This window comes from Oryctolagus cuniculus, chromosome 5 (assembly GCF_964237555.1).
Source record: "Oryctolagus cuniculus chromosome 5, mOryCun1.1, whole genome shotgun sequence".
NCBI classification, from domain to species: domain Eukaryota; kingdom Metazoa; phylum Chordata; class Mammalia; order Lagomorpha; family Leporidae; genus Oryctolagus; species Oryctolagus cuniculus.
Genome location: NC_091436.1, coordinates 65,422,329 through 65,494,417, shown reverse-complemented (window position 1 = coordinate 65,494,417; position 72,089 = coordinate 65,422,329). Strand labels below are relative to the sequence as shown.

Genomic DNA, 72,089 nt, shown 5'->3' with positions numbered 1-72,089 from the left:
CCACCTGCTAAAGGTTCCAACTTCTCCCACTCCCACACTTCCAACACATAAAACCTAGGGCAACACCCAAAGCATTTACTAAACTGTACCAGTTTCTTAACCTTTTCAGCTTGCATCTTCTTCTATGCAGGATGTGAAAATGGTGTATCTGGAGATGTGGTGGCATCTAAGTCACCCAATATACACAGAGCATTTGACACAGAAGATCACTGTGCGTATCTGTTGAGGAAGGTAGGGAAGACAGAGTATCTGTTTACAATGAGTAAGGTGTGGTGAATGAGCTATTCTATTAGTTCTTGCATAGGGCCCTACACCAAAATATATACCTGGCATTCTTATAAAGTTGTTATAGCCAAACAACATGTAATAGCAATTCATATGATGCCCAGCAGATGTTATTTTGTTTACCAAGACAATTTAAATATCTTGCATGCCCTTAGGACTGGACTTCACTGTACCGCACCAGGGTGCCTTAGTACACAGTTTGGTAATCACAAGTTCAACATCTTACATTTTACAAAGAGACTTTTTGAAAAAGAAAGGACAAGCCACAGATTAGACTAGGCCAAATGTTTGTTTTAAAGATTTATTTATTTATTTATTTGAAAGAGTTACAGAGAGAAGAGAGACAGACAGAGAAGTCTTCCATCCGCTAGTTCACTTCCCAGATGGTTGCAATGGCCAGAGCTGTGCCGATACAAAGGCAGGAGCCAGGAGCTTCTTCCAGATCTCCCACGGGGGTGCAGGAGCCCAAGGACTTGGGCCATCTTCCACTGCTTTCCCAGTAGGCCAAAATATTTGTAATATACACCTGATTCAAGAGCAGGCATCCAGAATTTATCAAGAACTCTCAAAAAGCCTCAGCTTTTAAAATGAGCAAGAGATATGAACAGTTTCTAATGAAAACGCATGGATAGAAATAAGAACTCAAAAAATGCTCAAAATAATTTATCGTCACGGAAATGCCCATTTAAACCATAAGGAGATGCCACTGCGTATACACTAGAATGGCTACGTTTTAAAAACTGACAAAATCAAGTGCTGGTGAAGATAGAGTGACTGAAGCTCCCATACATTGCCGGTGGGGATGCAAAATGGCGCCGCCACTTTAGAAAACAGTTCACCAGCTTTTTGCAAAGTTAAACATGTGAGCAGACTCACCACACAGCCTCACAATTTTACTCCTCAGCATTTTACCCCCCAAAAAGGAAAACATGTCCATATAAAAACAAATACCTATGCCAATTTTATTCATAATCACCAAAAAGAAAAATGGAATTAATCCAAGGTCCTTCAACTTGTAAGTAGATAAATAAATCATATTATATCCACATTTTAGAATATTACTCGACAAAAAGAAATAATGTATAAAATGCATCATTTCAGTAACAATCTTTTTAGCCTTCGTTTCCCTAGAATCAGCCTTACAAATCATCTTTACTACCATATTAGCTACCACAGTGCAGTATGTTGTAGCTTGCATACTCATAATAACTTATATTTTCCAGTCTTATTGTACAGAATAGGCTAGTTGTCTGAACTGTGTGTGTCGAATGTTCTAATGTCCACAATGGTAGCCAAATATCAGCCATTAGGCTGAAGGCACCTCCTCTGTATGAAGTTTTTCCATTTACTTATTTCGTGTTTATTGATCTCAGAACTGTCACCAAATTCTGAGAGTCTTACTATAACCCTAAATGTTGGGGAAAAGTATAAAACAAAGTATAAAACTGTCCAATGAGAGAGACAGAAATCATTTTTCTTAAGAAAACACAATTGTCCGTTTTATTCTTTGTGAAATCTCAATTCTTCAAAAATTATTTAACTTTATCTGAAAGGCAGAAAGAGATTTTTCATCCCCTCTCATACTTCCCAAATGCCTACAACAGCTGGGGCTGGGCCAAGCCAAAGCCAGGAGCTAGGATTCAATCCAGGTCTCTCACATGAGTGGTAGGAACCCAACTACTGTGTCATCACTGCCTCCCAGGGTGCACAGTGTTGTGAAGCTGGAGTTGGAAGCAGAGCCAGGACTTGAACCCAGGGACTCTGATCAGGGATGGGGATGTCAAACAGCACCCTAACCACAGTGCAAAATGCCTGCACCTAAAACTTTTATTTGTTTACTTGAGAAGGAGAGGGAGAGTGAGACAGAGTGAATATATGAGATTCAGACAGAAAGAATCTCCAGCCACTGATTCATTCTCCAAATGACAACAGCCGGAGATGGGCCAGGCCGAAGATGGCAACTTAATCCAGATCTCCCCCGTGGGTGGGAGGGACACAACCCCTTGAGCCACCACCTCCCACCTCGCAGGGTGTGTGTTAGCAGGAAGCTGGAATCAGGAGTGTAGTCACGACTCAAACCATGGCACTACGATGGCGTGCAAGCATCTTAACTGCTAGGCCAAACCTCAGCTCTCATTAAATAACTTAACATATTATTTTAATGTTATTTCATACAAATGAGTTGGCAGTGTAAAATTCCTTTATTCAATCAATATGGCCAACTTTTTGTGAGGAAATGATGGGATATTATATATGATTTATGATTCATGTAACTCAAAATACAACAGCCTCTTATAAAAATAAAATTACAGCTCTCTAAATCCACTTGAGGTAGATCCTTGTTTGGTGCCACCCAACCAGCCACACCTCTCAGTAACCATGCATTTGTGTACGTCCCTCCCACACAGATTCTGGGCATGGCCAAGAGAGCTGCACTGGCTCAGTATGGGCTTACCTGTGCTTGTCCTGTTGCAATGTGCACTGTTTGGATTCCTTATTTGCAAGCCACCATGATGTTAGGGAGTTCAAGAAGCCACAGAGAGAGGCATGAGCAGAAAGTACCCCTACTCTCCTCACTTCCTGCCATTTTTAACCCAAACACAGAAGTGAACCACACTAGACCATTTAGACAACAGTGCCCTAACACAACAGTTTGGAAATTTCTTGGTCTAAGACCCCCTTTCCAGTCTTACAAAGTATCAATCATGCCAACTTTTTTATTTATAAAAATATAGTAAGATTTACTGTACTAGAAATTTAAACTATAATTTTAAAATATAAGTACTTATTAATTTTAAAAACCTTTACAGGTTTGTACTAATAACTTTTAATACTATTTAATATTTTACACATTAGTATTAATAACTGTATTTCAAAAGATACATGTAGTGGAAACAGGAGTATTATTTCACATTTTGCATAAATCTCTTTGAAGTCTGACTTTAGAGAAGACAGCAGTATTCTCATACTCATTTCTGCATTCAATCTACTGCAATGCTACCTATATCACTTAGCTTCTAGAAAACTCTATTGTACACTAATGAGAGAATAAAAGTGAAAATAAGAACAAATAATATCTTAACATTGTTACAAAAGTAGAGTTGACTCTGGAGCCACATATTCTGGGAACCACTATCCTAAGGGCTTGCAATGGAATCCCCTCCAGAAAGGAATTCAGGTCCCTGAATGGCCAACCTAGAACACTCAAAAAATGACCATGTTAAAGAATATTCTGAGGGCCAGTGCTGTGGTATAGTGGGTAAGACTGCCGCCTGCAGTGCTGGCACCCCATATGGGCGCCAGTTAAAGTCCTGGCTGCTTCACTTCCAATCCAGCTCTCTGCTGTGGCCTGGGAAAGCAGAAGATGGCCCAAATCCTTGGGCCTCTGCAGCTGTGTGGGAGACCAAGAAGAAGCTCCTGGCTCCTGGTTTTGGATTGGCACAACTCCAGCCATTGTGGCCGTTTGGGAGTGAACCGGCAGATGGAAGACAAAGACAAAATTAGTGATATGGACAATGTATTCCACGCATCAGACTACAGTGTGGAAAGGGTAGCGACTTCCCTGACAATTTAAGAAAGTTAATGGATTCTGATCAACATCTGTGCAAAGAAACAGAGTCCTGTAGTTGAGTAGAATAGATCAGAGTAGACCCCATGCTTGTGCTTCTAATAGGTTCTGTATTTGGCATCATTGACTTTGGGCAATTTATCCAAACTTTTGGCTGCTCAGTGTTCTCATCAGGAAAGAGGGGATAGTGGTTTCTACCACAGAGGATTATGAGGGCTGAATGGGTTAATATTTTTAAGGCACTCAGAATATCTGAACATACAAGGCACTGTCAGCTTTTGTTAATATATATAAAGTGTGAGCGTGTGTATGACTTGAATTTGATAACAAAAGAGTTTTGAAAAAACTCAAAAGTAGACGAAGAAAGTCCTAAACCTAACTGTAGTGGATAGATAGGACAGAGCTCCGGGAAAAGAACTACATGTGGTAGGAGGCATTCTAGGGTAGGAAGCCTAAAGTATGAGGGTCTGAGAAGGGAGCTAGCAGGAAGGGGAGGAGAACATTAAAGAGGGGAGAAAGTTGTTGTACCTTATGTAGAATTCCTTTGTACTCAAATCCCCTTTATCAGGGCCCAGATGTTTTAAGGAGGGTGCCAAGCTGTGATAAAAACAGATGTACATGCAGGAAACACAGCACATCTAGCAAGGAAGACTGTTGGGTAATTCAGTTTATTAATGACACGTTCTGTGTAGTAACCGTTTGCAGATGATCATTAAAATATATCCCCAACAGTAATTTCTTTTAGTTGTTATTGTTTTCAAAGTTTCATCTCCAAAAGCTCTTAAAACTGCTTACCCAGCTGGGCTAAAAGCAAGTTACAATCAAGCAATGATTTAACCCTAGTGGGGCATAAGGATGGGCAACAATATGCTTAAAAAAATCTCTGCTCCCATATATTAAAACCTAGCACATAATGGACATCTGTCACTTCCACCAAGATGTACAAACAAGGCAGACCATGATGAGACCCTTCTGACTTGCTTATGCCCATCTAAATCACTGGATAAAATTTTGAATATAGCAATATTTGTTTTTTGTTTTTTGTTTTTTGTTTTTTTTTTCTGACAGGCAGAGTTAGACAGTGAAAGAGAGAGAGAGAAAGTTCTTCCTTCCGTTGGTTCACCCCCCAAATGGCTGCCACGGCTGGCACGCTGTGCCAATCTGAAGCCAAGAACTAAGTGCTTCCTCCTGGTCTCCCATGTGGGCGCAGGGCCCAAGCACCTGGGCCATCCTCCACAGCAGAGAGACTGAAAGAGGAGCAACCAGGACAGAATCCGGCACCCCAACCGGGACCAGAACCCGGGGTGCCGGCGCCGCAGGTGGAGGATTAGCCTAGTGAGCCGCAGCACCGGCCTTGAATATGACAATCTTGACATGATGGTTCATCCAGTGATACCTTTGTCGTGCTCTGTAACCATTCAACATCACCTGACCATCACCCAACAGGAGCAGGAGCAGAAGCTACCCAAGGGGAAAGCTGGTTGCATTCAGCTACACTTAATTTCAATGGCAAGGGCAAGGCCCATTTGTTTTCATCAGTTCAGAAATGCAACCTGGAAATTCTCTACTGTTGATATAAAAATATGAACCAGAATGAGATCTTAAGAAACCTGAAAACATCATCAGCCAAGCAGGCTGTGATGGGTAATATATTATTACTAACCCCCATTTCATAACCCCAATCTACCCGAAAGAGATTAAGCAACATAGAACGTGAAAGGGGGAGGGAATGCAGTGCCCAAAGGCAAGTATCCCAGAGTGCTCTTGCTATTGTATTGCTCAGGACTTTGCCCACCTTCACTCTTGTTATCTAGAACTGAGTGTATGACACAAGTCAGGTCTCAGATGTGTAAGCAGGTATCACACCTGAAAGAGACACACACTGATTACCTCCAGGGCTGGCTGCTGGAATTACAGTACATGCAACTGAATCCGGTTGGTGTGATGTAAATACAAACTCATTGCCCATTTCACACATGAGCTTGACAATAACAGAAAAGACTTTCCTTCAGCTTGCCTGGTGATTCAGGTAGTGCCAATCCAACAAACTCATGGTTACGGAAGATGATCAACTGGTTTGTCAACACCACGCTTTGTGGAGTGTCGGTCACGGGGTTTTCATGGAGAAGCAAGTTGTTTTGGTTTTTTTAATGACACATTTCCATGTACTTAGGAAGGGGTGTGTCTATTCAGTTCTGTGGCTATGACACCAGGAAGGATAGGATAGCATTGGAGTGAAACCTATGCGCAAATGACCATAATAAGTGCAGGTGGTTGTCACAATGGCTATTATTAGGCTCCATGAGATATAGTCAGAAGGCATGTTGCAAAATGGCAGGATGGAAGGCCAGTTTCCCCTGACAAAGTGCAAAGGCATGCTATAAACACTTGCATGAACAAACAGCCTTGGCAGCAACCACAAGCAGGAGAAAAATTAAAGGAGGTTTTCCACAACAAAGGAAGTATTGTCCTCCTGTGGTTATCCTAAATTCATCCTTTGTTGTTGAAGATGCTGAGACTCCACCATGGAACCATGGCATCCCACCCAGCATTCTCCCTGTGGGCTAAAGCGCTGGAATAAATAGACTCATAGTGAATTATTCCTTCTGATGAGGGATCCACATCTCAGTTCAATAGCACAGCCTACTCCCAAGAACAATGAGGTACGGTGGGCCAAGCTGACAGCTGGTGCAGCAGATGGGCCAGGCCCAGTGCTGCCTCAGAGTCCAGCACACTGGCTGGCCTAGGGCAGGACAACCACCTCAGGGGGGTCCCCAAGTCTTCATCTTGAAGATGGGGTTCCCACCCTGACCCTCGGTGAGGATTGTCACTACACACATGTATAAAAGCCCTTCCACACATGGCTTCGGGTCCCCCCAAGGTATGGAAGCCAAAACCTGTTTGCTAGGGAAAATGAAAAGCTTGCAGGCAAATATGGTTCTGTTGTGTAACAGGCACAGATGGTGCCAGACAACTGTCTGGGTTTGTGAAAAGTCAGAGAGGGGATTACACAAACAGGGATCACAGGGAATCTCCGTAAACCCTCCCAGGGTTGGGGGGGAGCATCCCTCACCCCATGACTACAGCTGCGCTCTCCCCACCCACCCCTACCACCAGTGGGGAGATTAGTCATCTCCATGTCATCAAGGTGTGCCTGCACTCAGTTTTGCCTTTTTGATACATGGGATTCAAAAACATTTCTCAATTCAACAAGTGTATCTACTGAAAATGTTGGGTGCTTTTGCACAAGGCAGTGGGATAAAAAAGAGTAATATTTTAGAAAGTTCTAGCAGGTATGCACAGTCACTGGGGATAGGAAAAGTGAATGACACACAGCCCCAGGCTCCCCAGGACTCACGATCGAGTGGGGAACCTGGCAGGCAGATGGATAACAGAGGATCAACACGACGCTCAAGGTAACCACAGAGCACGCAGAAGTCAGAACTGGCCTGCAGTGCTAAGTTCTGTTTATGCCATTTCTCCAGCCTTTTTCGGAGCGAACAGAAATCCTCGAGGGGACACATACTGTCCTTAAAGGGCCTTAGCCTTACTCACCTCACCTGGTCAGCTAAAGAGGAAAGAAAATCATCACAGGTGGGGTTCTGAGTGATTCGATGAGGTGTAAGGTAAGCCAGGAAAGCCATTTCTGAAAGAACTTCCCGGAAACCAGGAGCTGTGACTCTCCCGCTCATGATGAATAACTGATGGAGATGGACACACCGCCTAAAAGAAAGTAGCTCCCACAATAATGCGTCTTTCATTTTTCCTGTGCTGGGGTGTGGTTAGGCAACTTTCCCCTGATTAAGGGACTTTTGGGTCTGACTGCATAAGGATACACAGTTGAAAAGACCCAGCCAGGAAGTATTTGCTGTTTGACAAGGAAAAAAGAAGATTCCCCAGAGGTTATAAGATGAAAAAACAAAAAATCCTCAGTAAAAATGTTTAGCTCATCAGCTTGTACTTTACTTAATCCCCTAATTCTCTCAGCTTTCCCCAATGCTTCCTCATTAGCAGATATTGTGTCAAACACAATTATAATTAAAGATAATGCTTCCCCTCCTCTCCAACCCAGAATGCTCCATCGCCAAAGTCCTGGAAACATAGAAATGGTCACCACACCCTGCTTTTAAGCTTTAGTCCTCCCAGTCTCCCAACCCTACGTAGACAGAGGCATCTGAACCCTGCACAGCAGTTTTCTTTGCAATGGTTTCACCCCTGCATCCTCAGATGTTAATAGGCTAACTGAAAATCTAAACCTGAAAAAATGCTTTCGAATTTAAACCTGAACGTGAAAATTCAAAGGGGAGTATATGTGGTAACATCTCCCCAGAAGTGGAGGTAAGGTTGAAGAAAGAGACCTGGGAGTGAAGGAGAGATCTCCCTCCTCCAGTCTTCCCCCACATTCTGTTCCCATTAAGAGCACTAATGCTTCTTTAACGAAAGAAAAAATTCAGGGCTGGTGTCTCCAACACCAGCATCCCATACTGATGCACTAGTTCGAGCCCTGGCTGCTCCACTTCCAATCCAGCTCCCTGCTAATGCTCCTGGGAAAGCAGCGGACGATGGCCCAAGTGCATGGGCACCTGTCAACCATATGGGAGATCAGTGGAATTCCTGGCTCCTGGCTTTAGCCTGGCCCAGACTTGGCCATTGTGACCATTTGGGGAGTGAACCCGTAATTGGATGATCTCTTTCCCTCTCTGTAATTCTGCCTTTCAAATAAAATAAATAAATCTTTAAAAAATTAAAAATAAATTCAGTTAATTACAAGTGATGAAACTACCCAGAGAGTGACGGCCAACATATTTCCCAAAGGGGAAGGGAGGGTCTCCTCACACACTCTACAGCTGCTTTATTGTGTGCACTGAAGCAAACTGAGGAAAGCATGCAGGTGTTTGGCCTAATGGGTAAGACACCACATTGCATATCTGAGTGCCTGGGTTCAAGTCCTGGCTCCAGCTTCTGATTCCAACTTCCTGCTAATTAGACCCTGGGAGGCCACAGCAATGGCTCCTCAAGCAGTTAGATTCCTGTCATGCACATGGGAAATCTGGATTGAGTTCCTGGCTTATAGCTTTGGCCTGGCCCAGCCTTGGCCATTGCAAGTATTTGGAGAGTGAAACAGCAGATGAGAGAACTCTGTATTTCTGCCCCTCAAATAAGTAAGTGAGGGAGAGAGGGAGAGGAGAAGGGAGAGAGAGAGGAAGGAAGGAAATTTAGGGGGGAAATAAAATAAACTGGAAAATAATAATAGCAAATTCGTCAAGTAACATTGACTCTGTACCAGTACTCTACTGAGTGCTCCACATTTGCCAATTCCTTTATTTCTCACAAACCTATGAGAGGTCAGGTAGCTTGCCAAGGACACAAAGCTGGTAAGCTTGTTTGAAGTGGGGCAGTGAGGCTCCACAGTCTGGTTTTATTTTAACCATAGGGCAGCACTACCTCTTTACATTTTAACACTCATTTCACAAGAATTTATTGAGCTGCACATGCAGAGTAGGGTGAAGGGAAATGAGCCGGGGTGTGCGGAGGAAGTTAAAAAAAGGAAGTGGCCGAGGAGCTGGTCAAAGATTGTCCAGGACATCTTACTCAAACAACTGGAGGGCTGGAGAACAACACAGAGCCTTCCAGAGTCTTGCTGGAGGAACACATCTGGGCAAGAGGCTGTCTGCCTCCCCAGGCTCCCTAAACCACACTCCTTCAGCCCAGGACCAAGCCATCTGGAGCTTGAATGGTCTCTAACTTAACCTTTTGCCATTAGTGTATCCTACATCCCACCCTATGCTGCACCCTCTGCTTCTGTTTCCACCAGCCTTCTCTTTATGCTGCCCTGGGAACACGTTCTGTCCAACTCAATTCACGGAGCCACCGAACATGAACTACATAAGGGGTCTGAGCCATGACCAAGTTCTTCAAGTTCTTGGTTCTCCATCAGGGCTGGAGTTCCTGAATTAAGAGCAACTGGAGGCTGGCACCGCGGCTCAATAGGCTAATCCTCCGCCTGTGGCGCCGGCACACTGGGTTCTAGTCCCAGTCAGGGTGCCGGATTCTGTCCCGGTAGCCCCTCTTCCAGGCCAGCTCTCTGCTGTGGTCCGGGAGTGCAGTGGAGGATGGCCCAGGTGCTTGGGCCCTGCACCCGCATGGGAGACCAGAAGGAAGCACCTGGCTCCTGCCAGATCAGCACAGTGCGCCAGCCGCGGCGGCCATTGGAGGGTGAACCAATGGCAAAGGAAGACCTTTCTCCCTGTCTCTCTCTCACTGTCCACTCTGCCTGTCCAAAAAAAAAAAAAAAAAGAGCAACTGGAGATTCCCAAGTTGTTCAAAGGGGGCGTGGCTTTGTGTCAAGTAGGATGGGCTGGCTCCTTTCCTCCTCTGTTCAGGGGGAGGCTGAGGTACAGAAGGGTTCAATGGCCTACAGTGGGCCATGGGGCTGTGTAGAGGCAGGAGGGAAGCTAGGACACAGAGTGGCTCTCCTTGGGTCTCCTGGCAGCTGTCCCAGCACACACTGATGGGCAGCATCCCAGGGCTCAGCCACCTTGGGCTCTTGGTTTCCTCTGTACCCTATGGAGACAGGCAGCAGGAAATGTCTCTACAATACTGTCTTGAGCCCTCACTCCCCGATACCTTAAACAACCTTTAATTTGTTTATCTTTATTTATCTATTATATTAGAGAGAGGGAGAGAGACAGAGACACCTCTCATCCACTGGTTCGCTCCCCCAAATGCTCAGAAGCAGAGGGCTCAATCCAGTTCTTGAGCCGTCACCTGTTGCCTCCAAAGATTCTCATTAGCAGGCTGATATCAGAAGTGGATACAGGGCTTGAATCCAGGTCCCCTGCTATGAAATGTGGGCATCAGACACTGTGCCCAGCACCTGTCCCTATCACCTTTAACAGATGACAAATCAGAGGCTGCTCACGTCTCCCTTCCCCACCTGCTCTTCCATCCAAATCTCACATGGACACTGGTTTTCTACCTATATGCTTCCTTTCACTGTCCTCTCCATTTTTCTCATTATTTGATTTTTGCACCTGGCTGTGCTGAACTCTCACCTGCCAGTGAAGATCTGGGCAGACCTGTGTCCGCCACACTTGCTTCTTTACAGTCAGTTCCTCCCAGCCTGCCTTTAGAGGTCTGATCTCATACCTTTCTACTGTCCTTGGGGTTATTGGGAAGGCTGTGTGCTGGTGACCATGAGGTTCAAGCAGGCTGCATTCTGCACTATTCAGTCAGCCCCTGAATCCTGCCATGGAATAAAAGTGGTTGATCTTACCACCCACTCCCAGCCACAGACACACCTACCTTCAGCTACCCTGATTCCTTCCATATGGGGATATTCAGCCATCAAGTAGGCTCCATGGCCATCATTTCGTTCAAGACAAGGTGATCACAACACTATAAAACAGGTCCTTGGCATCTATAACCTCAAGCTTCCTAAGAAGCCTGCGAGAAGTGATCATTATCACTATTTTGCTCACGAGGAAGCTGCACGGTTTCAAGCATCGGTCCAGTGTCTCACAGTTATGAAATGCTGGTGCTGGGCTCAGCCTCAGCCCTGCTGTTGGCTCCGTGCACCTCTGCTCCACCAGGACAGCCCTGCCTTCAGCCCGGTGTTTCTCCCTCTAACTGCAGGTCTCATCCTGTGAGAGACATCCAGCGGATTTATCTGCCACTTGGATTTGATATGGGACTCTCTGCTTCCTTTATCTCTTCGTGGTGTCTGTGGCTACATCTTGCTCTTCGTGGACCCTTGCCAAGCTCTGCCACTCCTCAGAGGCTGCCAGGGTCTTCTTTCCCCTGTACCATGGACCGTCCTCCTTTCCTCCCCAATTCTCTGTACAGGAACTTAACAGTTGCAACTGCCAAGCACAAGGAACTTCCCTCTTGGCTCTTGCTCTTCCTTTGTTCTCCACTCTAGTTTTGTTTTCTTATAGGATGGGGCTGGATGGCGTTTTCCCAAGCCTGTCTCTCCCCTGCAAGGCTGGTGAATGATCAGCTCCTGGAGAATATCACTGGGTTCTTTCTGAGCACCACAGGGTACCTTTCTGCCACTGGTTTCCAGCCTGCTGTTACCCAGTAACATTGACAGGACAACCTTCCTTCCCGTTCAATCTCTCCATTCCTTCCCAGGCAACTGACAACTTATCTTCCATCTTGCTGCACAAGCAGCTGGTGGACCCAGCAGAAACAAGGCTGAGACTGTAGAAAATCTCAAGGCTTGTCAGGGACAGAACACTGACCAGAATCTCAACTTGAGATGGTGCATGCTTTTTCTTAGGCTCTAGTAAGAGAATCTGTAATGCCAGAAGTTCTCACACCTTGCTGCAAAAGTGGAACTGACACGATATTTAACTACACGGTTCTTCTAATTTACAGAGGGAAAACAAAAGATGCTGTTGAGGAGACTTGTATTATTTCTGTTTCACAAAATTTTCTAAACTTTTAAGACACTTCTATCTATCTGAAAAAAGGTAACAAAATACTATAGAAAATTTACAAATACATCCTAAATATCTGATGTGTTTGAGGCATTTTTTGCTGGTTTTTTTCTGTACAGAAAGAGAGAACTTCCATCCAATGGTTCATTCCCCAATAACCTATACCAGATGGAGGTGGGTCAGGTTGAACTTGGGAGCCTGGAACTCAACCCATCTCCCACGTGGGTGGCAGGGACTCAAGTACTTGACAGTCATCATCTGTTGCCTCCCAAGATATACATTAGCAGGAAGCTGGAGCCAGAAGAGCCAGGATTTGAACCCAGGCACTCCTATATGGGCTGCAGGCATCCTATGCAGCATCTTAACTGCTTTGCCAAATACCTACCCCATTTTTTTTTTTTGCTTTGAAAATATGCACATGAGTTTCAGCTATTAACATGACTACATCCTAAAACGGAATCTACTACGTCAATATTTCATCGCATGACTTTCCCATCGGAACCACCAGACTGTATTTCCCAAAGGAAGAGCGATGAGGGGGAGGGGTGCTCGAGTATTTTGTTTCCTCAACTGGAATGAGTCAAATGCAAGAGCAGCCTTGGGCAGCTGGATCCCAGCACCTGCTCTGACTGCCAAGGGCATGGGAGCCCCCTCTGAGTTGCTGGGAAAGTAGAGGCTGGGGGAGAGGGGACACCTGGGAGGAGCAGGAGGTGAGATCTGGCAGCCTGCAGCCCCTCCAGCAGTGTGACCCTCTTCTGCCCGGAGTTTTGACGGACTTGTTGTGTGATGCCCTACCTCCCTGTCATGCCTCTAGGTCTCTCCCAATGAGGAGAGAGACTCAGCTGCCACTCAGTGAAATGCTGGGTCGTCCTTGAGAGGAGAAGAGACAGCACGCGGCCGGGATGAGCCTGGAGCCTCGGGTCTCAGTCCTTCCACAGCAGGCCCACTTCGGTGTGGACTCTGCTGCTGGTTCCTCAGCAGGCCAGAACCTTCGGAGTAGCAATGAAACAAAGGCCGTTGCCTGAGCACACACACAGTTTTGGTGTTTTATGGACTCATCTCTTTGGCGAGTTCCAAAGCTACTGAAAACATTCACAAAACCACCACCTTGGCCTGCAGTGAGCAGTGACAAGCCCAGCCCTCCGGGGCCAACACTGAAGACTGCTCCCTGTCCAGGCTTCCATTACGAGGCTGCTCCTTGTCTTGTTTGAAGTGCCCAACGTCATTGCAAACCTACTTGGTTACACATTGTCCTTTCTTCTGGGTGTATGAAAACCGAGAAAGGTCACCCACTGATTTCAGTAGTGAAACTTTTGCTCATGGCAGGCCAGACGTGTGCTGTGGTGGGCAGTGTGCAGACAAGCAGGAAGTGGCAGGTCGGAGAATTACTTTTCCTCCACAGAGCTGGAGGTATGTGGTCACTCGCCTTAGTGGGCAGGACGCTCTCTCCCCGACAAAATCAACAAGGCCTCAGTGAGAACTCGCAGCAAGATTTGTGAGGGGTGCAACCCCTCCTGTGGGGTATCAGTGGGCAGCTCCATTTAGTTTTCAGAGGAAGAGTGCAAGAGCCTGGTCCCTCCGGGTTGAGTGAAAATGACCTGTGCAATGCTCACACCATGGCCCTCCACTGCCTTCTGATTTCATTGATCCAGGCTGGGCCCAAGTCTTCAGGCTTTAGAAACCAAACCCAGCTGTTGGAGTGTGCAGCCAGGGTTGAGAGCCACTTGTCTACCAGTCTGGAGGTCTCGCCCAGAGCCTCACTTAGAAGCTCAGTGCCCCCCTTAAGAGCAAAACAAAAGGGCCTCTTTCCACTCATTTCGTGCCAGAAACCATGTCCCCAATACCTCATTTTATGCACCAGCTGTTCATACAGGAAACAGTGCATTGCCTACGGAGGTTGAAGCCTGGGTTGCCAAGAAGCCTAAACTTGAGCACCCACTGGGCTGGTGCACAGCAAGAGACACAAAAGGCCTTAAGCTCAGAGATGCAGAGAGGAAGCTCCCCAGGCAGGCTGCTTCGCCGCCCTGGTCTCAGCATCCTAACTGTGAAACAGAGGTTTGCTCTCTGGGCAGTCTCTGCACGCTTTCTCGTGTGAAAGATGTGTGAGTTCATGGAGGGGTCTCATTCAGGGCCTGTGATCATTTTAATCTGCATTAATCTGGTGCTTCCATCTATAAGATAAAAGTGATACATGTCATCCTGAGGGTCTGCTGTGTGGACTCTTAGTTTGATGCGCCGAAGGATTTCATTCTTCCTGATGCAATTCTCTTGAGAAATTGCTGAAGAAAATGGACTCTCTGTGGCACATTTCAAGGCTGGGGCTTCCAGATGTCCTTGACTCATGTGCAAATCGGACCATACCTGCTGTCACGATGAAGTGGAACCCACAGTCAGAGGGATTTCAAATTGGCAAAAGCGAAACTTGCAGTTTGCCACCATGTCTGTGCACATAGATTTTTCTAATTTCTTTTGTAAGAGTAATTAGCTTTATTACTCCCTTTAAGCAAATCATTAATAGTCAGCCCTATCACTTAACAGTATTTTTTTATTTATATTTAATGAACATAAATTTCCAAAGTACAGCTTATGGATTACAATAGCTCCCCCCCATAACTTCCCTCCCACCCACAACACTCCCCTCTCCCACTCCTTCTCCCCTTCCATTCACATCAAGATTAATTTTCAATTATCTTTATATACAGAAGATCAATTTAGCATATATTAAGTAAAGATTTCAACAGTTTGCACCCACACAGAAACACAAAGTGTAAAATACTATTTGAGTACTAGTTATAGCATTAATTAAACACCTAAGAGTAATTGTGTATTAATTATAGAGTTCAACCAATAGTTTTAAGTAGAACATAAAAAATACTAAAAGGATAAAGTATTAAGTTCTTTTTTTCTTTTTTTTGTTTGTTATACAGTTTTTTTTATTATTTATTAAATGTGAATTTACAAAGTGCAACTTTTGTATTGTTGTGGCTTCCCCCCCACAACCTCCCTCCCTCCCTTGGCCCTCCCCGCTCCCACTCCCTCACCTACTCCCTCTCCCATCCCGCCCTTCATGGAGTTTCATTTTCAATTACCTTCATATACTGAAGATCTACTTAGTATATACTAAGCAAGGATTTCAACAGGCTGCACTCACACAACCGCACAAGGTATAGGGTATTGTTCGACTAGTAGTGTTTAACAGTATTTTTATAACCTGAACTTTTACTCCTTAAAGCATTAATGATAGATACATACAAGTTTGGATGTGTGTATACACATACACACACACACACACACATACACATACACACATAGTTTTTCTTAGAGATTTATTTATTTGAAAGGCAGACTAACAGAAAGTGAGAAACAGAGAAAGATCTTCCATCTGCTACTTCATTACCCAAATGGCCACAATAGCCAGGGTTAGGCCAGGCAGCCAAGAATTCCATCTTGTTCTCTCATATGGGTAGCAGGAGTTAACCGCTTGAACCGTCCTCCGCTGCTCTCCCAGGCACATTAGCAGGGAGCTGGGTCAGAAGTGGAGCGACCAGGACTTAAACTGGAACTCCAATATGGGAGGAACAGCATTGCAGGCAGTGGCTTAACCCACTGCGCCACAACTCCAGCTCTTATGTATGGTTTCAAATGTGACACGCACACACACCCAGCATCAACACCAACATCACTCATTTTATTTTAGCCATCACAATCTCTGCCATCGAAAAACTTACAGTTTAATGAGAAAAAGAATACAGAATATTCATAAAAAGATAGCCATATATAGCATAAGATGGTGCTTCTCAAACTGTGCTCCAGAGACCCCTCGGGGGACCCTTAAATTCTTGCATGGAGCCCTACAGGGAAGAACTATTTCCATGATAATACTGAGCTGGTAGTTGTCTTGTTCACTTTCATTTCTTACCAGTGGCAATGTTGATTACCAGAGACTAGGTGCTCTGTGCCACTACAACAGACTGAGTAGAGAGAGAGAGAGAAGGAATCCAGCCCTTTATTAAGCCAGAAATTAAAAGAGATGTGTAAAAATGGGAAAGGCATGCTGCTTTTCACTGATTATTTTGGTTTTAAAATATTTTTCATTACAAATATTTTAGTAATGCTAATATGTCACGAGTTTATTTTTAAATGGATATAAATGTTTCTCAGTTTTAGTTTCCAAATTCTATATTGTAGTGACAGGTACAATCTACATAAGCAGAAGTTCAGACGGGAAGGGAGTTCAATATATTTTAAGAGTGTGAAGGGTTTAAAGATCAACGTGATTGAGACCTGCTAGTCTAGGTTGAGTTCCTTTGCCTGGAAGGCTCCTCTCAGCTTGCTCATCACCCGTCAGGTTTCACCGACTTCATTACAACCAAAGGCCACTTCCTCCATGAGTCTCTCCCTCTTCTCGGCCATACAGAAAGGGACTAATAAGTGTTCAGGCGCCTCTTTTGTGGTGTCGTGGGTGCCTTGGTATCAGTTACTTCTCACTCATGTGATCTCCCACTCCCAAAATAAGCTAGTCTTACTTTGCAATGTACTTCATCCAATAGAGGCCTCTACCACAAGTTCCTTGAGAGATTTAGGCCTATCTTATCTTTGTGTCCTAAAAAGTGATCAACAAATGAATGACTGCTGAATGCCAAAAGACTGATTTAGACATGAGCTGCACAGGAATTCAGAGGAAATACACACTCTAGGGAATCTGAGGAAGAAATTGAGATTTGAGATAGATCACGGGAGAGCTTCCACCAGCGAAATACAAGTGAAAGGCCCCCTGCAAATGTAGGAATAATGTGATCAAAGGCACAGAATTAGGGATTTCCAAAAGGCACTCAGAAAACAATAAGACTAATGCTAAAAAAATCTGCCTTTAGTAAAACTCATATAAGAAGGGGTAAAGAAGCTGATAAAGACATGAAGTTCGGACCCAGTGATAAAGCGTTCTCTGTAGACCTAGTGTGAAGAAACAATACCGGGAAGTCTGCTAGTTTTCTGAAGATGGGAAAAAGAGAAGTAAGTTCTATAGTTTAGTTCCTCCCTGGCCCAGCTCTAGCTGTTGTGGCTATCTGGGGAGTGAACCAGCAGATGAAAGATCTCTCTCTCTCTCCTCTCTCTAACTATGCCTTTCAGAAATAAGAAAGAGAAAACTTGACATCAAATGTACAACTAAGCCAGAATTCAGTAGGGAAGCATAGTAAATGAAGGTCACTTGCTACAGAGGTCAAGTCAACCATGACCTTGTGGCAAAACACTTGATGCTCAACTACCAAATATGACACATTTCCCCGGAAGTAGTTCAAATGTTGATACATTTCTCATTTTTTAAAAAAAATCACATTTTGTGGCAGATTTACATAATTGATTAGCATTCGGTCATAAGAAATAATGAAATTCTGTCATTTGCAGCAATATGGATAAAAGTGGAGGACATTGTGTCAATGAAACCAGTAAGGCACAGAAAGATAAATACCAAGTGTTCTCACTTACACATCAAAACTAGAAACCTGATCTCATAAAAGTACAGCAGCACAGTGGTCACCAGGGCTTGAGAAATGTGTGGAGAGGCAGGTACAGGAGCCCAGTTGACTGGGACCAATAACTTCTCATATTCTACAGCACAGTAGAAAAATCATGGTTGCAATAATTGTATTTTTCATAATAGCTAGTAGAGAGGATTTTGAGTGCTCCCAAGTCAAAAATATATCAATTACACAATGCACATATGTCCTGAAGTGGTACCAAGTGTAAATATATAAAATTACTATGTGTCCATTCAAATATTAAAAATCATATTTTAGTTTGTAAAAACTTGATTAAGATAAAATCACAAGATCTGATAAGAATGGCATCTAATTGTTTTTAAATGTCCTCACAAAATAAGTGTTTGAAACAAACTCCTCAGGCATTTCAAAGTCAGTTTTTCTACTGAGTACTTCTTCCTTATAAATAAAAAAAAAAAAATGTTTCCTAAGAGCTATGCCACAGCACAGTTTCCATTCCCACATGTTCTACAAAAGTCTTCAAACATCTTGAAGGTTCCAAGTATTTAAAATTGGTCAAATATTTAAAATTGTGTAATCAGTTCTACAGGGCAGCCAACAACATATTCCTAGTTGACCTCGAGCTCAAGAACACACACACCAATGCTCACACCCACAAAGTAACACTCCACCCAACCTCTCTGCCGTGGATTTGGAAGTTAATATAGGAGAGAGAGAGAAAGAGAGGAAAGCAGCACCAACGTGTCCACCTCATGGGAGCCATTGTTCACACCACTGACAATGAATGAAAGGGAGGCGAAATTGTGGGTTTTCTTTGCCATGTTCCAGATAAAGACAATACTCTGACATACCCAAGAATCAGGAAACACGTTTCTAACACAGTGTCATCTACTGCAGACATTTTCTCCTAACCGGTTCTTGTGAGCAGCCATGAGTCTGTAAAGAAAAATAAGCTCCTGGAGTTATTGTGCTGTGGGTGTCACAGCGTAATGGAGTTTTTTCGGCAAGCTTTCAGGGTGCTGCTTTTTAAGTTTTGCTTAAGTATCATACACAAAGCAAACACGTTCCATTTTCTAAACCAAGAATTTTGGAAGTTCTTTTTATATTAAAAAAAAAATAGCTGCCTCTCTGCACTAGGTTCCATTTTGGGGTGTGTGTGTGTGTACATGTGTGCACTGACTCATGCCCCAGTCCACACACATGCAGCACCAGGAGGGTAGAAAGAAGCATGGACCAAAAGACAGAAACCTTGGAATCCTGGTAGGGCTCTCTTTACCAAACTAAATTCTTCCTGACCCTCAATTTTCTATTTAGAAATTGCTTATAATAATAAGATCTCTGTCTGCCTCAGAGGATCATGGTGCTATCCCCTAAAAACATGACAATAGGAAAATATACAAAACTATGATCTTCACAAAATATGTAAATACATTTCTTATGCTGGAAGGGCTCAGTTTCAATAAGAGCTATCTTTGTTAGGTAAAAGTCAAGTTATGAAACTAAAAGTACAACTTTCCATATGATGTGGAGTTTCCTGTTCTCTTTCACAGGGCCAGCTCCCAGATGGGCGACTGCTTATTTCCATATGACCAACCCAAGCTTTGATTACAGTTATTAGGACATGAAAATATTGGCAGAGCCAAGAGCCCTATTATGAAATAGAAGAACCATGAAAATCTAAAATGTCATAGGGCATACTCATTCATAGGATCTAATAGCTAAGGAGGCCAAGGGTAGTTACAAAAAAAAGTCACAGATAGAAACAGAAGATTAAATGTTATCTTATTGATGATGAGGACTAGGCCTGCCCACTGGCATTAGGAGTTATACTGAGATAGGGACTTTGATGTAACCGTGGGGCTGACCCAAGGCAAGTGAGAAGGAAAGTCGATGTTCCTCCCGGGGTGGGGTGGGGGGCACATTCTGGATGCCTGCCTGCCCTGGCCTGGCATTTTTGTGATACCCAAGGCCTGCAGTGAGATCGCCCTCCCTAACCTTCCTCCACTCGCAGGTGCTGTCTGAAGTTCCCCTTCCCTCCAAAGGGTTTCTCATTATCTGTGAAACTGCTGCTTCTGGACAGGGGTTTCTGGTGCCTTGTATGAGTGACAGTCAACTGATCAAGGGGTCCCAGTGGTCTCACACTGCAATGATTCCATGGCCAGGTACAAAAATTAAAAGGTAAAATGGGCCACGTGGGGTCTATCACTCTGGGCAGGACCTGAACCACTGCATGGGCACAATGACCATGCACTGTAAACTCTAGCTGTTCATTACAGAAATACAAGCACCAGTGTGGCCAGAGATTTTTACCTAAAATGTTGACCTTATACATGTCTAAGTAGGCAAAACAAAACACATCAATAAGACATACCCAGTCAACAGGCAACCACCCTTCTTCCACCTCTTATTTAATGAGTTCAAAAGGGGAAAATTTTGAAGGGGGACCTTTTTCCCATTTACACACTGTCTGTCTTGCCCTGAAAGTTCACATATGTGCATTTCCCCAGTTTTCTTTGTTGTAAATCAAAAAGATTTGATTATGTATGGCCTTTTAGATTAGAATGAAGGAAAAACTGATTCATGACAGGGAGGAGGAAAGAGCATTTGAAACTGGGTCCTCGTGGTTCCGTCTCACCTGCTCTACTGACAAATAGAGCAAAAAGTACAGCAGACACCATATTGTTGCCCCACAGGCGGCTTTGCAGCCCCACCCCTAGCTACTCTGATAGTCTAGAATCTCTGGGTGAACGGAGAAAAATAGACAGCAGAGGGCAGGAAGTCAACACATGAGCCCAATAGGAGGAAGTCATAATAATTTGGCAAATGATTAGCAAAGACAGAAATAAGCATTATTTCCAGTTCATCTCAAAGACTGCCACTAATTCAGAGAATCAGAATCTTTATTCTAGTAGGGATTTAGATCCCATCTTGCCATGTCTCCCCATTTTACAAATGAAAAAAATTTAAAGCACATAGAGTCTCCTGAACCCAACGTCAATGCCATCTGCACTGCTTACTCTCCAAGACGAACGCATTGGAGAAAAGGTGTTGTTGTGCTGTCCAGTCTCCTCTGTGTAAGCATAGACTTTGCTATATGCTGCATAAATGTCAGGCCAGGCCCGTCTCAGAAACAGAGATGGTCAAAAGATAGTATCAGTGGTCAATATATTACTCTACTGCTGATTAGAATACCAACACCCAATACTTGTCTCCCTTTCAACCAGGAAACTGGCTGAGTGTGACAAACATGTCCTTGTTACTCAAGAGGTCTCCAGAAAGCTTTGTTCGGCTGTTTGAAACCTGAAAACCAAAAATGACTCAGTTGGATTTGATTTAATTACTTTATAGCAACCACCTTTGAAACCAGCAGGCCTGTGAGTTGGAAACAGAAACCCCACCAGCCTGGAGGTAGGCCATCATAGGCTTTCCCTAAAGAAAGTCAGTCTGTCCACAGCCATGGAGAAAGCAAGGTCTAAAGTTCATAGACCAGGCCATGAGATGTGTCTGGGAGTGCTGCCACGGCTGGGGAAAGAGGCACTCTTCTTGTGTAATAGGAAACAAGCTTACAACACAGGGCACCGCAAATGGCTCCCAGTGAAAGCGACGTGCGCTGCACAGTGGCTGTCACCCACGGGAACTGGTTCAACAGTCATATCCTGCTGCATTAACATGTTTCACTAGGAAGGCTTTCTAGATCTTTCACGATTATTCCAGAAAAATAATTGTTCTTGACCAGGTCAGCACGGATCCTCCCATTTAGCCAGTGGATAAATGAGGCTGAGCACGTGCTCTCTGAGGCCCCATTCTAAGGTGAGTCACTTGCAGGCATCACATTTGGGGTGCCGCGGCTCAGGCCCCAGCCCCCATGCTCCCCTAGCTTCTGATGGAGCACAAGAAGTGAAGCCGAGGCTGCCGATCTGGGAGAGAGTCATCTTTTGATTTTGGTTGGTTGGTTGGTTGGTTGATCGATTTACTTATATATTTATGCTTGCTTCCGCATCTGCTTTCAAGGGTCCACTGTGTCCGATACACACAGGAGTTCCTAAGCCTGCCCACAAAGAACTGACCCATTACCTCTTATCACACGTTCAGAAGGGAGAGAGCAACGATGCAGGTTAAGTTTTGCAAAGAGAGAAAAATAGTGCCACATGCCCTATGAAAGAGTGTGGCAGATTTGTACAGAAGTTTAAAGGGCAGTTTCACATAGCACAAACATAATACTACACAAAATAGAAAAACATTTACTTAACATCAACTAAATGAACATATTTGCTTAATATTAGAAGCATTTTCCCAGAACCACCCTTGTTTTATAGAGGAAGTTCCTGAGACTCAAGGGTCTTAACTTGCCCGTAGCTTCCAAAAGATTCCAATCAGAGTCTGAACCTGTGTTCGATCCCTGTGTTCCTTCAAAGCCTGCTCCTTTCTTCCGAACTCTACCTTCCCCAAACAGAAGGGAGTCAGGCCTTCTCCATCTAGTCCTCATTTCTAATTATGCGATAAAATGCCTTCACCCATTTATCCCCAACATCTTCCCCTGCTCCAAATTTTTGGTGAAATCATAATTTCATGATGATATCTCTCTCTTCTTCACAACTCTTTCCCCAAATTGTAACTGATGTTTGTGAAAGGAAGGAGGTAAGGGAAATCAGAAAATTCATATTATTTCATGACCACAGCAAGTAACTTTTTATAACTGTTTTGTAAATTTATTTGAAAGGCAGAGGGAGAGGGAGAGCCAGATCTTGCATCTGCTGGTTCATTCTCCAACTGCCTGCAACAGCCAGGGCTGAGCCAGACTGAAGCTTGAAGCTTGGAACTCCATCTTGATATCCCATCTGGGTGGCAAGGATCCAACTATTTGAGCCATCGTCTGTTACATGCACATTAGCCAGAAGCTGGGACGGAAGTGGAGCTGACACTCAAACCCAGGTATCTCAGTGTGGAATGTGGGCATCCCAAGCGGTGCCTAACACCTGCCCCATTCATTAGTGTTCTTAAGCACTTAATATGTGCTCTGTATTCTGCTAGGAATAAGAGGAATGCCAATCAGGAATCCTACCCTGATAAAATTACAGCAAAAAAATAACAATGTAACAACTGGAGAAGAAAATAATGCATGACAGACTGTCAGAGTAGAGATTTAGATAGGCCAGAGCAGTGTTTGGAAAGGCTCTATGCAGTGAGGGGTCCTGGATCCCCAAACCAGCCCAAGGTCCTATTTAGGGGACGGAAGAAGACGTGACTCAAGGAGTGAAGGCTGGCACCAGGGAGACTCAATTTCTCCTGTGTTACGTGCTTTACGTGTAAAGCCCAAAAGGTGACACCGGCTACTCTGTGGGCTAAAAGCAACCGCATGAGTCACTGCTGGGATGTCAAAGGGATTTCTCAGTCAGGAAACAGTCTCTGTCTTGGTGTTTATGATCAACAACATAGGCAGACAGAAGTCTGACGAGCACACAAGCCAGCACAGAGAGCCCCAGGCTCTCTAGATACAGACCCGTGCCCTACTCACTGTGAGGGCCCCTGGCAGCCTCAGATCTTTCAGCTCTACAGGGAAGCAGGTGGCTCCTTGACTGACGCCCCTGCTCTTGGCTCAGCATTTCACTTGAGGTATGGGACAGGCCAACATCGATCCTAAACCCAGTGTGCAGTATCTTTTAAAAATAATTTTTTGGATGGATTCGGCATTTCTAGATAAAAACATTGGAAAAAATCTTGATCCAGGTTAGTTTCATAATTCCCATTAGACCGTTTATGACATACAGTTTGAACTTCAAATTGACATTCGGCACTAGAGAAGAGGTGGTTTTCACGATTTAGTGGGAAACAGAAAAGATGGGAGTTATCTCTTGTTGGACAAACATGTAAACTTGAGTGCATATTAGTTCCCGGAGTAGTTTTTGGCTTCAATTTTCACACGAATATAATGCTTAAGAGGAGGGAGGAATGAGCTCTATACTTCCTTTACAGTTCTGAGACTCAGGGAATCTAATCTCTACATATTCCTGAAACAGAAAACAATATGAAAAGGCATGAAGTCTACTCTCAAGGAGTATTCAAGTCCCCGAGCATTCTGAACGACAAGTAAAGCGACATCAGCCTGTTCCTTGGAGCTCTCACCATTATGTCTTTCCCTGCAGCTGGGAACAATGAAAAGACTTGAGAGTATTTCTAGCAGGTTATTTTAACAGTGTTTGTCTTCCAGAAGTATCATCAAGACATTTTTGCCCTAAAAAACAAAAATCACCGAATGTTTCTGCAACCAAATATTCGTAGTGTTGGGAGACAGAGAGGAAAAGAGAATCACTGAACCACATGACATGGATTTTAAGTCCCTTACTCCTTAGGTGACTTTTGATCACTTAAGGACTCACAAGCCTCACTCGTTTAAAAAGAGAAAGAGGGAAAAGAGAGCCTTCCATGTCTGGTTCACAGGTTTGCCTGAGGGAGACAGGAGATGGCATAAAAGTGCTTCATAAAACTTAATGTCTTCTACAAATGAAAGGAATCACATTTTTTACTGTGAACCATTGTTCTTGGGATTGGAGGAAGCTGAATCTATGAGCACGGTAACGACCTAAACATGTGTTGTAAACCGAAGTCTAGAAGTTAATGCCTTTAGCAAAGGAAGAACTATCTTCATTATTATTGAGAGGACAGAGAATGCAAGGCTAACAGTCAAAAGGAAACTCATCAGAGACAGCTCCACCCTATGCAGATAGATGATTAAGCCTTGTGATAACACGGGGCGCCAGGCAACTGGAGTACCTCCTACTTTGAAGCAAGATAGGTGATGGTGGCATAACTCACCCTTTCCTTAGTATCGGGTACAGCTGCCACCAAGAGCACCACCCATGCCTAGGTGATAGATAGCCTTGCCCATGTGGGTCACTATCTCACCTTCCCGTGAAGAGCAGTCCTAGGGCAGAGACCTGAACGCCACGGCGAAATTTCTGCCTCAGGACTTAGGCTGGTCTGGGAGATCTACCTGTGAGTGAGAGCTGAACTTCAATTCTCTTCCAGGCCAGAGCAAACTTTTCCACCGAGAAGGGAAGGCCGCTCTTACCAGGGTGGTGATAATCACGACAAGTAGCATGAAGAGTCCCCAGTGAATACCTTTAATCGGGCTGCGTTCCTCTTGACTTTCTGCACGTCCTGCAGGGCAGAAATTTTCCTGAAAATCCTGAAGTTCACGTGTTTACAATTACAGGCAATGAGCCTCAAAAGAGCCAGCCTCATGGATCACTTGCGTTTTATTTTTGGTTTTGTTTTCATTAGATGCAGCACTGAGCCGAGCCACAGGCCTTCCAGGGAGTTGCACAACCTTAGCTTTTAGATTGTGTTTCATGGTCACGGAAAAAAAAAATAATTGGATTTAATAGGTTTTCACAATCATATTATCTACTTTACCTTCCAAGATCGTTACTCATTTAATTGCAAGCCCCAAGGAAAGATCACAGGGTAGGGGCCACACTAGACAGTCATAATAAAGAAAGATCCCTCACAAGCAATGTAACAATCTGGATCTGCTATCAAGTCATTTAAGTGTTCTGATATAAACTCTTTAGATTGGAAATTATTGTGCTCTTTTGATAATTGTTCCCCTTAGAAAACAGACACGTGCATGTTGTAAGTAATGTTCTGTGTTAACACATAAATATATTTTATGTGATATGCATATATCTGCTTACAAATATTATACAGGTCTAAAGAGACAAAATGTAAGTCACAAGCTGTGAGTGGATAGGCTTTGCTCTGTGGTAGTGGTATGTAGCTTTGTGCAAATGGGCTCTTCCCTTGTTGAAGAGTAACCACAACTGGGGAGTGCAGTGTCCTATGAGAACATTTTTGCCCCCATATCGGCGAGGGCAGCAGCCAGGGCACATCACGTATTTGGGATAAGGGTGCTATATGGTCCTGTAGGGAACAAATTCTTTGCTTAGCTCTTAGAGTACCACAACTGGTCATTCAGGTTGTAAGAACCTTTAATTAGCTGTTCTACAAATTAGAGCACTCCTCAAGCTCCAAAAGATGTTTTCCATCTTGTCACCATCTAAAGGAAAGTCTTGAACGAAAGAGTTACTCTCAATCTGGTTCTTATTCTCTCATTTACTTCTATGGGATTAAAGAAAAACAAAAGCACTTTTTAAACTCCCTATACAGAGTGTACTGTAATTGGATTCCTTGTTCCTGTTCCAAGCCAAGGCATTGGAGCCACATTGCTTCTGCCAAGTTTGTTCTCTGAGCTTCAGCGTCCTTGTTTCTGCTCACTCCCAGGGTTCCAGGTTACACTGTCAACCCAGGCTCAAACTGTCCCACGTCCTTCCCCAGAGGTCTTCTTGTTGAGAAAGGTTCAACAAGAGGATGAAGTCCAATGCACTCACAATGCAATTGAAATGCCACCCTATGGAGACTAGGGGCGAGTGGTGGGCAGACAGCAGAGCTTCCAGTTGACCATGAGGATGGCTGACGGAGGCCAACCACCGTCTTCCCAGGCTCCCTCTAGTCCTGAGAACTAGGGTTGAGAAGGACTTCCCCATCTAGATCTGGCAACCTTCCCTGCCTCTGAGGTCTGCTAAGAACCTGACAAGCAACGCCAGTCACAGGCCTGCAGTGACTTTGTACAATAGGCCAACAAAGGAAAAGAAAAAAACTGTCTCTTTGGAAACCCAGTGTGAACCTTTAGTCTATAAGTTGTAGAATAAAGAAGTCTAGGCTCCCTATCAACCATTTCTTTTAGAAGCCTGTAATTTTTTTTTTTTTTTGCACACTGTTAAAAATCCATTTTCCACTAGATAATCCCTTAACAGGGTAGCCAGAACAAAAAAGATGTGGTGAAATTATTATTCTAATTATCAAGAGGATATTTTCAGTGAAACAACTTCTTTATGAACACATAATAAGGTGGGTGTTTGGTTACTTGGTTGATACAACTGGAAGAGCAACCAGAACATTCCACATACTCTGTGTCAATGGACACTCCAAGGGTACAAGACACTCCCAGTTTGTTCCAATCATCATCTTCTCCTGTTCATCTTCTCCCTCCCACCGCTGGCCAATAATCCTTGTATAGTTCACTTTCTTAGTCTCTTTCCCTAGAGGAATCCACCCTTCTCAGTGGGTCTCCTGGAGCCTCATTCCAAGAATCTGTCCTATTCCTAAACTTGCTGTGTTAGTATCTGCGCATTCTGTGTCCAACAACAGGCCCACGACTAAAAGACCTCATCAGGATTATCTGTTCCTGGGGATAACACAGAGCAGGGTCAGCAGGTACACCCCACCCTACAGATCTAAGAACATCAGGGGCTTCGAGAACCACTCCACCCACCCATGACCTCTACAGGAGGGAGACAGCCTGCTTCTCTGTACACATCACCCACAACCCACATCCACATGAAATGTTCTGGACTTATTTGCTTCAGTGCCTGCAGCAAGCACCTAAGCGGGTTGGAAACAGATGTTTAATAACATTGGCATTTATTTAAGAAAATCTATTGAGAGCCTCCTCTGTAAAGTGTTGTGCTAGGTGCTAAGGATATAAAGATGAAAAGACAGGTAGACCAAAGGTAGGTGTTAACAATAGTCATTAAGACCATACTAGTTCCTTTGTTCTGACTCCATGATCATTATTAAGTGTTCGTTTTATATAGCCTTTAAAACACTTTGACATCCTGATCTCATTTGATCTTCCTGTTGGATAAGGATTGTTCATTTTATAGATGAAGAGACTGAGGCCTAGAGGCGCTGAGTGATTTCATCCTAAGACCCAGAGCAAGTAAGTGGTAGAATCAAGAGTCAAACCAGTAACTTTTGATTACAAATCTACTGCTTGCTCCATACATCACGCAGCCTCTTGAGGGTCAAGGAGGAAGTATTTTTTCCAAAACATCTTCTAGTGGTAACATAACAAACAAATCCTGAACACCTCCTGTATGCAAAACCTGCCCTGATCTCCTGGGAGAAGATGCAGCAGCTCAAAGATGAATGGAATGTTGTCCCTACTCAAAAGAGTTTAGTGAGGGGGAGAAAAGTCACTGGACGGGAACAACAAATTCAAGGAAGCTAATAGGTGGGGGGAAAGGGAAAGAAAAAGTCTCATATGGGGGGTTGGAGCCTAAAGAATCCAGATTGAACTTTGGGATTACACTTGGGACATTCTATCTTTGTATCGCATCCCCATTACTCGCAGGCCAAGGAACAGGGAGTAAATAAACGTGGTTTTCCATGCAGACTTTTCTACACTAGACCAAGTGTGCTGGCCAGCTAATACCAGTGCTCTCTCAAGAATCATCTCCTAATAAGTTGGAAGAGTATTTTAACAACCAAAAGAGGTCCTTCGCAACTTGATAACTGCGCACAAGTCCTCAAGAACCGGAAAACTTTCAGAGAATTGATAACATTGTTTTTTCTTGACCCAATAGGGCAATTTTACATAAAAATGGTCATCTCTGCTCTCTTTTTGACATCTATTTGGCTTTGATATTTCATAGTGGGAAGCAGGACCAATTGAAGTCACCACCATCTCTTTGGGAGGATCTGGAAAAATTCCTCAAGAATTGGTATTGGCCGTGCTGAATGGCTGAGAAAGTGCCACTCGCAGCCTGTTGCAACAACTCAGGCAATAAAAGAGGCTCTGGGTCAAGTCCAGTGCTCCTTAACACAGTAATATCAGAATAATTTGTGGGGGTGGATGTTTGGCCTAGCAGTTAAACAGTCATCTGGGACACATGTGTCCCACACTGGACTTACTGGGTTCAGTTCCTGGCTTCTGACCCTAGCATCTTGCTAATGCAGACCCCAGGAGGCAGCAGTGAGGGCTAAAGTGGTTGGACTCCTGACACCTATCTAGGAGACTGGGGTTAGGTTCCCAAATCTGGGCATTTGGGGGATGAACCAGCAGATGAAAACTCACTTTCCTCCTCTCTGTATCTAAATAAATAAAATTGTAAAAATAATAATTTAACTAGGAAATTTTAAAAAATAAAAGAGTAGCCCCTGTGAAAGGAGGAAGTTCAAAATATTTTCCCCTTCTATGCAGCTAAATTGTGCTGCCTTGGCAGAAAACCCGTGCTTTCTTCATGTGGGAGTATTGTTGCTGCTAAGACTCAGCCATGCTGTTCTGTTCGTTGCTTCAAAGATCACCCCATGGATCCCACTCATTTTCTGACCCCTGCAGGTGAGAAGTGCATTAAGCATCTGGCACAAGCTCACAGGAAGGGTGGCACAAAGCACAAGTCAGAAGCTCCACTTTCTGAAAAGGGGCAACTCTAGATCCTGGGAGTTTTGAGGGAGGAAAAAAATGGGAAGGGGAAGACAGGGGAGGAGATAGGTGACCCCCACTTTCCAGACTTCTCACTCTTGTATAATAAAAAGATCGGGAAATTCCCGATTCTCCTGTGGTACCCTACTCTGTGAGTTACAGTTGATTTTTGAGTAAAGAATTGTGCTCCTCAGCTTCTCTGTCCCAGAGACCTAAAAAGAGCCAACTCCCTTTGGGAATCATAAGGGCTATCATCACTGGTTATTAGCAGCCTGTAATTTGTTTGTAGGCTAACAAGAATTCATCTAACACACTTGTTTTACTGAAATTAATGATAATTACCTTTTGTTGCTTACAACCAAAGACTGCTATTACTCCCTGCCCAAACTTTCCGTTCCCAATCTTTCTAACATTGTATTTCTAAACCTACCTAGATCAGCATCTATATTCTTCTTACCTTTTTCCTACGGCTAAAGAAGCATCCCTTCAACCAAGAGCCAACCCCTTCAGTGCGTTCTAGGCCGCACTCTCTTCCACATTTTTAGGGACCCTAGTCTTTGGGTAATCAGCCCTCTTTCACTCTACTTCATTTCATAGCCACTCTTCTGTAGGGAGCTGCCTGAACATGCTGTTCTCATTTCTTTCTCAAATGCACTCTTGTCTGGCTTCTGCCCTCGACACACACCACTGACACTGAAGCTGCCCTTACCAGGTCACTACTGACTTCCATGCTGCCAGGCCCATGGCTATTTCCCGTGCTTTTCTTATTAGACTTTTTGGGAATATTGGCCTAGTTGGCAACCCCCTTGTCGAAGGCTCTTCTTGATGCACCTACAGACTGCTGTTGCTGAGAGCAGGGTAAAAGAGCAGCTGTGTGGGTGTTATGGGAGCTCAGGAGCTAGTAGGCTCAAGGGGGAAAGGGGAAAAGCTCAATCCATTCTTAGGAAGGACATGTGACCTGCTTAAATAATTCAGATTTTCTCGCCCCCAGAATGCAAATCTTTCACTGACATCTCGGCATTTAAAGTAAAATCCACTTATATTACAATGTTTAAGGGAAACCATCAGTAATCTAGTGCTATTGATATCCTCAGCATCAAAAATATTCTCTTGATTTGACCAATGTCCTATGTTTTCATTTCAAAATGTGAACAGCTGCTTAAGAGTGAGTTACTCCTTTTATAGTTATGTAAACTTACAGTAATACTTAACATAGTAAGTATGGGACAAGAATCTTATCAGCCATTGAGTCAAGTGAACATCGTTTGAGAAAGCAGAAGGCCATGGCCACCTGGGAGCCCGCTGGTCTTTCAAACAAACAAAATTTAACCACCTCTAGTAGCCAGTTGTATTATTCCCACAATACAATTAGCATCCTTCTCTTTTTCAATCATATCCTCACTCACAGTCAACAAGAGATGAGATATTGCTTAGTCACACAGTGTAGAACAGACCTCGAGAGTCCAGAGTTTCACCCACATCCACCAAGATGAGGTCCATGTCCGTGTGTGATCTTGTTACTGCCCGAGACATCTGATGAAGCAACTGACTAAAGCTAAAGAGTTTGTGTTAGTGCCAGGCTTGTCTCTCCTGTCTTCACTGTCCTGTACATTTTTGAAATTTGACTGCAATCTTGAAAGTGTACATTTCTATTTTGCTCCACATTTTTGTCTTGTATCATTATTCTGGGGGCCATGTCTCAACACCTAAGATCATATTTCTAGAGGATCTGCTTCAGTCCATGTTGTTTCCAAAATCATCATATACTATGGCCCTTTGCAAAATTTGGAAACACAATTGCAAACATCACTCTGTTTGGCTCTGTCTGTTGGAGATTCCCACAGACTCATTAGACCAAGAAAGGAGTGGTTATCTGACGGTAAGCAGGTAGGCCACGGATGGTGGTCAAAAACTTCCAGCCTTGTGATCCTATGCTTTTACCTTTGGCTTGCAGTGTTCTGTGTTGGGGAGCGAGACAGATGGCCTTTTCTGGATGGACATCCTTGTGGGAGCTCTCCAGAGCGTTCATCTGGCCAAATACTCATCTGGATTTTATCAACTTGGTGTGGTTAGGAAAATAAAAGTGATTTCCAGAACAAAGTACAAAGTCACAAACCAACTCCCTTTTTAAATAAAAATAGATTTTTTAAAAACTCAATGACTTCTTTTAGTCTCTCATTTCCCTCAGAAGTTAATTCGCTTGGTTATTTTATCTTCTTCCAACATTTTCTCCCCCAACATCTGGTATAACTGAATTAAAAGATTCTTTCCTGGTTTCTTTTTCTGAAGAAGGTGCACGTAGATGTCACGGGCCTAGGACAGACTGAAACAAGGCCAGAGCTGGTTATAGCATTGGCAGCGCTACATGAAAATTTTACCTACACATCCCTTGAATTTGGGCTTCAGTGATTGGCTGACTGAGTCAGTGGAGGAGATGACGGTATTTGGCAGAATTAACTATATTAACTACAGTCAGTCCAAAATGAATCAATACAAGCTTGCCAAAAGCCTTCCAAGAATTCAGCAATTGCTTGTGGACTATTAGCTGGTCCCTTCTTCAGAAAGTTTATCACCTATCCGGAGAAGCATGGTCAGTGGCAAACTTTGTCTCCTCTGCCAAGTCAGTTATCAGTTCTCTGTTCTTAAGAGAATTCATCAGGACTGGAGCTGTGGTGTAGCGGGTAAAGCAACCGCCTGCAGTGCTGGCATCCCATATGAATGCCAGTTTGAGTCCTGGCTGCTCCACTTGCCATCCAGCTCTCTGCTATGGCCTGGGAAAGCAGGAGAAGATGGTCCAAGTTTTTGGGCCCCCCATACCCGCATGGGAGGCCCGGATGAAGCTCCTGGCTTCAGGTCAGTGCAGCTCTGGCTGTTGCGGCCGTCTGGGGAGCGAATCAGCGGATTAAAGAACTTTCCTTCTTTCTCTGCCTCTTCCTCTCTGTAACTCTCCCTTCAAATAAACAAATCTTTAAAAACATAAACAAAAAAAGGGAGAGAGAGAATTCACCACCACTGAGTCTCTAGTTAGAACATGTCTCTGTGGCTTCCTGGGATTTGCTGTCCCCCCCCCCCCCCAGCACATAAGCAACACTTGCAATTTTCCCACTTCTCCATTTAAAAAAATCTTGTCTATTATTTGAAATATTGGTCTATCTTCCCAACTTGGGGAGCAGGAGGACCCCTTTTGACTGCTGGGATGACTGTAACCACCACCAACTAGACTTTATCATGGTACCTGATACATATTAGTAGGCAAAGAGCAACTTTCTTTAAACCTGAAACTAAGAGAGAACAGGGAACAGTATGGAGGCCTCAAAAGCTGCCTGCAAATGAATGGTGGGAAAGTGCAGTATTTCAGGAAAGTTTACCAAATGCAGAGTCTGAGCTCAGGGCGGAGGATGGGATGCTGGAGACGGTTTGGCAGGAAGGAGCTGTAAATGACCCGCCTTGAGATGATGAGGCCACATGAGAGAATAGAAAGGAGCTCAGGAAGGTTTATTTGGTGGGGGGGGGAGTGGAATCAATCAAACTTGCTGATTATAAGTCATGATGGAGAAGAGCTGCTGGCTGGGCAGGATAAAGGCGAGAGAAGCAAGAGATGACTTCAGAGTTCTGAGCAGGAAGGACCATGAGCCGAGGATTCCCTGGCAGGAACAAGGAAGTAGGAAGGGGAACTGGCGATGTGGGGGAGAGGATGAGCTCAGTGGGAGACTTTTGGATTTGAGGCAATGGGAGGATTTTCAAGTGAAAATGGCCAGTGAGCAGTCAGAGATATGGGAATAAACCTTGAGCAAGGGACAGGACATGAGCCGTAAATGTGTGAGTCATGAGCACCATGTGCCTGCAGTCGTGAGCATGGGGTGGATCGCCCCGCACTGGGGCTTCCAATGCCAAGAGCAGAGCGCCCAGGACTGAACGGTGCAGGAAGAGGCGGCGTGAGGAAGGCATTAAGAGGCATGTGGGAAACTTCAGAACTGGAAAGGGAGCGAGAGAACTAGGAGCACAGAAAGCCAGAAATGCAAAAGAATGAGACATTTCCAGGAAGGAGGAGGAAAAGTGTAATGAGTGCTGCAGAAGGACTGTGAGAGGCAGATGACGAGAAAGGCTACTGGAGGTCACAGCACCAGTGGGTGACTTGGAGGAGCCAATCTGGGTAAAGAGATGGGACTGGGGGTTAAATTTCCAGGAGCTAAAGAGAGATGAAGGACAGAGGAACAGACACAAAGAGCAGACCGTACATTCAAAACCCTTGCTGGTGCCTAGAGAGGACAAAGCTGTGTATGTGTTGTTAAGAAAACATTTGATCACATTTGTTAAGAAATGTAGTTAATTCCTCCATTTCTTGTTGACAAGTCAAGGAGAAGTTCAAATGGATTTTTGTTATCCTTAAAGTGGAGCTTAATACTCCCTCCATCTTACACACACACACTCACGCGCACACACACACACACACACACACATGTTTCTTCAAGTCCACAGACCCCCTTCCTGAGCCAGTGAGTTGCATTTCCCAGAATTTGGGCTTCCCGATAAAATCAAACCGTGACTTCCCACAGATGGGCAGCTGGGACCTCACTGAGACCGGGGAGCACCAAGTGCCTGAGGGTGCTGGACACTGCCTGCCCCTCCCAGGAATCCCCTTACTTGGGCTTCCCGTCTCAGCCTTTGGCTCCAGTGCTCGTGTGTAAAAGAGACTTCAATGTTAATGTTTCTCCCCTAGCTAGCCTCACCATATTAGGGGGTCTGGGGGGCAGGGGATGACTAATTCCATCATTCTTGAGTGGTCAGTCCTGTTGTGATTTCAACACAGTCCTGGAGCAAACTGGGAATACCTAAAGAACTGCAAAGTGTGCCGAGAAACAAGGACAGTCTGAGCACGGCCCTGATGTCTCTCAGGACTGTCTGCCTTCCTAAACATCAGCCTGCTTCCCTTCCTTTGTCCTTATCTTGTTCCCAAAACATAAATACCACATGCCTTCCTCAGGTTAAGGAACACTTGGCATGTGAACTTGGGGTATGCATGCAGTGTGTAGGAATTTACTATCATTCCAAACTCAGGGCCCACAACTTTACAAGACACTCTAACAGCTGGCGTTTCAGTACAGAAGGTAAACTTCCAGAAGTTTAGTTTAGAAAAGAAAAACAATTTTCCCCAAACATGAGAATAGTAAACATAGACACCTTTGATCATTTACCCATAATTTTAATTTCAGAAAGTAAAACTATTAAATTATCACACATACACAGGAAAATGTACAGATTCTAGGTCCGAGGCTTAGTTTGCACAAAATGAACATCCCCAAAAAGGCAGTCCTCAGATCAAGGGATACATCATGACCAGCCCCTTTCGAAGCCCCTCTCATGGCCTTCCCAATCCCTACTCCCCTAAAGGGAAATCATTACTCCGACTTCCATAGCCACATCAGTTTTGCCTGGTCTTGAGTTTTGGTAGAAATAGGATTTTAATTTATACATTCTTTCGCATCTGGCTTATTTCACTCAACATTCTGTGAGCTTCAGATGCATCTATGTTGCAGTAGATTGTCATAGTTTGTTCACTGTATAAATATACCACAATTTATTTACCCATTCCTCTGTTGATGGATATTTGAGTTGCTTCCAGTTTGGGGCTATTGCAAATAGTGTTGCCGGGAACATTCTTGTACGTGCCTGGTGCACATGTGCGTTCATTTTCCTTGGGGAAAATGTGGACAGGGAATTGCTGGGCCCTCGGGCAGGATTTTGCCCTCTGCTGGGTTTCCACAGAGCCACAAGAGTATCGGGAACAACAGCAAGATCCCTCTTAGCCCTTAGTGAGCTTTGCCAATATGGAGAACCTCCAATTTTAAAAATTTCTGATCATACAAATGATCTTTTCTAATATCTTACACTTGCTTTCCATCTATAATGAATGGGGATTTTATTGAGTCTTCAGTTTAAAAGTCATGTAGTTTGGAGTCAGTGTTGTGGATTAAGATGCCTCCTGTGATGCCAGTATCCCATGGGGTGTCCCTTCAAGTCCCTGCTGCTCAACACTTCTGATAGAGCTCCCTGCTCGTGTGCCTGAGAAAGCAGTGGAAGATGCCCCAAGTGCTTGGGAATCTGCAACTCACGTGGGAGCTGGGATGGAGTTCCAAGCTCCTGGCTTCTGTCTGGCCCAGCCCCAGCCATTGTAGCCATTTGGTGAGTGACTCAGTGAATGGAAGATCTCTAAGTCTGTCTTTCCAATAAAGAATTAAATCATTTATAAAGGAACATATAGCTCATAAAGATAGACTGAAGTGCTGGCTACAGTCCCTCAGTTCTACTTTCAGGTGTCTTTGAAAATATAAAAAAGTGGCCGGTGCCACAGCTCAATAGGCTAATCCTCCACCTGCGGTGCCGGCGTACCGGGTTCTAGTCCCGGTCGGGGTGCAGGATTCTGTCCCGGTCGCTCCTCTTCCTGTCCAGCTCTCTGCTGTGGCCCGGGAGGGCAGTAGAGGATGGCCCAAGTGCTTGGGCCCTGCACCCCATGGGAGACCAGGAGAAAGCACCTGGCTCCTGCCTTCGGATCAGCGCGGTGGGGTGAACCAACAGAAAAGGAAGACCTCTCTCTCTGTCTCTCTCTCACTGTCCACTCTGCCTGTCAAGAAAAGAAAAGAAAAGAAAAGAAAAGAAAAGAAAGAAAAAAAAGAAAGAGAAGAGAAGAGAAGAGAAGAGAAAGAGAAGAGAAGAGAAGAGAAGAGAAGAGAGAGAGAGAAGAGAAGAGAGAAGAGAAGAGAGAGAGAGAAAGAGAGAGAGAGAAAGAAGAGAAGAGAAGAGAGAAGAGAAGAGAGAGAGAAAGAGAGAAGAGAAGAGAGAAGAGAAGAGAGAAGAGAAGAGAGAAGAGAAAGAGAGAGAGAAGAGAGAGAGAAGAGAAGAAGAGAGAGAGAGAGAGAAGAAGAGAGAGAGAAGAAGAGAGAAGAGAAGAGAGAAGAGAAGAGAGAAGAGAAGAGAAGAGAAGAGAAGAGAGAAGAGAGAGAGAAGAGAGAAGAGAGAGAGAAGAGAAAGAGAAGAGAAAGAGAAGAGAAGAGAGAGAGAGAGAAGAGAGAAGAGAAAGAGAAGAGAGAAGAGAGAAGAGAAGAGAGAAGAGAAGAGAGAAGAGAAGAGAGAAGAGAAGAGAGAAGAGAAGAGAGAAGAGAAGAGAGAGAGAGAGAGAAGAGAAGAGAGAAGAGAAGAGAAGAGAGAAGAGAAGAGAGAAGAGAAGAGAAGAGAAGAGAAGAGAAGAGAAGAGAAAGAGAAAAGAAAAGAAAAGAAAAGAAAAGAAAAGAAAAGAAAAGAAAAGAAAAAAGAAAAGAAAAGAAAAGAAAAGAAAAGAAAAGAAAAAAGAAAAGAAAAGAAAAGAAAAGAAAAGAAAAGAAAAGAAGAAGAAAAGGTAAAAGGAAAGGAGGCAAGGAGGAAGGGAAAGATTGCTGATACTCGGTAGTCAGTCATCTCACAAACATGGTCATTTTCAACAACAAAAGAAGGGTTCTATAGGAAATGAGTTGATGAATGATATTAATCCCCTTGCCAGTATATTATTCTTTCAGGATAATCATATAAAAATCAATTGTATGGGGCCGGCTCTGTGGTGCAGCAGGTAAAGCTGTCACCTGTAGTGCCAGCATTCCATATGGGCGCCAGTTCAAGTCTCGGCTGCTCCACTTCTGATTCAGTTCTCTGCTATGACCTGGGGAAGCAGCGGAAGATGGTCCAAGTGCTTGGGCCCCTGTACCTGCATGGGAGACTCAGAAAAAGCTCCTGGCTCCTGGCTTCGGATCAGCACAGTCCCAGCTGTTTCAGTCATCTGGGGAGAAAGCCAGCAGATGGAAGACCTCTCTCTGCCTCTGCCTCTCTATAACACTTTCAAATAAATAAATGAACCTTTTAAAAAATTAATTGTACATGTGCACATATTTAGATGTATACAATTAAGTGTGTATATAAATTTAAACTGTAATAAAATATTAACATCTGTAGGAGAATATTCCAGATTGAATGTCTCCCCAACATGTTGAATACTGCATGGCTTGGATGATGGTTGCTGGGAATACCCCTGAAATGCCTGTACTCTTCATAGTCATCACTTGAATTAACCATGTACAACTCCAGGAAAAGTCCCCCAAATTTTTAGGAGAAAAGACAATGGGAAAAGTAACAAGACACCTATCACGTGATCCCTTTGCCTGGCTCCACACTCAGGGTAGATGCTCCTCATTAAATAGTTCCAAAGCCAATTCTCTGCGAAGACACCCAAGCGACTGCTTCTCTGTCTCCTGGGCTTTGAAAGTGAGAGAAAGCCCAGATGCCTCAGACACACCTCAACCCTCCCAAGTCAAGCCACATTCACTCCTACCCCAGCACTATCATTGACCTAGTACCAGAACCCTAGTGTACCTGTAACCTTTAAAAACAGACTGTGGAATTCAGAAGGGTAGGGACCAGGTCTTACTCCTCCTTTGAGTCACCCAGAGTTCTAAGCACCTTGCAGACCCCAAACAATGCCCAAGAAAACATTTAGTTGAACTGACCCCTGAAGCAATTCTGTTTATACTGAGAGTAGGTGTTGTTTTCCATCATATGGAGCCATTTAGATCACGTGTCTATCTTTTGTGGCTATTCCACTAACCCAACACACACACATGCCTTCTTCCCTTGCCCATTCTCCTTTCTCTTATAAAATGTTAATAAACACTGCAAAAAAATCACTATCCTTTCACCGATTAATCACAGTCAGCTAACTTTTTCTCATTAGGAATGAAAGCACAACTGAAGTATGTTGTGGAAGGTTAAGACCAGCAAAAAGAGAAGACAATTCCACTCCTATTAGCCACTGTGTGGCTGTGTGGCCCTGGTCTCTGGGTCTCACTTCCCTCCCGCAGTAGGCATTCTCCTCATACCCTTTGGTGAGGTTGCAAAGATGTATGCCTCCCATAATTCTCCAGAAGGAGAGAGCTTACATCATCTTCTCTCAGTTTCCCCCAGGACACTGTCAAAGCCAGAACAGGATGTAGCTTTCTGTTTGCTCAGAGTCAAGGTTGGTTTCACCCAAGAACAGTTTATTAAATAAAAGCATGGCGGGAGCACTTCCTATCTGTTTTGGCAACAGGAAACTTGGAAATTAGAACTCAACAACTAGACTTCTAGCACTCAACGGTCACTCTCCCTTTCCAAACTGAGCCTGCTTTGATCACTGGAGTGGGGGGAAGGAGACCCTTCAGACAACAGCAAGAGACTGCAACAGCAGGTACAGAGAAAGAGTTCAGCCGCTCTTCCCTAAGGGGAGTTGAGCAATCAGAATTTTCTGAGTTACTTTAAGTAGGCTTTCTTCTCCACAGGTTAGACCTTCAGAAGTCTAAGTAGTTGGGGCTGGCACTGTGGTGTAGTGGGTAAAGCAACCACCTGCAGTGCTGGGCACTGGTTCAAGTCTCGCTTTAGATCCAGCTTCCTGCTAATACTCCTGAGAAAGCAGCAGATGATAACCCCATAGAGGAGACCCAGATGAAGCCCCTGGCTCCTGACTTCCCACCAGCCCAGCTCCAACCGCAGTGCCCATATGGGACATGAACCAGTGGATGGAAGACCTCCCTCTCTCTGTCTCTCTCTTCCTCTTTTTCTGTAACTCTCCCTAAACTAATTAAATATTAAAATAAAAAACACATTAAAAAGATTCTTCAAAAAAAAAAAAACATAATTCTAAGTAGATTTTCTCCTAGTGCTGTCTGATCCACAGTGAGGTCTGTAGCCACCTGCTGTATCAACCTGTTTGCCTTTCTTTCCTAAAGCCAGGACACAAGATGTCATCCCAGGCAAGAAGGGACACTCCCACTCAAGGTCGTTTCTCCAGTGCAAAGCAGAAACCTGGGGGCAGACCCTAACAGGATGTTGATTGGACCAAAGCCTCAGTAAAACTGTGCTTTTCCCACAAGCCTGGGTTTAAAGGTGTGCCTGTAAGTTTCAACAAGATACCATACCAGGAGGGAATTCCAATGCACTTCCTCTTTTAGAAAGATTAAGCCAAAAATTCATCCTGACATCTAAGATCAGGATTGAGACTCTGATCCGAACATGACTGTCTCCATCTCTCATTCCAGGCTGAAGGCTGCCAAGCACCAGATGTTCACACTGTTGGCCTTCTCTGCAAAATCTCTTCCACCCATTGCACTTGGGTGGTGCTTGTCGCTGCTGCTCTCCTGCCCGCCCCCACTGTTGCTGTGTTTGTTTCTTTTCATGCTAAAGATCGGGCCCAGCTAGAGCTGCATTCAGAGAGTGGGAGTGAGTGTCTGGCCACAGAGAGAGAGGAGGAGGGGAGAGTGACTCCCTCTGGAGTTGTGTGTGTCCTAGATTTTCTGAAATGATTACATCCGAGGACTCAGAGGCAACTCACACTTTCAAGTCTGAATGCTGACTCACGTCCTCCGCTCCAGGGCAACAGAAAGGAAGCGTGGAGCTGGAAAAGCAGGGGTTGGCGAGCAGCGTTGGGGAGCAGGTTCACGGGCAAAACCCCTTCTCTGAGCCTAGGTCGCCCCCAGTTTTCCTCAACGCTCATGAAACTTGACGGTGGAGACTGCAAATGTTACCCAGATGGCATTGCCTGCTCCTTTTTGAGCCCACTCCTTGCCTTGTCTTCCCTGGAGACCTTTGGGACCCGCTAATTAATAAGGGATGGGGTTATTTCTATTGTGTTTGCAAGGATGGGTAAGATGAGTCAAACTGAGGAAAACAAAACAAAAAATTTCCCATAGCATAGAGTGCTTTCCCATAGCATACAGTGATCCAGAAGGGAATCTTTGCTGAGACGTGAAAGTGTCATTTCCTTAGAGACCGAAATGGGTTCACCAGAGTTTGCGTCGCTTGACACGGCTAGCTGACCACAGAGCCCCTGGCTATCTTCACCCCGTAACTAGTCAGTGGTTCGATAACGTGATTGATCTGCCCATGAGCAGGAAGTATACTCTTTCCTAGTCTAGGAGACCGTCAGAATTCTCCTCCCAGGAAAGCCATCTGTGCAGGTCCCAGACACAAAACACTTTCCACGACCAGGACAGGTTCATAGCTTGCATTTTACATGACATTTTCAGAAGCGATAGTTAGCAATTTTTTTATCATTTTATTGAATTAGACAAAAATTTTGAGACCACTGATTCATTTTGTTCAACAAATACAAGAGTACTTTAAAGTTTTTTTTTAATGGAGTTAAAAAATAAGCCTATTTTGGTGAAAAAAAAATCCATATATCAAGTGTTTATTCCATACCTAGCAAGTTCTGGGTACCTTGATAGGAGCTTAGGATACCTGGAATGCATGAATAATGAAGAGTCTGAGAATGAGCACCTGTGTTCACACAGCCACACACAAATGTACATACTGCAGTCACCTATGTGGTGGATGTCACAGAGGCAATGAACAGGATGAACCAAGGATGGGGTGGAAGCAGATGTATAAAAGAAGAAATCATCCCTCCACTGGCTGGAACAAGGTGCTCTACACCGCTGTGCCCAGCTCGGTGATTGGCACGCAGCCGAGTCAGGTATGTAGCCCTCAGCTTAACCTGCACGTCCTACAGGTGTCTCGAGTCTACCCCACCACACAGTCCTTATGCCCGTGGTTCAGCTGCTAAGCCTCTGAGATGCTCCACCCCCACCCACTACCTGGTCCAGCTCCAGGAGCCTCCATAATCCAGCAACTAAAGGAGCTTCCTGTGTAATGGATGGGCTTTGAGACCCTGCTCCAGCTCCACCTTATTGCCCACTGTGATTCGTAAGTGCCAGGGCTGCCCTGGCCAGGAAATGGTGTAGGAATCAAACAATGGAGGTGAATGCATGCATGGGGTATGGGGGGGAGGGGGGGGGAAGGCGGAGAGAAAGCACATCCTTAGCTGGCTTACCCTTGCCAGCTGCCTTAGAGGAAATGGCTAGGATTCTGGCATTGCTGTCCCCTTTTTCAGCGTCATTACAATATCAAATACTATCTATAGTATCTCCTCTACTCCTGGGATAGAACAGTGAGAAGTTAAACAGAACCCATGCCTTTTAATGTTATATACCTAAATTTTATCAGGTCTAACATTTGCAAAAACATGGCATTGAGCATGAGGAGACAAGATGTTGGTATCATCTCAGCAAGTGTGTTTTGGGCAAGGCCAGTGGTGTGACAGCTGACTATGTCCTCCGTCACACCCTACCTGGCTCACCAGCATCTGTCCGTGGTGTGAACACACAGTGACACACTCTCTTCTACTCTAGGACCAGAGAGAAGCAATGACAGAGAAAGATCTGTGTCATAATCCTTTCCCTGTAGAAATATAAAACACATGTGTCCGTGTTTGGTAGTAAAATATTAGTTTAGGGCTAATAAAATAGGAAAATATGTCATTCGGCGTAGGTACAACTCAGAAGGGAATCACAGAGATCTACAGAAACTTAATCACAAGCAAATCATCATGCTATCTGAGACTGATCACTACTGAATTGAGGTCAAAACAGAGTCATTCTCCCTCTCTTACTAAAAAAGTTCTTTCCAATCACTGCTGTTTTCTACCCTGGATCTATCTAGACTTTGATGGCTCCTGGGACCTACCAACCCTTGGGCAACTCTGTGGCCTCCCCTGCACCTCTAAGGGAAAGACCATCTTGTTCTGGTCCCGTGGCTTAATGGAGCCCCATTCCTGCTCACCATCTCCACATCAGGAGAAAAACAATAAAAAAACCACAGTGTTGTGACCACATGAGTTCCTCCTGGTGTCATCTTTCTTATCAGAATAAGAAACAGCCTTTCTTCCACGAGCCATCCCTCCAGGTTTATAGAAGCACCCCAGCACCATCAAGCCTAGGGTCCTCTGTATGGAGCAGAGAATAGTCCACCTGGAGAAACAGCAGCCGGCCATGCTCTGCCTCTCCGCAGTGTTTGCACGTCAATCCCACCTACTTTGCTTTTCCTAATCTCATTTCTCCTCCTCTTCTGTCTGGTCCTCTAACCCCTGCTCAGTTCATTTACATCAGTTAATTTCAGTCCCACTCATATAATTAGGCAGGAGAATGTCTGTGAAAGCACCCAGCAGCAGGTAAGATGTTTGACAAATGTAAGTCATCTACTAAGCCCTAATTTTGTACTGTTTTTTGCAGGGGGGGGGGTACATGCAAACAAGAGGGAAAGCCTTGGTCCTATCAACCCAGGAGGAGATGGGAGATGCTTAAGAAGAGTATGATGTCAACAGAAAGAATCTGACACTATGGGTTGAAATCCAATGTAGAAGAGGGAGCATTTGAGTGGACTCAGACAACAGGTGAGACTTCCACAGAGCAGGCATTTGGTGCAGAAGTTAAATAGCTGCTTAGGGAACCCCATCCCATATCAGAATGCCCGGGTTCAAGTTGTACCTCTACTTCCTTACCAGCTTCCCGCTAATGTGCACTCTGGGAAGCAGCAAAAGATGGCTTAAGTACTCGGGTCCTGCTACCCCTATGGGAGACTTGGATTGGGTTCTGGATTTCTGCTTCGGCTTGGTTCAATTCTGGCAATTTCAGGAGTAAACCAACCCATGGAAGATCTCTCCCTCTCTCCCTTTCTCCCTTTCTCTCTCCCCCTCCCCCCTTCCTTTCAAATAAAATGAAATTAATTTTTAAAAAAATATTTTAGGGGGCGGCGCTGTGGCGTAGCAGGCAAAGCCGCCACCTGCAGCGCCGGCATCCCATGTGGGTGCCAGTTCGTGTCCTGGCTGCTCCACTTCCTATCCATCTCTCTGTTGTGGCCTGGGAAAGCAGATGGCCCAAGTCTTTGGGCCCCTGTACCCATGCAGGAGACCCAGAGGAAGCTCCTGGCTCCTGGCTTCAGATGGGTGCAGCTCTGGCCATTGTGGCCAATTGGAGAGTGAACCACCAGCGGATGGAAGACCTCTCTCTCTGCCTCTCCTCTATGTAACTCTCTCAAATAAATAAATAAATCTTAAGAAAAGAGATTTTAAAGAAACGATGAGGATATTGTTCGACACACCTGTTGCTCAGGGACTCACACGACTCCATAGAACGGAATCCCTGCCAAAAAGAAAGGAATCCCATCAGATCAGTGATAAGCCCGACAGAAAAGGTGATGGAGGACCCTGGTCATTTAGCCATTGCAGTGACCCTCCTCTACATCCCACGTGAGAATGAACTGCCCAGGACATCCCCTTCTTGAAAGATGTCCTGAAATAAAAGTGGCAAGAGTTCACCTGTGCACAGAAAGGTGACGGGCCCCTTCAGGCTGGCTGAGGACTTGAAGAGAGGAAGGAGTTCTTTGTAGAGAATGGATGGGGAGCGGGGGTTGGAGGTGTCATTCTTCTCCCCATTAAAGGTGCAAACAAACACTCTTAAAACTGAAAGCTGCATTTGGGAGGAATGCAGTCCCCATACATCACCTGTGATTAGCACTGGGGCAACTCTCACAGACAGGAAGGCTTCCATTCAGAAGCAGACAATTCACCCCATTGCCTGGTGGGTCTTAGGTCATCCCCCGGGGAAGGGGAACAATGGCCCTCAGCCCCGTGGAGGAAACTCAATCAACCAACTCAGGTGTGCACTGAAGCATCCAAAGGGTCATTGGAGGTGCTGTTAACTCTCATTGGGTTTTCTGTTTTTTTCTTTCCGGGCTGGGGAAGAGATAACCTGATGTGTCTTACTAGAACCTACATCTGGGAGATTTTTGTTTTGCTGTTTGGGGCTTTTACCAGTTCTGTATTCAAAGACCAACACAAAACCCCTGTTTACTTTCTGTCCTAGAAAATGCCGGTCGACCTCAAGCAGTTCCTAGAAAATCCCCCTCCCCCACCCCACCCGCCTCTCCCAGCTGGGGGCAAGAGGATGTTTAGCTCTGACGCTTGCCATCCAGGTTCAGATCTGGTCAACTTTCTAACAGCCCTGAACACGCAAAGCCACGCACTCTTCTAAGAGAGGCCCGAGGGTCTCAGGCATGCGTGGCAGTGATTTGCTTGCCTCCTGACCATGGCATTTGGAAGACTGAAGAGAAGCAGCTTTCTGCTCACTTGACATTGTTATTAGCTGTGATTTTCCTAAGGCAGGTGGCCCATATTCAAATAGGAGAGCGAGAGACATTGCAAAGGGAAAAAAATGAGACGGGGGGGGGGGGGGTGAATCAACTTAGAACTGGGCAAAGCTTTAGCTTTCACAAAGGAAAGTAAAGGTAGAACTCTAACAATCTTGTTACGATCTTCTCATTCTACCCACAGCCCCCCTCTTTTGCATCCACCCCAAATCACTGCCTCTCTGATGAAGTTCAGCTGAATATTTCTGACAGAGTCCTACTGGATGACTGAAAACCGAAGCCAGAGGGGGAAAATACTCTCCCATTAGCATTCAAAGCAAAACCCACCACTGAGATGTACGAAAGACCTAGGGAATAAAAATAAAGGCCCAGAAGATGTAAGAGAGTGAGTGAGAAGCAGTTTGAAGGCCCCTCTAGATCTACAGTCCAGTGTGCTTAGGGCGGCCAGTTACCACTGGAGTCAGGCCTGCGAGGAAAGAACAAACAAGACCAATGGCACGGGCAGCATGTTTGTGCCAAAAGGCCTTGTGAAGGCGGCATGTTCACGGTCAGCCTCAGCGGGTGGGGGCGGGGGGGGGGGTGCTGGAAGAGGGAGATAGGCGAGAGAACAAAGGCAAACCCTCTGGCATCCACCCACACAGAAAATTTCTGTACTTCTTACCATGGAAATATTCACTTAGAGGACGGGAACAGACTCCGGGGGACTTCCATCAGAAAGGGAAATGCCCCAAAGCCCATCCAAGAAGGAAGAGACTGGCAAATGGAGCCGTGCGGAAACGCTGGCCGATTCAGGATGCCAGATGTGTCTGCACGAACTGTGCTTACTCACCAGGGACTCAGGCAGACCCACTTCTCCCTGCACCCCATGCCGGCTGTCTTGGTGCTTCCCAGGCCGGGGGCTATTAAAAGCTCACACCACTGCACCCATCCTTATCCAGAACCTGCAAATCCTCTCCCATAGCCTATGGCACCCACTTAGTTGCCTAACTTAAAATCCTCTCGGATCCAAGGAGTCAAGAAGCAGGCACCAGACCAACCTGGGGACCCGCAGGCTTCTGAAACCACACTCTTTCACCACCGAATCAATCTCTACCTTTCACTTTCTAGTATCTCAGGAAGCAGCCCTGGGCGGACCGGTAGCCTTGGAGGACTGCTAATGAGCTTTCCCCATACGCAGTGTCTTCCTACTTCTTTTTCCTTCAGTGAGAATTCATGAAAGCATCTGCCCGAAGTCGCCTGGAAAACACTGAGTGCAGTATCCATATTCCTTCCCTTTGCAATGTTCACCGCTAACACACTGGGTTCACAAGTCCTGCCCATTTAGTGATGTGTTTTTTGCAGGTCCTGGTCACCTATACGCTGCAAGTTCAAGGTAAATTCTGGAGAAACTGGAAAGGAAACCACAAAACATGTGTTTCTGCTCTAGTTCCAGGAATGCTCATGTGTCTGAGAATGTAATACTCAAATACTCATCCACGTGGGGCAGCTGCCCGGCACAGTGGTTAAGTCCCAGCTTGGGATGCCTGCTTCCCACACCACAGTGCCTTGTCTGAACCGCAGCTTCTCTGCTTCTGAACTCGCCACCTACTACTGCACACCCTGGGAGGCAGCAGGGGAGGGCCCAGCAGTTGGGTCCCTAACACCCATGTGGGAGACCTGGATTGAGTTCCAGACTCCTGGCTTTGGTCTGCCCAGCCCTGACTGTTGTGGGCATTTGGGGAGTGAACCAACAGGTGAAGGTCAGTTGGTCTCTCTTTCTCTGCCTTTAAAATAAAAACTATTTCATTTTATTTTAAAAAGTAAATATGCATCTACAGATGAAGACAAATCCAATTTACTCAATATGACTGTAGCTAATAATAATTCAAAAAGGAAATTGCTCTGGGGACGGTTTTGTGGTTTGGCAGGTTAAGCCCTCCTCACTTGTGATGCCAACATCCCATATTAGAGCCCCACCCCCACCCCTGCTTGAGTCTCAGCTGCTCACTTCCAATCCAGCTCCCTGCTACTGTGCCTCTGAGAGCTGGGACTTTCTGTATTCCAAATTGCATTAGGCTGTCTTTTAATTGCAGCAAAATTTAATTTTTCCTATTAGTATAGATGATCCGGAACTAACTCTCCAGTTGATTTAGCCAAAAATCACCTGACATATATGCCTCCTAGGTGATTTGCCACACATAACAATAGTATATTAGGACATCAATAAATCTTCAGAACTGTCAAGATGAGTAGCCTCCAGTCTCAAGGGGAAATAGAAGATGATCCATTAGAATGTAGAGAGAGATTGGATTACCTGTATTTATCATATCCTTTTATACTTCTAGTTTAGAACTATGTTTTAAAGTGTACATAATACAGTCAAACCTTACAGATGCAAACTGTTCAGAAATTAGCACACAGGAATTGAAACATGGCTGCTTGGATGCTAAATTGTTTTATTATTACTTACAGGCAAGCGTTATTTTTTTTTTTTAAAGTTCAAACATTCCTCATTTATAGCCCTGGGCCAAGTCCTGACTTCTATTTGATTTTGGTAAATCAACTTGCATTGGGACATAGCCACGCCCATCGATCTACACATCATCTCTGGCTGTTTTTGATTACAATGGTAGAATTCAGTGGTTGTGGCAGAGAAGATGGCCCACAAATCCTAGAAGATTGTCTGGTCCTATACAGAAAACCCTTGGTCTAGACTAACCTGTTTTCATGGGTGAAGGAGGTGAAGCCCAGAGGTGATGAGTAAATTGGCAAAGCGCAACCAGAACCACCGGCTTTCTTCAAAGCATTCCTCAGCCAAAGCTCTGTGTACAATATCACACTGTCATCCTCGTACTCGGTGCTCGTTTACGTCTTTTGACAATCAGGCTAAGATATGCCTAGACTAAATTCCACTTCAGCCACAGCAGCTGCACTACCCAACCTCACCTTTCAGCTTTCGTCCCAGGCTTCATTCAGCCTGGCTGGGTTGCAGCAGCTTCCTGGAGCCACACTGGGTGGCCTCCACTGCCAAAAGATGCTGTCACCATGCTCATGCCCTAGTCACTCCAAACAGAATAATATCACCTGGTTTGGTGTTGTGGATTCTTTTTTCTTTATACCCTCTCCTGTACTATACTTCTTGAAACACCTAGAAATGCAATGAAACACCTGATAATGCAATTATTTATCAGGAATATACAACAGAAGTGTTGCCACAGGTAAGATGCTAAGAATCACTCAGAACTCTGCAGGTGCAGAATCATCAAGGGGTCACATTCTATCCAACCAATGTCTACTTTGCGCACATGGACTCTACAGAGTTACTTAGCCAAGCAGGTGCAGGTGTGGGAGGCCCATCTCTTGCAGGGTATCATCCCAGTACTGTCTCATAATGGAATTATCAAGGCAGTGGTCCTCAAATGTGATCCATGCCTGCCGCATCAGTATTACCAGGAAGCTTGTCAGAAATGCACACTCTCGGGCTCTCCCCCAATTACTGAGTGAGAAAGATGGAGTGGGCCAGAGAAAACCGTATTTTAATAAGTCCTTCTATTGACATCGCTGCTGGATAAAGTTTGAAAAGCAGTGAATTAAGGAATGTAGCATCATAACCAAGGACCAGGAGTCACAAGGAAAGAATCTCCTCCACTTACCCTCCCCTCTCCTGAGGTCTCCACCTTGCCAACCATCACTGTACCCTTACGTTTGCCAAAGCTCCAGGAGGATACCCTATTTCTTTTTCTTCACTGGAACAGCAAATGTCAAGGTGAGCTTTGACTACTGAGTGGAAAAGAAATTTCAGCCTGCAGTATTCGATCCAGTAGTAAAGATGCTACTGGGGAAGCCTACATCCCACATCAGAAAGCTGAGGTTTGAGTCCTGGCTCTATTTCCAATTCCTGTTTCCTGCTAATTCACATCCCAGGGGGCAACAGGTGTGGGCTGAAGCAGTTGGGTCACTGTCACCTATATGGGAGACCCAAGTTGAGTTTTGAGCTCCTGGCTTCGGCCTGGCCTAGCCCTGGCTGTCTTGGGCCTGTGGGGAATGAACCAGAAAAAAGAAGATTGCTATTTCCCACACCCCACAGTAAACAAAAGAATTAAATTCTAGCTTGCTGAAAGAGCATGGTGCCTTCCCTCAATTATGGTCATTTTGCATTGCTGTCTTAATGTACTTCATTTAATGTTTATCAAGAACAAAATCCTGTGCAAAAAAAAATATTTTACATCTGTGTCACTGAACATGTAATCAATATCATGAAGTTTACAGTCTGATGAGAGAAATTTTCCGCTAAAATATCACATGCAAACAAGCATTATGAAATCCAAATCAAATGCTTTAAAGGAGAGCAACTATTGGCCATGTGAATGGATCAAGGAGAAATGTGACGTAGATATTACAGCTGCTTCCTTAGGGAATGACATTTAAGCACACCCATCTGTAGGTCAAGTCAAAAAATGGGAGAAGGAAGTATTGACTTAGAGGAAAAAGTATGTGCAAAAGCCATGTAACAGAAGAATGATGTTTTAAAGAACTGAAAGCAGACCAATGGTACTATAGCACACTGAGAAGAAGAGGCAGGGGAAAGTGCCCACATTACAGATTTGTTTATTGCTGTAACCATGAGATCACCCAGGCTGCTGTGTGGAGAACGGGAAGGAAGCTAGACTGGAGTGACCACTGTCACTGTGTCCAGGACAAACACAAAGGCAAGTTAGACAAGGAGAGGTGGAGAGAAGCAGACAAATCTTGGAAGAAATTTAAGCAATAGCAATACAGAAGACTTAGTGGCATGGAGTGTGAGAGAATGGAAATGGCCAAGGATAATACCTTCATTTCTGGTGTAGGACACTTGGTTACTATTCACAGATACAGAGAACACTGAAGGAGGAACAGGTAGGAGTGGGGGTAAGTGTGGGAGGTCTGTGAGGTCTGTTTGTAATGAGTGTGTTTGGGGTCCCTTTGATATTTATAAATACAAAGTTAAGATATGCAATAGCAAAGTTGTTCTGAAATATAGAAGTTGATCTGAGCTAGAAAAATGAAATTGATTCTTCGCAGAGAGCTGACAAAACTACCAGTTCAGATGAAATGAAAAGAGTGAAGAAGAGAGGGGCTTAGCTAAGCCCTATGGAGAGTACAGAAATACCGTTCCTCTCAGAAACAATGGAAAAGACAGACTAGAGAGGTTGAGAAAAACTAAGAGAACAAGACATCACAAAAACTAGTGGACAAACATGTTCTCAGAGAGAAAGGCTGGTCAAGATCTCTACCCACCCAAGATAGAACTCCAGCAGGAGGTACCACTTTGTCAACAATGTGACAATAAGCAGGAGTCCTTGCAAGAAGCACACTGAAGCTAGAAAAATCAGCATTTTCCTTAGGGAAGAAAATGGTTCTACCCTACTAAACCTTATTTTTCAATGTTGGAGAGTCCAATCTTCTCTAAGGACAGATGTAGCTATTAATACTCAAGTAAAATGGATACTCACCTAAATTTGTCTTTGTATAGCAAGTGACAGAGGTCCCCATCTCCTAAACTTTCTTCCCAGCATCCTCATCAGGGACTCAGATTTTGGACAGCAATGGGAGGCTTCTTTCTTGGTGCTGGTTAAGACAACCAATCCGAATGTCTTAGCTCTAGAACAATGCCATAGGAGAAAAGCATCAAGGAGTGTTAAACACCGTTGAACCTCAACCCGCCTTGGGCAAGGCTTCACAAAGCACTGGCAACCTCTAGATTATGGGAACTACGTGAAGGGAATCATTGGCACAATGGCCAAACCACTGCTTTTGAGTCACACAGCTCCTTTCAGTAACAGTTTCTAAAACTTCCCACCTTGTCTGCTGACCATCACTTCATGTCAAACCTAGTCTCTACCCAAAGGATCGATACCAACAGATGTAATGACACGTCTAAGACAGCCTCAGCCAGATAGCTCTTGAGGGCAGAAGCTAGCTGCCAGAGCAACACCTATACCTTCCTCTTCTTCTGGTTTCCCACCAGGGCTAAGGAAAGTTAGAACGTTACTATGGAGGGCTAGTCATTGACAGAGATGTGACATGAGGAAGCAATAAGTACATTCAAAAGCCATTGAGCTGTACCCTTACTGTATATGTTATACTTCACCAAAAGTTAAATGAACGTGAACACAAGTAGCGTTTGATTGTAAAATGTTTACCCTGAGATGCCCGATGTGAGGCTGTCATCAGTTGTACCAAATCACTGACTTCAACTTTATTTTGTGCACTGCTTTTGGGGTAGTTGAAATGATGGGCCCCCGAGGCCTAAACCTATGACATCAATCATATTTAATCTTCACAGATACCCAATGAGATAGTATCAAGCTCATTTCACAGATGGGGAAACCGAGACTCAAAGAGGTTGAATAACTTGATACATGTATCTCAGTCCAAAACCACTGACTTTTCAATAAGCCTGACACACAGTGAAGAAACATGACTCTGTGAGCAAGAGGCAAGGGCTATCAGTGTCCAGGACACGAGAAAGACGTGTCAAGGAGGAATGGAGAGAGAGAAAAAGGGTCCAGACTGCAAAAAGCAAACCTGAATAGGTGTGGAAAGCTCAGTGAAAACTGTTCTACTTGGGAGATTTTTGGAAAAGTAAAGCATGTTGGAAAAAGCCACAAGTATTGAATTTAACATTTTAAAGATTCTAAGTCAGTGTGATTTTTTAGTCAGTTTTGACCCTGTAGAAGACAGTCAAAATAGAAATGTGACACATGTTCTCAAGGTGTTTTTTTTTTTTTTTAAGATTTCATTTATTTGAGAGGTAGAGTTACTGACAGTGAGAGGGAGAGAGAGAGAAAGGTCTTTCTTCTGTTCACTCCCCAAATGGCCACAACAGCCGGAGCTGCGCCAACCTGAAGCCAGGAGTCAGGAGCTTCTTCCCTGTCTCCCACGCAGTTACAGGGGCCCAAGGACTTGGGCCATCTTCTACTGCTTTCCCAGGCCACAGCAGAGAGCTGGATTGGAAGAGGAATAGCCGGGATTGGAACCAGAACCCATATGTGATGCTCGCACTGCAGGTGGAGTATTAGCCTACTGCACCACAGCACTGGCCCCTTATATAATATATATATTTTTTTTTTTTTTGATAGAGTTAGACAGTGAGACAGAGAGAAAGGTCTTCCTTCCATTGGTTCACCCCCCAAATGGCTGCCACAGCTGGTGCTGCGCCGATCCGATGGCAGGAGCCAGGTACTTCCTCCTGGTCTCCCATGCGGGTGCAGGGCCCAAGGACCTGGGCCATCCCCCACTGCCTTCCCGGGCCACAGCAGAGAGCTGGACTGGAAGAGGGGCAACTGGGACAGAATCCGGCGCCCCAAATGGGACTAGAACCCGGGGTGCAGGCGCCGCAGATGGAGGATTAGCCTAGTGAGCCATGGCGCTGGCCTTATTATATTGTTTTCAAATGAGTCTGTCAAATCACTCATTTGATCTTCTCACTCAACTTTTCTCAATATATTTCCTTGGGTCTGGCCACTTGCTGAACTCTCCTTAGTTCTAATTGTTGATTATCATTTTACAGCAGATGACCATATAATCCACAAGTAAGGACAATTCTGCATCTCTCTCTCCAATCTTCATGCCTCTTACTTACGTTTCTTGATGTATTACACTGGGTAGATCTTCTAGCTCCATGTTGAACACTAGTAGTGATAAGAGGTATCTTCTCTTCAGTGGTAATGCTTCTGATTTTATATCTTTGTTCTCCTTTCTGTATCTCAAACTGTACGTCATGCTGCTGTACTTTTTTTTTTTTTTTTTTTTTTTTTTTTTTTTTTTTTTGCTTTCACTATACTTTGTCTACCTTGTAGGAAAACATTGGGGAAAAAATAGCAAATCTAAACTTCAGATGGTTTTCCTTCCAGCATGGAAATGGAGGCTAGAAGAGCTGGAGACTTGGAGCACCTGAAGCCACGGAATTCCCAGGTACTGGCGAGGGGGAAAGTGAACATGAAGCTCTACCCAGAACCACCCAAGCACAAGAGGCAAATGCTCACCTTCTAAGCAGTAGTGAGGTCATAGTGGGAGTTGGAGGGACCCTGTGTGCCAGTTCATCCATGTTGTTAAGGGACCACTGCTAGTTTCTGGCTTTAGACACATGATCTCAGCATGGATTTGTCTTTTTCTTACCATGCGCAGATGTCAACAGGCATTCTCATACGCACCACAGTATGTCATCTGTTTGAGTCAGTGGATTTAAAAAGAGCCATGACTCTCAAGAGATATTTCCTGAATGAAGAAACTTTGGGAAATTCAGATCAATTGCTTCTAATCATCTTCTTTCAAGCAAATTAGTGGCAACATGTAGACTTTTTACTGCATAACATCGACATTAATACTCTACTGATGGACTGAAAAGTCAATAGGTCTCCCTCACCAAGGTAAGGGGGTCTTCAGTCACCTGAGACTCTGACCTCCCAACCCTTCAATCTCTCCTTTGGTAGAATGTGGATACTGATGGTAATGGTTCATCATACATAAGAATGACAGTCTTGTGGGATAAAGACTGGAGTGAAGGCCAGAAAGGATCTCTTACGGGGTTTATCAGCTGGTGCTCGCTAGTATATTTAAAATCTTCAAAGTATTTATATATACACGAGAAAATGATGCATATAGTGTTATTTTTAAATAAAATACATTTAGCAGATACTTCTCTTGATCTGCTGAGATCCTAGAGGCATTCAGAGAGACGGTACAATCAAGAAAGTTACAGGCTTAACTAATCCTGATCAGAATCCGATTGCCAGCTACACAGCGTGCCCCTGGGAGAGCTGTCCCACGGCTGAGCCAGACACTGCTGATGTACATCTCCTCATATGGAAAAACAGGACCCATTTTCTGAAAATCATACTGCATTGCATGGCTGTGAGGACCCCACCATGATGCGCATCAGAAGCTGGTATTCCGATCCCAGTTCTGGGAAGACTGCCTTCCATTTCCCCCGTGCCCTGCACGCATGTCAGGAAACGCAGTCAGACACAGAGAAGGCAATCAGAGTGGGACCCGCACTTACAGTCGAGTCCAGCTGTGGGCGTCTCAGCTGGACAAAGGGAGAAGAATGGAGGAAAAATCAAGCTTTGTCTCTCAGACCCAGCACGCAGGAACAACAGGAGGGGCAGATGAAGCGCTTTATAGGTTTTGGAAGACACTGGCCATGGCAGCCAGTGCCACAGCTCTGAAAGATCGGAGGGGGAGCCAGGGGCAGCCGCTCCTGAAGGGAGGGGCGACGTGCAGATGCACACGTCACGGGGATTCCTGCAGAGTCATTTTCAGCAAGGTTTGGCCCCGATTGCTTCTCACTGGTACTGCTTTCTTTTTGAGTCATGGCTTTGCTTTTATAGAAATTGTCGCAGTCAAAATATTTTAAAAGATTACCATTTAAAGAAGAACAAAAACTTCCCTCTGTTTGCATGATTTCCTCATCTTAGGGAACTTTTAGAGGCTAAAGCTTCAGCCAGCTCAGTATTTTCTCCCTTTAAATCTTTTTTTTTTAAGATTTACTTATTTATTTGAAAGAGTTACACAAAGAGAGGAGAGACAGAGATAGAGAGAGAGAGGTCTCCCATTGACTGGTTGAGTCCCCAATTAGCCGCAATAGCCGGAGCTGCGCCAATCCGAAGCCAGGAGCCAGGAGCTTTCTTCTGGGTCTCCCATATGGGTGAAGGGGCCCAAGGACTGGGGCCATCGTCTACTGCTTTCCCAGGCCATAGCAGAGAGCTGAATGGGAAGTGGAGCAGCTGGGTCTCAAATTGGCGCCCATATGGGATTCTGGCACTGCAGGCGGCAGCTTTAACCGCTATACCACAGTGCTGGCCCCTCCCATTAATTCTTTTTGGTACTAAAATATATGCACAGAAAAGTACACATTTCATAATGTACAACCTGAAAAAATTTTTTGAAATAAACACTCTCTTACAACTAACACCCAGATTAAGAGATGGGATGCTACCAGTACCCCCGTAAGCCTCCCTCTCATCCCTTTCCAATAAATAACTCAAAAATAGCAGGTTTTTTTTTTTTTTTTTTTTTGACAGGCAGAGTGGACAGTGAGAGAGAGAGACAGAGAGAAAGGTCTTCCTTTACCGTTGGTTCACCCTCCAATGGCCGGCGCGGCCGGCGCGCTGCGGCCGGCGCACCGCGCTGATCCGATGGCAGGAACCAGGTACTTCTCCTGGTCTCCCATGGGGTGCAGGGCCCAAGCACTTGGGCCATCCTCCACTGCACTCCCTGGCCACAGCAGAGAGCTGGCCTCTCTGGAAGAGGGGCAACCGGGACAGAATCCGGCGCCCTGACCAGGACTAGAACCCGGTGTGCTGGCGCCGCTAGGCGGAGGATTAGCCTAGTGAGCCACGGCGCCGGCAAAAATAGCAGTTTTTTTGATGGCCAACAATACTATCCTTCAAAAATACTGGAGGGAGGGCATGATGGTACAGTGGGGTGAAGCTGCCACTTGGGATGCCTGCATCCTATATCAATGTGTTGGGAGCAAGTCCTGGCTCTGCCTCTGCTTCCAAATCAACTTTATGCTGATGTGCATGGGAGACGACAGGTGATGGTTCAAGTACTTGGGTTCCTGCCACCCATGTGGGAGATCTGTATGGAATGTCTGGATGCTGGCTTTGACCTGGCCCAGCCCTTGGCTGCTGTGGGTATTTGGTGAGTGAATTAGTGGTTGGAAGACCTTTCTTTCTCTCCCACTCCTTTCAAATAAAAAGGAACATCAATTTCAAAAGTTGGATCATACTGTATTTACTTTTAGAAGTTTCTATTTATCAGCTGGATGAGAAGGGAGAGGGGAAGGGAGTTTCCATTCACTGATTCACTCCTCAAGTGCCTGCTAGGTAGAGGTCAGGAGCTGAGTCTCCCACCTGGGTAGCAAGAGCCCAGTCACTTGAGCCATCACCATGGCTGCCCAAGGCCTGCATTAGCAGGAAGCTGGAGTCAGGACCCAGAGGTGAATAACAAACCTGGGCACTCCAAACAGGGTATAAGCACCATAAGAGCCAGGCAAAACACCTGCCATTGTACTGTTTTAGTGGACTTCTTTCTCACATATTTGTGGGATGGATATGTACACATTTGTGTGTGTGTGTGGTTGTAGGTAATTCTTTTTTTGACAGGCAGAGTTAGACAGTGAGAGACAGACAGAGAAAGGCCTTCCTTTTTCTGTTGGTTCACCCCCCAAGTGGCTGCCACAGCTGGCGCTGTGCCGATCCGAAGCCAGGAGCCAGGAGCTTCTCCTGGTCTCCCATGCGAGTGCAGGGCCCAGTGACCTGGGCCATCCTCCACCGCACTCCTGGGCCACAGCAGAGAGCTGGACTGGAAGAGGAGCAACTGGGACAGAATCCGGCGCCCCAAATGGGACTAGAACCCATGTGCTGACACCGCAGGTGGAGGATAAGCCAAGTGAGCCATAGCGCTGGCCGTAGATAATTCATTCTTATTGCTCTACTGAATTCTAGGAGGGTACTTCAAAAAGTTCATGGAAAATGGAATTCAACATTTAGGTATAAAAAAATTTTGAAGTCTACCCAGGTAAGGGGTCTTCAAAAAGTTCATGGGTAATGCACATTATGGAAAGAAACCATGTGTAGTCCTTTCTAATTTTGCACCAAAATAAATTATCTTTTCATTTTCCATGAACTTTTTTGTGCCCTCACATTCTGTGCATCTATCATATTTAATTAAATTGCTCTTGGGGCCTGTGCTCTGGTGCAGTGGGTTAATGCCCTGGCCTGAAGCACCAGCATCCCATATGGGTGCCAGTTCAAGACCTGGCTGCTCCATTTCCAATCCAGCTCTCTGGTATGGCCTGGGAAAGCAGTAGAAGATGGCCCAAGTCCTTGGGCCCCTGCACCTGCATGGGAGATCCAGAAGAAGCTCCTGGCTTCAGATCAGCAGTTTCGGCCATTGTGGCCAACTGGAGAGTGAACCATTGAATGGAAGACCTCTCTCTCTCTTTCTGCCTCTCCTCTTTCTGTGTAACTCTTTCAAATAAATTTTAAAAAATCTTTAAAAAATTATATTTCTCTTGTACACTTGTGCTCTTCCTCGTTTGGGCTCTTACAAATAGCACTGCCAGGAACACTCTCATACATGCCCACTTGGGGGCCATTTCACTTCAGTCTTTAAAATTATATGGAGTATGTTTGGTGGAAAGGGGGAAAAACCGTGTTAGAATCTAATTGGTGGATACTCAAAATAGTAGCTTTACAAGGTGACATCTTTGAATATCATGAGAACAGGCACCTGAAACTAAGTTCTAAAAACTATAATTCTACAAGGACAAAATAAGAACCCCAGTGAAAAGGAAAAGAGAGCATTTACTTCTAAAACCAGAAGATATGCCAATGTAACACAAAGAAGCTGATAGCACTGTTTTTGCTTTTTCCTCACAGACTTAGCATTTATTTCTACTAAAAACTAGAACTATCATTTGATCCAGCAACCCCACTACTAGAAATGAAAGCACTCTGTCAAAGACACATCTGTACTGTCATGTTCATTGCAGTATTCTCCACAGTTACCAAGATATGGAATCAACAGAGGTGCCCACTGACAGATTAACAGATCAAGAAAATGTGGTACATGTACACAACAGAATACTATTCGATCCAAAAAAGGACATTTGGCCATCTATAACAACATGGAGGAGCCTGGCAGCCATAAGTCAAGTGAAATAAGCCAGGCACAAAAACACAAATACAGAGTGATCCTTGTTTGTGGAATCTAAAAAGCAGAGCCCACAGAAGCAGACAGTAAAAACTAAGGGCTGGCAGAAGGCCAGGAGACTGGGGAAATGTTGGTCGAAGGATGAAAAATTTCAGTAAGATGGGAAGGAAAAATTCAAGAGATCTGTTGTAGAACATGGTGACCCCAGTAGGCAACAATGTACGATATGCTTGAAAATTGCAAACTGAGTTTAAATGTTTTCTCAGAAAACTTATCTTTTGTACGACTCTTTTTTTTCTTCTTTTTTTATTTTTATTTTTTATTTTTATTTTTTGACAGGCAGAGTGGACAGTGAGAGAGAGAGAGAGACAGAGAGAAAGGTCTTCCTTTGCCGTTGGTTCACCCTCCAATGGCCGCCGCAGCCTGCGCGCTGCGGCCGGCGCACCGCACTGATCCGATGGCAGGAGCCAGGAGCCAGGTGCTTTTCCTGGTCTCCCATGGGGTGCAGGGCCCAAGCACTTGGGCCATCCTCCACTGCACTCCCTGGCCACAGCAGAGAGCTGGCCTCTCTGGAAGAGGGGCAACCGGGACAGAATCCGGCGCCCCGACCAGGACTAGAACCCGGTGTGCCGGCGCCGCTAGGTGGAGGATTAGCCTAGTGAGCCACGGCGCCGGCCTTGTACGACTCTTAAACATACGAATTAGAGCCAGTGGCTCGGAGCAGGTCACAGATTTAAGTTCATCATAAGCAGTAAACGATTTTTTTAGAAGTTTTATTCCCGGCCAGCGCTGCAGCTCACTAGGCTAATCCTCTGCCAAGCGGCGCTGGCACACCAGGTTCTAGTCCCGGTCGGGGCACCGGATTCTGTCCCGGTTGCCTCTCTTCCAGGCCAGCTCTCTGCTATGGCCCGGGAGTACAGTGGAGGATGGCCCCAGTGCTTGGGCCCTGCACCCCATGTGGGACCAGGATAAGCACCTGGCTCCTGCCTTCGGATCAGCATGGTGCGCCAGCCGCAGCGCACCGGCCGCGGCGGCCATTGGAGGGTGAACCAACAGCAAAGGAAGACCTTTCTCTCTGTCTCTCTCTGTCCACTCTGCCTGTAAAAAAAAATTAAAAAAATAAAATTAAAAAAGATTTATTCCCCAAGATACTCATTGACTCCAACCAAGAATAAACATTCAATCCACAACTGAGATTGATATTCAGAAAATTCAATAGCTTGAGAACACCAGTCAGCCCAAGAAAGATGTTTGACATCATACCTCTGTCTGCTCCCATTTTACCAATTTACTCTATCAGGAGTTAGAAAGCCTTGGCCCCGACCAAATCTAACCCACAGTTCGTTTTGTGTAGCTCACAAGCTAAGAAACTCTTCATGTTTTTAAATGATGAGAAAATAAGAGGAATATTTTTGTAACATACAAGTATAATTTTGTTGCACAAACTATACAGACTTCAAATTTCATTGGCTTAAGCAAAGTTGTGTTGGAACACAGGTAGTTCATTCACTTCCTTTTGTCAATTTCATGCTACAATGGTCATCTAAGTTGGGTAGTTGGCACAGAGATCATGTGATCTGCAAAACCTAAAATTTTTACTCTCTGAAAGTTTGCCAGCCTCTGGACTACATAAAATCTAGCCATCAATGTCCTATAATTTGAGAACTTCATATTTCATAATAGACTTTGTAGGAGGGTCCTTCTGAAAGTTCACAGCAAGTAGAATTAAAAAATAGGTTTGTGGGGCTGGCGCTGTGGCCTAACAGGTAAAGCCACTACCGCAAAGCTGGCATCCCATATGGGCACCGGTTCAAGTCCCAGCTGCTCCACTTCCCATCCTGCTCTCTGCTATGGCTTGGGAAAGCAGTGGAGGATGGCCCAAGTGCTTGGTCCCCTGCACCCACCTGGGAGACCCAGAAGAAGCTCCTGGTTCCTGGCTTCACATCAGCCTAGCTCCAGCCATTGCAGCCATTTGGGGAATGAACCAGTGGATGAAAGACCTCTCTCCCTCTCTCTGCCTCTGTAACTCTGCCTTTCAAATATTTTTTTTTAAAAGGTTCATTTTGGTACAAAAAAAAAATTCACTGAGTAAATTGTTTATTCTTCCAGAAGTTAATGGAAAATGTAGATCATGAAAAAACTGCACATGGATCTCACAAACCTTTTGCACCAACATAAACTTCTTTTATTTCCACTTTCCCACAAACTTTTTGTAGTACCTTTATAAGAGCCAAAAGCAATGTCATTGCGAAGGACAACAGGAATCATTTGTAACAGATTTGATGGGACAGTCCTAATTTCCAATGCTCTACCACGTCATCGCCACATCAGCTACATTAGTCTCGGGCTGAAGCAGTGCTAATCTTTAATCTTTCCAGCAATATCTCCAGATTCCCCCTTGTATCTAGAAGAGGTAAAAATCCTCGACCAGAGAACGTATGCCCCGATTTGGGACTGAGAAACACGTTCACTGAAGCTTTGGCCCTCCTGGTGCTTAGATTAAACTTGAATAGTCTGATAGAAACGAGCAACAAAAGGAGGTTACATACAGAGGTATGATGTCAAGAAATATAGCAACACTTAATTACACCTTCCCTCTCAGAGTTGTAGAAAAAAAAATCAGCCTGATCCATTGACTGTGTCTTAGACCAAGCAGAAATAAATCCATTTTCTTCCTCCCGAGTTGTTGCAGCATCTCTTACAGTGACTGAACCTACAGACTCCAAACACCGGGAAAACCATACCTAGGAAGGCGGAGCATGGGGAAGAGTGAGAGCTATGGGTAACAGGGTAAGATGAATGGGGTGGGTGGGGAGGGTCTACAGGGAAGGGACAGTGAAGAGCAGATCTCTGAAGATCCAGCCATAGAAGCTGCCAAGGACTTATTCACTTGAAAATCAGAGTTAGAGAGAGAGACAGAGGGAGAGAGACAGAGACAGAGACAGAGACAGAGACAGAGACACAGAGAGAGGTCTTCCATCCGCTGGTTCACTTCCTAGATGGCCACAGTGGCCGGAGCTGTGCCGATCTGGAGCCAGGAACCTCTTCCAGGTCTCCCAGGTGGGTGCAGGGGCCCAAGGACTTGGGCCATCCTCCACTGCTTTCCCAAGCCATAGCAGAGAGCTGGATCGGAAGTAGAGCAGCCAGGACTCAAACTGGCGCGTATATTGGATACCAGCACTGCAGGCAGCAGCTTTACTCACTACGCCACAGTGCCGGCCCCAGCCAAGGACTTCGAATGCACTGTTTAATCACCACATCTTGTGGACAAGAGGAAAGTTTAAGAGAACCATCAGCAGATATCTCAACTGGAGAGCTTGAGGGAAGTTATCTTCCCAGTGTCGCGATGCTCTCCACCTAGGAACTGTGGCCTTGCCTGCATCAGGTCTTGGCATTTCTCCCTATTTTCCCCATGATCCAGAGCACCCACTTAACTGGGTGCTTCCCAAGGGATTATGGTCTGTGGTCTTTAAAAAAGAAAAAAAGAGCCCAAGGAACAGCCCCAAGGTGCCTGGCCATTCCACACTAGCTCCACCTTCCCTCGCCAACCTGGGTCCGAAAGTAGCCACTCTGACAATCTCCCCTCTTCCATGCAAGCCACAGACTTGACTTTCGCCACTGATGAGGGGCATGATTTCTCAACACGCCATTGGTCCTTTTGGCAATTCCCTGCTTAAATGTTTCTCTAAATGTAGTTAAGTCAAATAATGTAACGAATTTTCTTATTTGCTAGTTATGTAAAAAAAAAAAAAAAAACTACTCTTGCTACATCGGAACATTTTTCTGGCAGTTCATTTCTGTGTGATGTGACCATATCAGTGGATGGAAATAAATTGCCTTTTAATAAAAACAAAAACAAAAAAATGTTTCTCTGGGCCTGCATGCAATGTAGGGTTCATGCACTTCATAAGCCCTTCTGTCTTATAACACTAATTGCCTCTGTAGCTATTTCTACACCCTTAGGTGCCATTGCAGTCTTTTTTTTTTTTTTAATGTGAGCACTCGAACTGACTTCAGAGCTATAATTTATGGAACACACTGAGTCACTCATCTCAGTTGGCTGTCTCTGTCCTGGTACACTTCCTTCTTTTCTAAAGGGAATTTTCTTTGAAGGAAAAAAAAATCACTTTTTTGATTACTTGTTGCTGAACTTTTTTGAAAGGGAGTTTTTTTGGAAAATTATATGATTCCAATGGTGAAGTTTGCAGAGAGCAAAAATTCTACTCTTTGATGAATACAAAGGGCCTAGAGAAAATGATCTGTATGGAGATTGTTTTTAAGATAGCTTAGCAAAAATAAAATCATCTTAGTAAATGACTCGGAAATCTAACTCTGGATGTTTGTTCTCCCCAAGTGTCAGTATCTTCCTATTGTGAAATAATCAGATCACATAATTGTATTTGATCATGCAAATAAGAAACATAAAACGAAAAATGTTGAGGTGAGCATTTGGCACAGCAGTTAAGATTCCACTTGGGTCATTTGCATCCCATATCTGAGTGCTTGGATTCAGGTCCTGGCTGCACTCCCGATTCCAGCTCCCTACAAATGTGCACCCTGGGAGGGAGGTGATGGCTCAAGTACTTGGATCCCTGCCATCCATTTGGAGCCCTGGGTTGAGTTCTAGGCTCCTGGCTTCAACCTGGCCCAGCCACAGCTATTGCAGGCATTTGGGGAGTGAACCAGTAGATGAAAAGTCTTTCTTGGGGCCGGTGTCATGGTGCACTAGGTTAAGAGGTGCTGGGCATCCCATATGGGCGCCGGTTCTAGTCCCAGTTGCTCCTCTTCCAGTCCAGCTCTCTGCTGTGGCCTGGGAAAGTAGTGGAAGATGGCCCAAGTCCTTGGGCCCCTGAACCCGCATGGGAGACCAGGAAAAAACATTCGGCTCCTGGCTTCAGATCAGTGCAGCTCTGGCCGTTGCGGCCATTTGGGGAGTGAACCAACGGAAGGAAGACCTTTCTCTCTGTCTCTGTTTGTAACTCTACCTCTCAAAATCTTAAAAAAAAAAAAAAGTCTTTCTCTGTTGCTCTGCATTTTAAATAAATAAGCTTTTTCAATAATTTGCAAGACTACATAACATGAGGGAGATGCAGGTATGCTAAGGCAATTTATACAGAAGAGATTCTTCTCATGGCCAATCCATGCAGGGTCTCTCAAAATGTGATCTAATTCACAAAACTGATCCAATTCACCAAGATTTATGACTGTAATCACCCTAGAGCCCTTAAATGGCCTGAATAGTCTACCTTTAACATATACGTTAATACACATACCAAAATCTATTAGATAATCCCAGGCATTTTATAGCTATTCTTCAATTTAATCATCAGTAACTTGGAATTTACAGATAAGAAAACTGAAGGTCAACTGGGTATGAGGTCATACAAAGAGTTGATGTCAGAATCTGAGCTCTCCGGAGTTTGCCTGATATAAACATTAACGTTTTGTGCTTTATGGAATTCAGTTCCAATGAGTCTTTTTTTTTTTTTTTTTTGGCTACGGGAAGAAAGATTTTTGGTGCAAGTTCCTTTTTCTTTCATTCCCTCCCCCAACTCCTTTCAATTTTAATTCTTTTTTCTCTTTTGTGGCTGGGTTTGATTTTAAACAGACTTCTTAAGAAAATTGTGTTCCTGTAAAACTGGAGGGGCAAAGAGCATCCTAACTGGAAAAGGGAGGTCACACTGGAGGGCGTGGGGCTCTTCAGGAGGGGAAGTGGCCTATTTTACCCAGTCCCGAGAAGGGATTTTCTTACCTATGTGTGAACTGTGTTGTATCTCCCCACTTTCCTCTTTGTGTGAAAATGTTATATATGTTGTCTTTTCCCCCCAAAGCAAATCATAAATGTGTTTCTTACGAGTCATAGCAGTCATTACAGGCATTCAACAAAAGTAACTAATTTAAATAGTTACTTCCAAATTGTTGTCTTCCCAATTCTAAGTCTTGAAGCAAATTGACACCTGCTATATATCAGCCCTGAATTTCGGTATTTTTCCTTCATGCGCAACTCCTGGCACGGTCACTGTGGCTTGAGCACAAATGACACGGATGCCAAGCCTCGGGAAAAGGGGCCTATTCTTCCTCTTCCTCTTTTCTTCCTAACTGCTATTCATAGCATCTCAGGAACTTCTGAGTGCTCTTGTTACAGACCCGCTCTTTGGAGGGGAGAAAATGACAGAATGTGATCTGTTTGGATGGGATTTATTTTAAACCGATTTCCCCCCCTCTCAAAAATTCTGGGTTTCTGACTGAGCAACATCTTGGAAATTCCAAAAGTGTGTCTGCTAGTGGCTTCTTGAGGTTCCACAGCTTTTCCGTCACATTGAGAGTTGCTAATTCCTGTTTCCAGAGGCTGAGGACGGTTGTACCATGTCCTCTGATCCAACCCCACTGTCCTCAGATGGATTGTCCACACTGCAAGAGGCCATGGCTGCAACAACTCCTCTTATTGCCACAGAACAAGGTCTTCTTACCCTGGCCTGACAGGAGCTGGAAGAAAAGCCTTTTCTAAATTCATCTTTATCTGCCACAGAAAAGGCGTGAACCCAGAAGTTTGAAACGGGCACCATTTTGTAGAGCTAGGCCTCGGCGTTACTCCGAAATTCATGATGACTTGGGAACCAGGTGCGTAGTCAAAAATAACAGCTTTCATTTCTGTGTACTTAGAGACAACAATGCTCATTTACATACATTATTTCATTCAATGCTAACAATAATCCTGTGAGGTAAGCAGGACACAAACTATCGTCATTTTCCAGATAGGGAAACCAATGTTCAATTCAGCTATTACTATTCAAACAATAATAACCAACATCATATAACATGTTTGGTATACAATGTGTTTTCATAGACAATTACTCCAAAAATTCATGGAAAATGGAATAAATAGTTTATTTTGATAAAAAAATTTTTGAAATCCACGCATAGTTTTTCATAACATACGTTTCCCCCAAACTCCTGGAAGCAACCCCATATGTTACCTACTTACATTGACAGCCACATTGCAAAGAAGTCAGACAAATCTGATATATGATTTCAATTTTTTACCCCAAAATAAACGTATCTTTTAATTCCACTTTTCCATGAATTGTTTGAAGTGCCCTTGTATTATCCCACTGTACCGGATAAAGAGACAGAATAAAGGATCATCTCTGCTAGCAGATATTTCTGCAAAGCTTTTTCCAGCACACACCCCCCTCAGTTGCTCTCCTCCTGGTGGGTGGCTTGGTGGATGGCTTACTGGGGCATGTTCTGCTTGCTGGCTTTAACTCCTCCCCTTCCCTCCCACTCACTCCCAAACCCACTGGTGAGCCTCCACACAGCTGTGGAGATCAACTCAATTAGATATATTTTTATTGATAATTTGAATAAAGATTACATAAATAACATGACTGAAATTTTGGAAAATAGAAAAAGAAAACCACTAAGAAGTCCTGTGACCTCAACCTCTGTTAGCATTAGGGCCAAGTTTCCTCTAAGGCAGATGGGTCTGCAGCATATTTGACATCAAAACCCATTTTTCCTTCCCATGATGATCACAAATAGGAGTAAGACAGATGCAAACAGATATGTATGCATTTAGTTTTGCATTTTCAGTTGACATTGTATCCTAACCTTTTTATCTTCTCATTACTTTTAATAGTAATTGATCTAGCAAGTGAATGGTATATAAGCAATGTACCATTATCCTAGTGGACACTGAGTTTTTCATGTGTATCGCATTCCTCATATTTTGGATTGCTCTCTAGGAATAATTCCCCAACATGGGGTGGTAGGAAAAGGGCTCATGCTAATTGGAACCTAGGTCATGATAGCACCAACCTACATTCCTAAGGATCGGTCCTAATTTAAACTATCTGTAGCAAAACATGAGATCGATTTCACTTGGATAACAATTGAAATAATTTTTGCAACTTACTACTTTATTATTTTAATCCATGTTTCCATTTACTAGTACATTTCAATATTTTCTTTATTCTCATGTTCTTTTGCCGATGATCTACTCATGGCGGTTAGCCTTTGACAATATAGTTTCATTGAATAGGTAAAGGTATTTTTAATACCCAGAGCATGAAAGAAAAGTGTAATTATAAAAAAATACTTCCATATTTCAGTGACTTGGAAGTTCTCCCTTCCAAGTAGGTAATGTATGAGAGATTGATGCATGCTCGTGATATGCAGGAAGACATTAAAATCACATCAAGGTCCATGAATGATCCTAAAATAAAACATGTTCCCTGTCTTTACACTTGGATATTACTGTCATTGATTGGCACAAAAAGAATAGAGGTATTCATCTTAGGATTAAATCTAGACCCTATGGAACAACTGAGTTAACTTCTCTTGAGCAAGTCAAGTAACTGTGCTGAGCCTGTGGCTTCATTTATAAAAAGAAAACTAATCCCTACACAGGGCTGCTGGGAGGAATGGAGAGGCAGGTTTACAAGTGTGTATGAAGATGGAAGAAATCATCAACTCTGGCTTAGCTTTGAAACAAAGAAGAACATCTAGTAAGATAACCCTTAACCATAGAAGAGCCAAGACAGATCCTTCTTGTTTTCCCATCACTGGGGACACATAGCTCAGACGTACAAGAGATACTAGATCATTGTTCTTTTGTGTTTGAACTTCAATATTAAGAGATTTTATGAAATCTACTGACCCTCACTGAAGCAACCCAGCAGAGAGTGCAGGTACCAGACAAGAGTGGTTTCAAAGTAAATACCTTTTCTCGATTTTAGACTCTCAATGGGAACAGAAACTATTGTGTCTGCTGTTGAATCTCCGAGGCCTATTGCAATGTGTGGCACAGTGGGCATTCAATAAACACATATTGACTGAAAACAAACTAATTATATCAGAGAAACTAGAACTTATTGATGCCTGCCTCAAGATAAACAGGTTCACTGGAGGAATTTACTTAGGTTGCTCAAGACACCTGTTTGAGGGGAAGTGGGAGTTGAATGACCTAAGTTACTGCTATAATGGGGAAAAAGGACACAGATTTAAACACCAAATATATGCAGTTTGCTTCATGATAGCAGTAAAGGTCCTTGCTCCAGTGCCCCATGTCCTTCCAAACATATAAATGACAAGTACAAGAGGCTCTAGCATCTGTTTGAAATCCCATCAGGGTATCCTCCTGAGGGTCTTCAAGAAAATTCACGGCACTTCATCAGAACAGCCAAGGATTCTCTTTTTCAAGGTAGGGGACCTGGCGCAACAAAAATGTATGTGCCAGCAACAGGGAAAGGACCAAACGTGGTCCTACGTTTTAAGGAAAGCCTTTATTTCAAGCACATGTCAAAAGGATGAGGGGAAGGGGTGTAATGAATTACAGAATAACTGGTGTTTATGCCGAAGAGGTCCCTGGGCTGTTCTGTACCTCCTGGAAATTGTTTATATGCACAAGTCCTGTGATCACGGGGCTATGATTAGCGGATGCTGACAGTGTGACAGCAGAGTAAGGCATGAATCACCACTGTTCCATATAGAAGGCTGAACAAGACCAGCTCGGCCTTAGAGATGGGCTTCTTTTTCCATCTTCCGAATAAATTCTGGTGACCTGGTGCCATAAGACAGAGTGGGAAAGGAGGGGGAGGAATGATGTGGGTTAAATTTCACCATTTTGGAAAATTCGACTCTTCCAAAAGCCCTCATTTATGAAATTATAATTTCTTAATCTGTGCCTAAAAGATAATCATCTCCCACTTTTTTTTTCCAATGCGATCCATCAATTTTGTTTAAATCACTGAGCTCCCCAAGGACCCAGCACCAAATCCCTGACATTATTCTACCAACAGGAACATATGCATTGCACGCTGGCCCCAAATCAAAAATGGCAAAAATGCAAGATAGGAATGCTGCCAGGCAAGGAAAAATAAATAATAACAATCGGCAACTTTCCCAAATTTCTAGGGGTCATCCACCAATGAATCTGACTGGATGAGCGTGGCAGAACGTGTACCCTGCAGAATGAGAGATATCCGGTTATCATCTGGGGAAAGCAGGAAAAGGTAGCAGAAGATCTTTCCTGAATGCAGATGGAGACGTCCATCCTGGTCTACCCGGCATGGCTTGGTTGAGATGCCCGACCTGTCTCTAGCTACACAAACAGGATATGAGTCTTAACTGAAGCAACTCACTGGGAAAAAATGCGGTGATGTGCAAAACGGCCGAAATTATTTGCTCCCAGTGCTGGCATTATTTAATCGGGAAAGGCTTCAAAGCTCTGAGTAGCCCGAACTTCTGTCTCTCCGTTTGAGTGAGACACAGTCATCCCGTATCTCCCTGTGTGCCCAAGAAAAGTTCTTGAACCAAAGTGGCTGCACTTACTGTCACAGAAGTCAGTGGTGGACTCGGGAACACAGCCTTCTTTGAACTTCCTGTGAGTTCTCTCCTGTCTCAGTCTGCAAAGCTGACCTTTACTAACTAAAGGTGATAGACTCAGGAAATCCAGTTAACCCCAGGTAACCGAGAAGCGCATGCCCTCAGGATGACATGGGACATTTGAAGAGAGTTGTCATCTTCTGATGTCTTTCCAGTGATTTCCATAGAAGAAATCTGTCCATGATCACTCACATAAAGGCAGGAAAAAAAAAAAAAAAAAAAACAACCCTGGGGTTAGACAAGGCCTTTATCCACAGCTGAAACTGATGAGGCCTGGCAAGACCCCAAAGCCAAAAGACTTTGTTTCCTGTCTTCTCAAAGTCCTGACCTCCAGTATTTAAGGAACCAATAACATTTTTTCATCTCTTGAGCTATTTTTCTCATGCAACTCATGGCAGCTGTTTGCCAGCTCAGCATTCAAACTAATTTGTTACAGAAAATGGAGTGAATGCATGTTTACCAAGTCTGAAGATGAATAGGAAGCCGAAATACACGCTCTACACAAGCGAACAAGGTGCATGCTGCCTCCATGGGCTGTGTGGACTGTGCGATTAGACCCCTGGGATTCAGAGCACTTAGTTTCTACATGTGTCTCCGTTTCTCACCTCTATTTTGGTTTGGTTTTGGAAAACTGGATGACAAAAATACACTGATAATGATTTATGCTTTAAAAAAAAACTGAGAAATATGATCTCGGTGGTAGCCATAAAGTACTGTTTTAAAGTATTTCTTCTGTATTGTAGTAACCTTGGAATTTATATATGGCTTAACAACTCTCCATACTTATTTTGAGGACTAAAAACTTCTACCCCTGCTACTCAAATAATGGATGAAGGTGTATGTGTAGTGTTCATTTCTTTAAATACTAAAATTTTGCAAGTGCTCAAGCTTATGTTATCTGCCTCTACTTGACAAAAATTAGTCATATTCAAATTTTATAAAGGGGGATAACTGATATTTGATTGTCCCATCTGTAGCTAAAATCCACTGGAAGCCAAATTCACTTCCTTAAAAAAAGTTTCCAGGAACCCCCTTAAAAGAACAAACCAGAACACTTTCCAAGCCAGAGCCAGCACACTGTTCCCTTGTCTCCACTGGGGTTTTGTAACACTTAAGGTATTCCACTGTGGCAACATTTTCTCAAGTTTAAAGCCTTCTCCAATATTACGGTACAATGCCAAATGCTTTGCGTCATGGTTGTATCTATCTATCCTCAGCCAAATCCAGTTTCCTGTGTGTAAGGAGGGAAAAGGCTAGAACAGTATCATAGAAAGGATCGAAAGGCTTCTTGGATATCAAAGAGCGCTCATAAAACCGCATTTTGATGAGTTAAGTGTAAATGAATCAAAAACTTATGGCTTACATTTCCCTAAAAACACACATGGATTTAAAAAAGAAATGAATGAAAAAAAACTGTCCCCAACATAATACATTTGGTATATTGCCCACCAATGTTTAAAAGAAAATAATTAACATTTGTAGCAGACAATAAAGGATTTTCCCAAGGCTGGTCTGAGTGGATGGGTATGCCTCTCAGCTGTCCCGAGCCCAGTACATCTACCTTCAGGGACTCATCTGCTAAGACCAAAACCAATTTAAACACAAAAGCACACACCTTTTTCAACTTAAGATGTTAAGTAGTGGCTGGTGCCGCGGCTCACTAGGCTAATCCTCCGCCTGCAGCGCCAGCACCCTGGGTTCTAATCCCGGTTGGGGCGCCGGATTCTGTCCCGGTTGCTCCTCTTCCAGTCCAGCTCTGTGCTGTGGCCCGGGAAGGCAATGGAGGATAGCCCAAGTGCTTGGGCCCTGCACCTGCATGGGAGACCAGGAGGAAACACCTGGCTCCTGTCTTCAGATTGGCGCAGCGCTGGCCGTAGCGGCCATTCGGGGAGTGAACCAACGGAAAAAGGAAGACCTTTCTCTCTGTCTCTCTAACTCTGCCTGTCAAAAAAAAAAAAAAAAAAGATGTTAAGCAGTTCCTTAATTGCCTAACATTTTCTTTACAGAGTTAAGAAAGCAGACAGACACGAAGTGCAAGGGACAAAATAAAACATAATGTTTTTCTTTAAAGAATGCATTTATTCATTCTTCCAATACTTATTGAGCATCTACTAAATGCCAAGCATTGTTTTGCGCTCAGAGAATTCAGTGGTAGATATGATAGATGAGACTCAGTATTTTGGGAGTTTAATCATAGCAGAAAATCTTCCCTGTCATGTTAATGTGAAGCAGTTCTTTAGCTGTTGTCAAAAACTTGGATGTACACATCTGGATGACTAACTTTGCAAACCTCCAGAACATCTGGGGAAGAGGGAGGAAAAACAAGTCCCAGAGGACCCCCAAGTCGATGTTACGATAGGCCAGCTTCAAAATGACTTGGCTTGGCTTTCTAGCAAAGATGCTATGTAAAAATAATGTAACCTGATCTGATTTTCAGAAAGCAGCAGATGTTATCAACGGAAGTTCTGGTCCTCTTTCAAGGGCCTCATCTTAATCAGCTGTACATCATACACCACGCTCAGCTCTTCAACCAAATACAAATCAATTCAACACCAGCCCGAGACAGGTGCTGGGAGGAAAGGAGTAGCAACCATGGAGGCTGAGGAGCAGCCCCTGGTGCTGCCTTGGCCTTCCCTTTTAACCAGCAGGTCATCTGGGTGACTCTTACAACTTCCATAAACTGCACATAACTGCACCTGCCCTCACACACCCACCCCAGCCCACTGACCTGCTGTTCCAAGCTCTGACCCCCTGATGTGCCCATCTCCATCTCTGCCTGGCTCTACCTGTGGCTCCACAGTCAGCTACCCTACTAGGTGCCCCACTCCCTCAACCCCTAACACTTTTCATCTCAGCCTCCTGTGGGTCTCCCGACTTTGACAGCCCCAGCCTGGCTCCAAATAAGAAGGGCTCTTCTGCTGGTTGCATGGATGGGCGAACTTCCTTGGAACACTTCCTGACCTGAGGGCTTCTGGTCCTTCAGAGACCGACGTTTCCATGCCAGTCCCTAGTGAGACACCTGGCCAGACTCTCCATCATTAAATCAGACTGGCATCAATAGGTGCGGACTTGGCTCTCCAAGAGGTCAAATCCTGGTTCTTCTGTGTATTAGCTCTACTACCTTGGCCAGCTGTGACATCTCCAGGGCTGGAGACCTCCCACGACACTTGTCTGATCAGCTTGTTGAGGGTAGCATGAAAAGCACTAGGGAGCTGCTGAACAAGACTTCTCCACAGTTCCATTTTTAGGGTACATTCAGAATAGCTAGGCTTGGAAAAACAACCATGTGCAACTAAATCTTGAGAGCTCTGGGGGGCCTGGCGGCCGGGGGAGGAGGGGTTAGGAAGAACAGAAGAGGAGGCTGAGAGACCTTGGAGAGAACTGTTGACATGTGTATATATTTTATCTGTACATAAACAGATAGAGATGCATGTTCATAGGTTTTTCCTGGCAGGGGTTCCCCCCAATGAGTTAGGAGACCCTGTACATACTGCAGAAAATCACCTGGTTGCAATGTGCACAGTCCAGCAACTATGCATCAGTGAGAGCCAAGTCCTGTTTGGGTTCCTGGAGACCACCAACAGGCAGGCCACGGGACAGGCTGCGCGCTGGCAGGCGCCCCAGAGCCGTAAGCTTTACATCCCAGCAGAACGACCATGTGCTCAGCAGCCAGGGGTCGGGCTCAGGAAGGAAGACGGCCCACACGAAGACCCTCTAACACGAGCACACGTTTATGGTCTTGTTTACACCCCTACCTCTTGGGGAATGTCAATTCAAGTCCGCACGAGGCTTTGAGGAGGAAGTTGAAAGAAAAATGGAATTCGGCTTTTGGACAGGAAGCGGGAAACTTTCAATTGTAGCCAGCAGTCTGGGGAAATGCAACAAGATAGGATTTGGAGATTAAGGATCCAAAAGGCAGGGAGATAAGGTGACTCAGCCAGGGCTGAGATGAAGAATGAAAGGAGAAGCAGTGACTGACAACAGGCAGGGAAGCAGGCTGGGTGCCAGGAGTCCCAGTTAATAAGGACACACTTAACAATGGCAGAAAGGAATGCGGGAAAGAGGAGGGGTGGGGCTCAGGATTCAGCCCCAGGAGGGACACAACAGAGACAGGAGCAGGGAAGCTGGCCTTGCCCTGGGAAGGGGGAGCAAGTGCTTCTGGGATGCCCAGGAGCAGAGGAAAAGGTGGGTTTGCTCCAACCATCCCTCCCACCCCAGTGCTGCTGCTGGTGCATTTGTAGCACTGGATGGGTGGCTAAGGAAAGAGTAGAAGGGAGTTGGTCATGTTTACTCAGGAGATAGAAAGGAGGATGAGAAAAGACAGGAAGCAGGCAGGTAGCTGGCCAGTGTCGCTCCCCCTCTTCGTGGAGGAGCAACACAGGACCCTGCGCTGTTCTTTCGTCTGCTCGGCCCTCCCCGGGTTTGCTGCTGGTTCTTCCCGGGTTGGCTACTATCCCTTCCACCTCCGTGGAAGGGCAGTTCCCCCTGGCCGCATTCCCCACTTCCGCAGGGGAGCGGCACACCGCCGGCCGGCTCTCTGGGGGCTGCACGGGTTCCCTTAGATGTTCCCCATAGATGTTCCTGGTGCACGCCGTCTCTCTCCTCCTTTATAGTCCTCCGCCAATCCCAACTCGGCTGCCCACACGCCGAGTACGCTGCTCTCCAATCAGGAGCAAGTCCTACAGTTAATTGGTTGAACTGGAGGCAGCTGTGCGGAAGCTGTTTACTTCTCTCCCAGCGCCATATTGTGGGAGAGCAGATGCATAGAATAAGTCCTAATTCGAGTAACTTAGTCTAGTCCGGATTGCTCCCCACAGGCCAGGACGTCAGAACCAAACTGGAAAAACACAATACAAATAATAATAAAAAGATGATGGACTAACGAGGCTGAGGAGCAGAGCATTATGGAAAAAGATCAGAATAAA

The 72,089-nt window shown here is 44.7% G+C and overlaps 1 long non-coding RNA gene across 2 annotated transcripts; it reads right to left on the bottom strand.

The window, feature by feature from the left end:
- Positions 1 to 15,466: 15,466 nt before the first annotated feature.
- LOC127493167 (uncharacterized) lies at positions 15,467 to 52,757 on the bottom strand. 2 transcript variants are annotated; one of them, XR_007923217.2, is made up of 3 exons: positions 51,701 to 52,757; positions 49,569 to 49,716; positions 15,467 to 25,127 (listed from the first exon to the last, which is right to left on the bottom strand). It is a non-coding gene; the product is annotated as an uncharacterized lncRNA (long non-coding RNA). The 2 variants fall into 2 exon arrangements; XR_007923216.2 differs by lacking the exon at positions 15,467 to 25,127 and adding an exon at positions 28,481 to 32,008.
- Between the last annotated feature and the right edge of the window lie 19,332 nt (positions 52,758 to 72,089).